At 39.5% G+C, this 72,089-nt stretch overlaps 1 long non-coding RNA gene across 1 annotated transcript; it reads left to right on the forward strand.

Moving 5' to 3' along the window:
* The first annotated feature begins 17,192 nt into the window (after positions 1-17,192).
* Positions 17,193-59,255, forward strand: LOC129030105 (uncharacterized). The gene is made up of 4 exons (XR_008500558.1): positions 17,193-17,522; positions 21,669-21,822; positions 50,391-50,436; positions 57,845-59,255. It is a non-coding gene; the product is annotated as an uncharacterized LOC129030105 (long non-coding RNA).
* Positions 59,256-72,089: the final 12,834 nt, after the last annotated feature.

Below are 72,089 nucleotides of genomic sequence, written 5' to 3' on the forward strand. Positions count from 1 at the left end.
TCTCTTAGGGTATCTTCAAAACAGCTTATTGAGATAAGCAAGGCAGGAGTTTATTACCCCAATATTAAAGATGAGGAAATTGAGGTCCTGAGGGAACCTGGAGGCTCTCCCACAGTTGATCACTGAGAATCTGACACAAGCTGCACTCAAAAATGCTGCTATGAAAGGTTACGGGTGTCAGTTACATGCATTTTACAATTTGTTATGGATGTTTTTGTACATGTTAATTTGTTTCATTATCGGGTATTATTATTAAGATAATTTCTATTTGGAAGTAAGGAAGCAATGTTAGAGAGTTTATATAATTTATCCAAAATCACAGCAGCTAGTAACTATGACAGCTCACCTTAAAAATCTGTCCAATGCCTAGCCTTCCCTTTACCTGAAATAGCGAAAGACCTATTAGGGTGTTAGATCAAGCCCCAAATAATTTGTATCCTTCTTGAGTTAAGTTGGCCAGGCGGGCAAATCAAGACAGCTTAATTCTGTTTGATGGTAGGCTTCCTTCCCACTTTACTATGTCTGATATTAAAAGCTGCTTATGATTTTCACTGTGGCAAAGACCAAGGTATTCTCACATCTGTCCTATGTATATGTTTCAATGGTTGAACAGTCATGGGCCAATATTTGCTCATAGAATATCAAATCTACATGTACTTAGTGTGTCAAAAGACAGTTCTTCCAAAATTTTTAGGGTTAGGGAAGATAAAAGAAATGGCGGAAGGCTTGACAGATGATAGGAGAGGTAGGGGAGGGAGAGAGTGGGATGATGGTTCCAGGAATATGGAGAAACTTGGAGAAATGCCCAGAATTGGGAGTGGGAGCTAGGGAATGAGACCCAGAGAAAATAAGGGAGATGATACAGACAGACTCAAAGTGTAAGGAGGCCTTGAATGTCAGGGCAGGAAGTTTGAAATTGATGATGGAGGGACAGAGGAGACAGAGAGACATGTAGGGAAGTGGGGAGTAGTGTTGTCACAGGAGCCCTGGGGGCCTGTCATGGGCATTGGGAGTCTGAGCAGGCTTGCAGGGGAAAGGAGAATTGGAAATTCTCCCGTGCCTCACAGATATATAAATAAAGCACAATAAGGACTATAATGAGGAAATAAATGTCATAAAAATGTTTGATAGCAGATGGAACATACAAACACAAAAAGATGCCAATAGTCTCCAGCCAAAAGAAATAAGGGAAGGAGCTCGGTCTAGGTGACCCCGAAGCTCTGTTTCAGCTTGCATATTCTGTAATTTCTATGCTTTGATTTATTGAATTTCACTAGTGTTTGCCAGCTACTGCCTATGTAGAAAGCACTATGCTGCATAGTAGAGAGTGAGAGGAAATGTGAGGTTGAATATAATCTAGTTCCCTGCTTGGAAGAAGATTTCTGTATATTGGGGGAGAAGACCCTGCAAACTGTATCACATTCCAGAGTGAGCAAGTGCCCCAAGAGGATTATACATATAATGGAAACCTCAATGGGAGGATGGGTGGACTTCAAATCATCTATGAAGGTGATGGTTTTAGACATAGGCAAACCCTATGTCTAGTAGTTCCCTACTAGACAAAGGAACACCCATATCTAAAGGGGTAAGAAAAATCCTCTGGGTATAATAATTATGGTAAGCAGAATTCCAATTTGATCCCCAGTGAATCCCGTCCTTGTATAAGCCCCTCCTCCTGACTGCAGATGGAACTCTAGGCTTGCTTTGTCAGTGGTGGTGGATGTCATTCCCATAATTACGTTATGTTATATGGCAAAGGCGCGGCAATATTCACTCCTGTGTTTGTGTTTCTTTATATAAGACTCCATCTCAGCACAATGGAGAGAGATTTCCTGCCACCTTTGAAGAAATCAGTTGCCATTTGTGAGAATTCCACTTGGCAAGGAAGTATGGGACCCTCTAGGAGTCAAGAGCATTCCCCAGCTGAAGACAACACAAAATAAAGACCTCAATCTTACAACTCCAAGGAACTACATGCCGTTAGATTGGTGCAAAAGTAATTGTGGTTTTGTCACGAAAAGTATGGCAAAAACTGCAATTACTTTTTTTTTTTTTTTTTTTTTTGAGGCAGAGTCTTGCTCTGTCATCCAGGCTGGAGTGCAGTGGCGTGATCTCAGTTCACTGCAAGCTCCGTCTCCCAGGTTCATGCCATTCTCCTGCCTCAGCCTCCTGAGTAGCTGGGACTACAGGAGTCCGCCACCATGCCTGGCTAATTTTTTGGTGTTTTTAGTAGAGACAGGGTTTCACCGTGTTAGCCAGGATAGTCTCGATCTCCTGACCTCGTGATCCGCCCGCCTCGGCCTCCCGAAGTGCTGGGATTACAGGCGTAAGCCACCCAAACTGCAATTACTTTTGCACCAACCTAATACCAACAAGCAGATGAGCTTGGAAAACACCGCTGAACTCCAGAAAGGAAAGTAGCTCAGGGCATACCTAGAGTGTAGCCTTGCAAGACCCTGAGCAGAGGATCCAGCTAACACATGCCTGGACTCTAGACCAGTAGACAGTGAGATAGTAAAGGGTTGTTTCTCAAGCCACCAAATTTGTGGCAATTTGTTGCACAGCAATAGAAATATAATACTATAAGCTATCAGGTTAAGTTTGAGCTCTGAGTACATATTGGGGGTTGGTGGGATGGAAGGCTGAAAAGATTGGGAAGAGACAATTTAGTCTAGTCCAAATTAGAATCTATGCACTGAATGTAGTCTTATTCAAATTAGAACTAAATGAAATTCAGTTTCATTTAGAAACTGAATGTTGGAAATGTTGGGAAACACCATGTGGACTACCATGTTCTGTGGTAATGGTCATGGCATAGTTTGGGCAGTAAGAGGGAGACTGAGTATTCACAAGCTGGTAGGAGTTGTCCCCATACTATCTTTCTGGCACTTGTCTGGCTTGTGCAAGTTTACAGCCATTGCCAGGATTTTCTGTGGGGCTCCTCCACTTTCTTTGAAGCTGTTAAAGTCTCATAGCACAAGGTAGTGGAGAAGCACAAGGCAGGAATGAATTATGGCTAGACAGAAGTACCACAGAATTCTGGAAGTTTGAGGTGGGTAGAAGCCTTAAAGTCATGTCTCCTGTTTCTCTCTATGATGCATGGCCCTTCTCTGTAAAGTTTCCGATACATGTATATCCTCCCAAATTACTAACCGATGGCTCACTGCTGTGGAAAGACCGGATTGTTAAAGCACGTCAATCATGAGAACCTTTATTAATCTGAGCTGTAATTTAATGAAATGGCAATTGTCAGAGGTGAGAGGTGCCTTTAAGATTATCAATTTAAAAGAGGAGAAAACAAGACCCATATAGGAGAAGGGAATTATACACAGTCCCACAGTCACTCGATAACAGGGCCAGATATAACCAGCACCCCTTCTACCAGCAGTCCCTCATGTATGGAACTGACAAATCAAGGAGGAAGGATTTATTTAAACATTCTATTAGGTACAAAATATGGCTCACTTTGCCTTTTGAAATTTATATCCAAACCCAACAATTATCCAAGCATTGCCATGGCTTACTAGAGAGAGCACTGTCAAGTTTGTTATGAGTACATATATCTTTCTGCCATCTGCTCTTCTTGACTATTTCTACTTCCCTTTCTCTGTTTAGTATACATTTACTGCATAAATGTGCGTCTTTTCTTTTAGAAAAGCAAGGCTAGCAGTAGGTTCATGTTTACTTCTAGGGTTGTCCTCTTAATATTAGGGGGTGACTGACATCCCTTCTTATCTATGAGACATGCTTTTCTCTCTCTGGGCACAGCCCCCATCAGCTTCCTCTTAATTTCAAGTAGATGCTGAAAATAAAAATCTGCCAAGCACTTCAATTATAATTGCTCTCCAGAACCAGAGCAGCAGAATTGCACCACTAGAATGACACATGAATGCTGGAATGACAGTTGAGGAAATGATACAGCTCAGAATCACCCAACATAGGCACTCTTAACCACAAAGCAAGTTCTGTCTCTTATTTCCTCTGAAATTCTCCCATAGGGAAGACAGAGAGGAAGGAAAAGGAAAGAGAAAAAGAGGAAAAAGGAGCATGGGAGGAAGGAAAACTGAGGAAAAGTTACACAGTAGAGTATTGAAATAAGAGAAAAGAAAGGGAACATATAATGTTAGATTTTTTTTCCCTGACTCAAAACATTAAAAGCAATTTATCAAGCTGTGTATGCACCCAGACATATTTCCCTTGATTGGAATGCTGTGGCTACTTCAGTCTCACAACCAGCCACCCATTAAACACAGATTGATATCCTGGAAATTTGGGTGGAGGTTAGTGACTATCTTAAAATGAAGTGAAATTCCTGTAGCCAGGATGGCTGAGTGAAGCCCCTTGAATCCTACTGTAGGGTCTGTCCAAGGCTTCATCTGATAGGAAATGACAAATAGCCACTCTCCAATAGCAGAATTGCCCCCCTGAGAAGCATTCCTGGGAAAGAGCATAAAACCACAATCAAATGACCATGCTGCTTCCCATATTAAGTACACAGTGTGTGGTTCATGTGTGGGCTTTGGACAGAAGTCTAAATCTCCAGACAGACACTTGGACGGCTGTTGTTCCTAATGACTCCACTGGCCTTGACATGTGAGCAAGCAGGACACGTACCCATTAGAGGCAAATTTTTATTAGAGTGGCCATTCCAGGGATTATTAGGAACTTGTAAAGAATGTAATTACCACTTAAGCTGTATTCAGTTGAATATATTTTAACTATAATTGAAAACAAATGAATGCTTAACTGTATGGTTGGTTAGGCCTCCATAACCACTGTTATCTTATTATTTATATTAATTAAAACAACATGTGCTGGGATTTATTTGCAAGTGTGCAGTTACAATTCAATAAAGGCTTAAAACAGATTTCTTTATTTAGCGTTTGCTCTTGCAGCATTGGCTCAGTGTTGGCCAGTATAATTTTTGCCACAAACTCTTCTGATCCACTGAAATGAGAAAAGAGAGATGTGTATTTCTTTTCATTAAAATAAAATGAATCCTTTCAAAAAAGCATTTAGACTCATCAAGTTCTTTCTTTTCTTTAGTGTAACAGGAAGGCTATGAATGTTTGTGGCCACCTGACCACTTTAATCTTGATGATTTTCAAAAGAAATCAGCTTTCAGCTTTTGTTGATCATTACAAGTATTTGGGGCTTTGAACTGCTGAGAGTATTGTATCTGTTTTTAAGCAAATGCAATCATGAAGAATCTCCTAGTATTTTTTTGCCTCATATTTGATGTTTTTTCCCAACATACTAGGAAAAAGTAATTTTAGGGGAATTTTCTGTAACTATTTAACTTGCCTTTGGAGGAAACCTCTAAGAGCCTATATTGGAAATACTGGAGCTGACTCTAGCTCCCTTGTTCAATGCAATATTGGGACATGACTTTGTGTCCCTGGACTTTAATTTTGCAATCTGTAAAAATGGGGATAAAAACTTGGTCTTATCTACCTAGCAGGGCTATGTTGAGACTGCAGAAGATAGCACTGGAAGGGTGTTGAAATCTATCATGAATATCCCAGAGGTCAGTATCATGACCCATGGTCATCGCAGACCCATGAAGTTGGTCTTCATTGAAGGCAGCAAGAGTCTGACACTTAGTAAATGCTCAATTAATGTTTCTTGAATGGTTTGATGGTATGCATCTTTACCGGTTATCAAGATACCTTTAGGACAGGCAGAAATGAACCTCAACCTCAGCTGTGAGGATTTATGTAGTTTGAAAGAAGAGTGCATGTGTTTGCCGCAGTGAGCTGCAGGAATGTCTCCTGAAGAGCATTCTGCAAGTGTCTTTTCCACTTGTCCTTCCAACAGTTTTCCTTGATCTTGTTGTCACAGCTAGCTAACTGATTCTTTGGAAGCATTGCCCTTTTTCATTTTGCTTGTGGTCGTCAACCTTATTGTCAGTTTAAGGGACATCTTTGCTTAGCTAACCACAAACATCCATACATTATTACATCTTTCAGCGACCATACGATGTGGCAGTGAGAGATGTGAACCTGAGGGCAGTGCCTGGAAGAAGAAGAAGATGTGCCACAGAGAGGACAGGAGCTCAGGATTCGAAATTCTTTAAAAGACTTTGTCATAAGATCCTGACAGAGATGGGGCAAAAGGGTATTTAATTTCAAGGAACCAAATTCTAGGAAATCAAAACTAGTTACAGATGAAGTTCTGGTAAATTATCCTTTATAAAACAACTACCAAATGGACATGGCAGACAAGATTTCATCAAACCTGATCCTTGTCTACTTTCCCACCTTGGTCAGTCATCACTCTCACCACCTCTTTACTCATGAGACACATATAATCTACATGTGAACAGGCAGCAATGTCCCCGTCTCTGGACATGTCATATTTGTATTCTTCTGTACCTTTGTACTTACTATTATCTCTGCCTGGAATACCTAATTCCTGTCTCCCTCGGAAGCTCAGAGTTTTATGATGGTATGATTTCATGTCTGCCTCCTCCACAACCCATCAGCCCCTTGAGGGCAGAATCTCATCTCAATCATTTTTACACTTTCGAATCTCAGTCAGGTGCTGGCAGGGAGTGTTTATTTACTGAAGGCATATATGTCATTGGTGTCCAATACAACTTTCTGTGAAGATGTGAATGTTCTAGATGTGTGCTGTCTGGTCCAACAGCCACTAGCCCTATGTGACTATTGAGCACTTGAAGTGTGGCTAGTGCAACTGAGGAGCTAAAGTTTTAATTTTAATAAATTTAAATAGTCACGTGTGACTAGTGGCTGCTGCACTGGACAGCACAGCTATAGATAACGATAAAAGAATGGCCAAAAGAGATTCTAAGAAATGCTGCTCACATTCTATGACAAGGGGACTTGGCATAAACCCAAATGAGTGAGACCAGAGATGAGAAAGGGCATCCTACTCAACCCCCACATTTCTCCCTCACGCGATGTTGATCATGTAGTTCTGCAGCTGGCTTGGAAGCCAGAAGATGCCGGTATGCATAGCTGTGCTTTCTGTCCCTGACTTGACTCCACTCCTGAATGGTCAACACACTGTGTTTGGTTGGTGCCTGTAAAAAGAATCCTTTCCATAAAGTATGAAGAGGGCTTTGGAAAGGGAATCAAATTCAGTGGCGAGGGAGGGAATGAACTTAGAGTCCACTGAAGGAGCCCTTGTAATGCAAGGCAGTGCTGTAAGACCCTTCTCAGAGTGGAGTTGCCTTGTCTTTGGCACACCATTCCTGAAAGGCCGGGAAGGGCCCAGCTCAGACAGGGAGACAGAGAATGTCTGGGTTGGGAAAGAGAAAGAGCACTGCAGGGTCACCAGTTGGAACAGACTGAAACCAAACCCAGCTGGAGGTCAGGCGACATGCTTTCCAGATGTCTCCTAGGGACTGGCTCCCATTACTTTCTGCAAAAGAGGTGCTTGAAATAAAAGTGAAATCACCACAGCTCCATAGTCATGTCCTTGACTCCCTAACACTGCCCCGTTCTTGCTGGGGAGCAATGAACATTTAAATGTTCATCACCTCGAGGGTTTCTGACCATGGCTTCAGAAGATCCATGAGTCCCCAGAATGGTAGGTCAATTTTGTGTATATAAGTGTGTTCCAGAAAAATGACTCAAAGCATTTGTAAAAAGTTCAAGATTTATAAATCAAAAGATTTAGAACTGCTGTTCTATTTTACATCCCACCTGCCCTGTCTCATATGAAGAACCAAAGGCTAAGAGAGCAAAAATGACATTTCCCAGGCCATGCACTGAGTCAGTGGCAGAACAAGAATGGAAGAGGAGTGACCAAAGGGTAGAGCTCATAGCTCCTCATCAGAGATCCCATCCTCTCTTCCCCAGCAATAATCAGCACTTTTGGAAGTAGTTGGTCTACCTAATATGCACCCATCATGTCAACGTCAGCCTTTATTTCTCCAGTCTTCATAATATATCGTGAGAAACTTAGTTGTGCTTGGGTGAAGTCCAGAGTGAAAGTCAGGTCTTCATGATTCCCAGTGGTCTCTGGGAACTGCAGAATTAACACAAATAATCTGTTCATTCTCAAAGCAACCAAATATTATCTGTAGTCTGAATAAATTACATTTTCCACATACAAATGAGTGCCTTAAAATGAATGCAGATGCTATTGAGATAAAACAAAATGCTAATTCATCTAAAGTTAATTTATTTCAAACAAAGCACTAAAAGTTAAATGACCACAATTGGGGCTACAAGCTTTGAAGTATTTTGATACCATAAAGGAATCCTCACACTCACAAAAGTAAGAATCATTAAAGTATGTCTACTACATTTTCCTGATTTGGCAATGAATAAATAAAGTAAGTTCAAGTTTATTTCTCTATAACTAGTGTTTCAAATGTTTTTTCTATTCATTAAATCAAAAAAGCTGTTGACATATCTCAAGTGACGGTGCCGTATCTCATAACCAGGGTCCCTAATGCTGCCAGGCATTCTCCATATCATGGAGGCTGCTGCCACTTAGAAGAAGCACACAGGTTTCTGATTTTTAGGAATAGGATGTAGGTAACCCTAGGTATCATTCCTAGGGATATTGGCCTTATCTGTGTGTAGATGGGTTGAGATTATAATATCTTTTTCAAAATTGAGGACAAGTATGGTACTGGTACCAAAACAGAGATATAGATCAATGGAACAGAACAGAGCCCTCAGAAATAACGCCGCATATCTACAACTATCTGATCTTTGACAAACCTGAGAAAAACAAGCAATGGGGAAAGGATTCTCTATTCAATAAATGGTGCTGGGAAAACTGGCTAGCCATATGTAGAAAGCTGAAACTGGATCCCTTCCTTACACCTTATACAAAAATCAATTCAAGATGGATTAAAGACTTACACGTTAGACCTAAAACCATAAAAACCCTAGAAGAAAACCTAGGCATTACCATCCAGGACATAGGCATGGGCAAGTACTTCATGTCTAAAACACCAAAAGCAATGGCAACGAAAGCCAAAATTGTCAAATGGGATCTAATTAAACTAAAGAGCTTCTGCACAGCAAAAGAAACTACCATCAGAGTGAACAGGCAACCTACAAAATGGGAGAAAATTTTTGCAACCTACTCATCTGACAAAGGGCTAATATCCAGAATCCACAATGAACTCAAACAAATTTACAAGAAAAAAACAAACAACCCCATCAAAAAGTGGGCGAAGGACATGAATAGACACTTCTCAAAAGAAGACATTTATGCAGCCAAAAAACACATGAAAAGATGCTCACCATCACTGGCCATCAGAGAAATTCAAATCAAAACCACAATGAGATACCATCTCACACCAGTTAGAATGGCAATCGTTAAAAAGTCAGGAAACAACAGGTGCTGGAGAGGATGTGGAGAAATAGGAACACTTTTACACTGTTGGTGGGACTGTAAACTAGTTCAACCATTGTGGAAGACAGTGTGGCGACTCCTCAAGGATCTAGAACTAGAAATACCATTTGACCCAGTGATCCCATTACTCGGTATATACCCAAAGGATTATAAATCATGCTACAATAAAGACATATGCACACGTATGTTTATCGCAGCACTATTCACAATAGCAAAGACTTGGAACCAACCCAAATGTCCAACAATGATAGACTGGATTAAGAAAATGTGGCACATATACACCATGGAATACTATGCAGCCATAAAAAATGATGAGTTCATGTCCTTTGTAGGGACATGGATGAAATTGGAAATCATCATTCTCAGTAAACTATCGCAAGAACAAAAAACCAAACACCACATATTCTCACTCATAGGTGGGAATTGAACAATGAGAACACATGGACACAGGAAGGGGTACATCACACTCTGGGGACTGTTGTGGGGTGGGGGGAGGGGGGAGGGATAGCATTGGGCGATATACCTAATGCTAGATGACGAGTTAGTGGGTACAGTGCACCAGCATGGCACATGTATACATATGTAACTAACCTGTACATTGTGCACATGTACCCTAAAACTTAAAGTATAATAATAATTAAAAAAAAATTGAGGACAAGTGGTACAGCTATGGATTGTAATGGGAGGGTGGCTCTGGGGTTGACTGGATCCCATTCTGCCAACTGCATGATGGGCAGACTGTCTCATCCTAGGTCCTAGAAGGAAACAAATGGCCAGTGCAATCTTCCTGGTTTCCTTATAATAAAGACACCATTTATTATGCTCTCTGCTTTGTTTATTCTCACTGAGATTTTTAATAAATAAAAACAAACTTGTGGATTATACAGTTATGAATATGTAAAACATACTTGTTGGGACCCTCCAGTTGTCTCACATCATTGTTTTCTCCCAAAAGCCCTTAATTAAATTCTAGGCCAAATAAACCCAAGGGAATAAGACCACACATAGTACTTTAAACTGTGTTTTAGAAGATGATGGATTATGCCCTCACAGTAGCAGGTTCTTAAAGACATTTCAACTCAGGGTTGTTTGTTTAGACATCTAGAGACAGGCACCCCATTCTGCAACTAGAGCACAGAGGACCTCCTACTGCCTGAGTTTTTGGAAGTGGACAGACAAGTGGCCCTGGTCGTGCTATAGGAGGCACACATGACATCTCCCCGAGAAGGCCATGGGGTTGCTTGCCAAAAGGAAGTGAACACCAGCAGGGACTGCAGGAGCAGCAGGAATTCTGTTATAAGGAAGCAGGCTCACTAGGAAAATACATGCAGGTCTTGCTGAGTTTATTTATAGAACCCAGTGGCTCACATGCACCAGACCTACTCCTTGCCCAACGTTGGCAGACATGACTCTCTAGTGTTTTATGTCTTCCAGAGTTAGCATAGGCTTTGGTGCTCTATGTCCTTTTTTCCAGCCAATAGCCACCATCTTGTAATGTCACCGTTCCTTCCACTTAATGCTTTTTTCTCTACTATGATGCCACTACTCCTGTATCTCATGATGATTCTTCAGTCATCCATTCCTCATCATAATGGATTTTCAGAATTTTTTCTCCAGAAAGTAGTTTTGACAGTGATCTGTGGGACATAATCATGAATAGTTTGATTGCTAATGAGAAGGCCAAGAATATTATGTCATCAAGGTGAGTAAAGATGATGGGAGATGAAAAAGGGAACTCTATATCAGCCTACTTGAATGGACCAAATACCTATATGTGTTTTGGGAATTGAGTTCCAGGTGTAAGAAGTTACCAGGGCCATATATGATTAGAGTTGGAAATAAGTTCTTCAAAAAGCATTTCACAGCATGGGCTTTTCTGCTAATTTATCTTGCTTTTTTCAACTACTAATCAAAGCCAGTAGGGATAGATAACTACTGACTCCATCCCTATCCAAAGCAGGATTTCATAATACCTGATTACAAATATACCCTGTACTTGATATACTCTTGGGATTTTTGCATTCTCAGAAATAGAGGAAAGAACCTTACAATATCCACCCAATTTACTAAGAAAGAGACTAGTTTTGGAGGTTTAGAATGATGTGGTTTGGACCAAAATATGTGATTGGTAAGTGTCATAAAAGCCACGTAAATCTGGAAGATGGTACTTTTACAGATGCCCGAAATAGTCCCAGCCCAGCAAACCCCGTTGATAACGAGTATCTTTTGTCAACAGAGGAGGCCTCCTGGAACTAATTCATAAAAAATAATTCACAGTGGACCAGATGCTTTCAACCACAGGATGTTGAGGATTTTTCACTATAGGTTGAACTTTTAGAAATAACATTTGTCAATGTTGTTTTTATAAGATGATTGATTATTTTAGTTAGCAAGCATTTAATGAACACCTACACTAGATGGATCAGTAACACAAACATGAAAACAGACTTAGTTTTGGGTATAATGCCCACCCAGATTCAAATGGCTTCTAGGGAGCAAACTTGGTCATTGGTTGAAAGTTAATCCAACATGAAAATATCTTTCTGAACAAAATTTCTGTAAATAAGAAAAAATATAAACCCAGAATTATAGCAATGGAAACACAAATTTCGGTTTCTACAAAAATAGTTTTTTAAAGATCATAGAAGATGAGAAAATAAAAAAATACTTGCATATTAGAATTGTATGCCTAGTTTTTCTCATTTTATATTTAAAGAAACTTAGGCTCAGATAGAGAAGGGACTTTTTTGAAGTAACAGAGTAAAAAATTGAGTAAAATTCCAACTTTTTAACTCCAAGTCTAGTATGTTGCTCCTTTCTCTCCTAATCTTCATTCTTTTCCTATTGCCTTCCTGAGCTACTGGTAATAGTTTTGAGTTTCTTTGTACTGAGGCACTGACAATGCCAGGAGAAAGTGCACAGGAAGTTATCACTTGCCTGCACATGAGCAACTAGGCTTTTTATTCCCTCAGTTGAAAATGCAGGCTGTTTTTTGGTTGGGTGACATAGCAATTAAAAAATTCTATATGACTAAACATTCTGGTCACCTCTACAGAGGGTTATATTTCCCACATGTACTTTTCCCCAGAAGCCATCATAGAGCTATGCTGTAATTCTTTCTTCCCTTCCCTCCAGGTGTCTGTGTCTTTCCCACACATTGTAAGGAACAGGACAGTCCCTCTGATGTGCTGCTACCTGGCCGCCACGCAGATCATGAGGGGAGAGAAGCAGGCTGCTTCGGGGAATCCTGCCATAGAGGCTGGGTGGGAGAGAACAGGAGCTCAGATGTGAAGAACAGGGACAAGGGAGCAAGGTATAGCAGCGCCAGCATTTTCAGAGTCAAAGCAAGAAACTGTGAGAAGCCCATCTTAGAAACCCTCTTCTCTGAGCTATCCCAGTAATGTGATTTTATTATACTATTGTGCCCTAAGGTAACATTCTTCTACCAGGAAGAGGGAGATTGACTATTTTATCAGTCATTAATTTTGGTAAGTATTTTTGAGTCTTATTTGTATAATAAAAACTAGATGGAAAAACAGCTGGCAAATTGTGTGTGTGTCTGTGTGTGTATGTGTGTGTATGATTTATCATATATATCACACGTATGATATATATGTGATATATATTATATGTATGTTTATATATATCAGCAGATTTATATATGCTTATTGGTTCCGCTCAGCTTTCTGTTCCCACATGAGTATGGAATTTATGTTGGGTTCTGCAAAAGACAAACCTCCTCACTCAAAGCTTTTGCTCATTCTGGGATTCAAGAGAATTATAAACTACCAATGCAAGGCAAGGTTGGACAAATGGGCAAATGAAGAGTGCTAATAGAGACAGATCCTTGGGAGACTTTGCTATGGATGATTCCTGGACTGAGAGTCCCACCAGGGAACTTTTGCAGTGGCTGGTTTCAAATACCTCTGGTAGCTCCCACAATGACATGCACCTCTGTACTCTCACCCTGGTCTCAGCATTGAGGCCTGAAAATACTTGCATTTTCTTTTCCTTAAGAACAAAGATAATCAGTCCTGTTTTTATTCACATGTTTCTTCTTATTTTATCCCTTGCCAGGACCCCCAGAGGCAGATCCCAGGTAATTCTGGCAGTTGCAGGCTACCTCGGAATAGGGTTGTTTTTTGTTTGCTGTCTGGGTCAGGTCCCGACCAACTTTATGGAGGACTCTTTATATTCTCATCCTGGGTTATCAGGGAGTTCACAAAGGAGGAATACCTGGTGTTCTAACAAAGTTATTCAGGAAAAGAAAGAACAGCATTGGTATTCATTTGCCAGATATATATTTATTAAAATAGGGCTCAGTGTTGGAAAAAGAAAGAAATAGATAATCCCTGCTGTGGAGAGGCCCACATTGTGGTGGGAAAGCAGACATGGCAACAGGCAATCACAAAATGGTGTGTTGCTAGCAGACAGGTATGCATGCAGTATAATAGTAGCATAGAGAATAAAACCATCTCCCATGTGAGAAGGAGTCATAAAAGAGGTGAGAACTGAGTTGAGCTATAAGGAATAATCTAGAGTTCACCAATCTAGGAAAGGGTAAAAAAATAAACAGACAAAAGACACAGCATATGCAATACTGCAGAATACATATTATAGTTAATCTATTACTCTAACTCAAGTGGGATAAGGTGTAGTTTATATTTCTCTCTGAAGCCATTGCAATTTTCCCTTCACCTATTGGATTTGTTGTTTGTTTTGAGAAATAAATAAATAGATAAGGAGGAAAGAATTAAGGGCAGAGTGGGATAGAGAGATAAATAAGAATAAAAGTAAATTTGCTAGACCCTTGCTTACATTATTACCACATGAAAACACAGATGGGAAAAATCTCCTTCAAAGTCACTGATTCATTTGTGCCAAACCCTAGTAACACCTAGCAACTTCCTATTATTGAAATTGTGAAACTGAGCCTGGAATGGAACATTCTATATCAGCCTTAGTCATTGATCCCATTGATTCAGCATGGTGCTTCGTGGAATCCAAGAGATTGCCTAGAGCAGGATTCATTCTTTCTGTTTCCTCCAAAGTGCCAGCAAAGCGTCTTCAAGTGGAGCCAGCTGATCTGAACAGCATTTGAGCATGCGGTGCTCCCATGAGTTACAAGTACGTGAATTACAGGCAAGATGTGCACACAGGGATAGACACCACTGACTCCAGGAGGCCCCCAAGGGAGGAAGACTTCTTGGTCCACCAAGTTTGGTAACACACCTGGATCCTTCAGCAATGGTATACAAAAGAACTCTCCCTGAAGCATAGGATCCTGAATGCAACATTATTCATGGAAAGTGAAGCAGTACAACGAAGGATCTGGCCTCTTCCTTTCTCCTGGGCTCTGAGTAACTCCCTTGGGAAGGCTGTCCAATCATGGCAGTCAGAGGTTATGTCCAAGTGTTGTTTGAGGGGAGCAGCGAAGAGCCGACTGCAGGTGTGGGCATGCCCCCTCCTCCATCCTAGGCCTTCTGGAGAAGACTGCGCTTTCTGAGAAAAGCCTAATGAAAAGGATCAAGCTCACACAGAGGCCCTGCTGTGCAGGAAGATTGCTTCCAAGAAGCCATTCATTTTTAGTTTAACAACTGTGCGTTTGGTCCCCACACAATTTATCTTCATGCAAAATCACATACCTGTGTGCCAGATGTGCACAGCTGTATATGAGCAACTGCTGATCTATCTGTATCACATGCCAAGTGCCTGTTTCTTTAAATTAGGGTGGGTTGGGATTTGGGCCATGTGAAAATTTCATTTTGTAACCAGAAACCAAGCAAGCCCTGACTATGGAGGGGCGGAGGCTGGGGGCTGGCGTTGAGCATAGCATGATGATGAACCAAGGTTGACTTAGTCTTTTCCAGGACCCCCCAGAAACTCCCCCTTTCACGACCCCTAAAATTCAGCTGCATTCTAGGTCTGGAGAGGTTAGACTATCTGGAGACTTAGTTCTGCCAAAGTGTGCGGCCCTTGTAAATGCCTGTGGTGAAACTGCAAAACCTCTGCCCAGCCCTCAGGAGCTCTTGAAGCAAAATAGAACTTGACATTTTTAGATGGTGTTTGAGTTTTTACCCTCTGGATTCAGAAGAAGCAAGACCACAGTACACGAAATGAAGGCTACTACCCCAGTAGCGGGGCATTGCAATCCACCCAAGAGCAGGAAACTGAAGTGATGAGGGGACCGTTCCTCTGGAAACCCACATCTTTGCGTGCACTGAGGGATCCACAACAGAACACATGGACGTTTCCCCTCTGGTCTTGCCTATTTGTGCTTTCATAGCCAAAGAAAGTCAATAGGAAAAGGAGACTCATCCATCATTTTGTCAGTTTATGACTTATTTTTGAGTATCCACTAATGCTAGGTGTCCAGGTAGATATCAACAGGAGGTAAAGGAGTATAGTGCTTGACCCATAATAAATATTCAATATATGTTAATTGCTGATAAGGTGATTGCAGATGTACTATTTTTTTTTTCAATTTTTGAAGACCTACCAGATGTCAGATACTATGCATAAAGTCCCCTGTTAAGTCTTACATCGCAACAAAGCAGGCAATATTACTCCTATTTCACCAGTAGGAAAACTGAGGCTCAGAGAGGTTACAAAACTTAATTTAAAAAGTCATGTATCTCATACATGGTGGAGTTAGGCTTAAGATTTAGCTGTGTTTGATTTCAAATTCTGTCTTCATTCCACCATGCTGCTGTTGTTTCTTCTCTAGCAGTTCTCAGAGCCTCAAGAGAAGGCTTTTCCCTCTAGGAGTGTACTGCATTTGCTCCTTCTGGCCTGGAGACCTGCCCCTTTAATAGGTAACCTGGATGAAAGACCCCAGAGCGACCTCCCCACAGTTACACCTCCTAGTTCCTTTCTGGTTCTCACATGGGCAGGCACTGATAAATCAGCTCACAGTACACAGGCTCAGTTTGAATTTCAACAAAATTTTCTAAAAACAGTAACCAGATGCAATTCAAATCACATTTTGTCCACATAAGGAATCCATTCCAAGAAAAGTCAGAGGATGCGTCTCAGTCAGATGAGTGGCTTCTAATCTTCCCTGGCCTTGTTTTAGAACTCCAAGAAGAAATAATACCCAGATTAATTTTAGAGTTCAGTCATTGAATTGGTCTCAGGAAAATTGCATATATAATTTAGTCTTATAACGATAACCCCGAGATCAAAGATCACTCAAGGGTAGTGATCCCTCTAGACACCTGTCACACTCAAAACAATTTCCTCTTTTCAGTTTAAAGAACTATTTCAGACTTTGTTTTCTCACAGGCTACTTTGAAGAAACAGGCCACCATCCTGGGAGTAAAACAGAGTTCTTCATGAATTACATCATTATTTTTCAACAAATATTAATTTAATTTGGTTTAGTTTAACAAGAGCGCATGATCACAGATTTGATAACCAAATGGATTCCTTGACGTAAACTTCAGTCCTGGTTTAGCTCTCTTCCAGGAAGAAAAACAAAGTCTCTCAAAGGTAATTGGTATATCACTCTTCCAAAGTGGAAAAAAAAAAGAAAGGGTAGGCTTTCAATTTTCTTAAACATAAAACTCAAAATCCACATATAATAATAAACAAATGGTTTAAGGCATTTTATGTCATAAATGTCCTGCCATTATTTAGTTATGAATTTTCAGGTTGAGGAATTATGCTAAAACCCAAGAGTCATTATGGAATGTCTGTATATTTGATTTCCAAAGCTCCAGATAGGTTTTAATGTGTTCAATATTATACCACTGTACTCCCCAAACTATTTCTGTATCCTCAGAGACATGTCCTAATAGCAGGCCTCTGTGTCTTCTGCTTAGTGAAAAGTGTGAATAATAGCTCCAAAAAGAATATATATGTAATATATAGTATTTTTTTTTTTTTTTACTTTAACATGTGTTCCCACATAGCCAAATGATTCAACTCAGTACAGTTAACAATTTAGAAAGGGATTCATTGAATTTTTCAGGTCTCTTCATGGCCAGAGTTGCTTTGTAAGGAGACCCTAAATGTGGAATAATCAACATGTTAAAGTAATCTAGATGTTTATGATTTGATAACTCTTTAGTGCATTTTTAACAACATGTTTTCAATTTACTTTCCTTCAAATAGCTCCAAATAACCCCGTGATTTTGGATGATTGATTATGGGAATGCTGCTTTCACTGTACATCCAAGGTAATTTTAAAATTACATCTTCTTTTCATTGTTAAGGGGTAAAATCATTTGCAGGTCTTGACATGATTTATCAGAGATAGAGGGACAAAGGGTCAGTCCTGGTCTCACTCTATTAGGACATTATTATGTGATCCCAGAAGGAAAGCACGCAGCTCTGTGGAAGCTGGGTTCTAGTTCCAACATGCCAATAATCAGTTCTGTGGCCCTAGAAAAGTCATCAAATTCCCGGGCCTCACTTTCCTTCCATTTGGAAACCAACAAAACAATTCAAATCAACACTTCTTCCCTAGAGATTGTGATTCATTGTAAGTGGAGATGGGCCCAGAAATCTGTATTTTCTGCTTAAGAACCTGTTGTTTATAACCAGACCATTTGGAAAATACTAGATTAAATAGCTTCTAAGTCCAAGTCTAAAATTGTACAACTCTAGAACCAAGATTTTCTGTTCTCCAGACATTTTTTCTTTCAATATAACTATTCGATTTTGTAAAATTATTTATCCATCTTAATGACAATCTTACTTCACAGTGATTGATGCCTGTTTCTCTCAGACACTGTGCTCATGCTTGTATGGAAATAACCTGTTTAATCCTACTAAGAACTTCACACTCTCAGTATGTTAGTATGATTATTAATCCTACATGCTGCAACAAACTCCCCAATCTCAGGGGCTTAACAAAGTAAAGATGTATTTCCTGCATATGTAAAATCCTCCTTCACCTTGTAACTATACTGTCTCAAACACATGTTCTTTATGGGAAGAGAAAGACGGGGACCCTCTGAATGATACCTATCTTGACACTTCTGTTCACAGTTCATTGGTTAAAATATCATATAACCTGATGTAATTGAAAGGCAGGGAAATATAAAGGAACATATACACATCTGGTAAGCAAAATCATCCACAGTAGAGAAGCTAGATTTCACAGTTGAAGAAACTACAGCTCAGGAAGGCCAATTAAGAGTAGGGTGGGACCGGCCGGGAGCGGTGGCTCACACCTGTAATCCCAGCACTTTGGGAGGCTGAGGCGGGCGGAGCAGGAGGTCAGGAGATCAAGACCAACCTGCCTAACACAGTGAAACCCCGTCTCTACTAAAAATACAAAAAATTAGCCGGGCATGGTGGCAGGCACCTGTAGTCCCAGCTACTTAGGAGACTGAGGCAGAAGAATGGCATGAACCCAGGAGGCAGAGCTTGCAGTGAGCCGAGATTGTGCCACTGCACTCCAGCCTGGGCGACACAGTGAGACTCATTCTCAAAAAAAAAAAAAAAAAAAAAAAAATGAGTAGGGTGGGACCATACTTGAATGTCACCTGGCATTTCATACAAAAAAAGAAGGCAGAGTTTCCAAGAATAGAATGTATATTTTTCCTTAGAGAGAAGATTTATTTTTCAAACACATAACTAGAGAAATGATATTGTTAAAGTTGTCCTTGCTACTGTGTCTTTGCATGCTAAAATCAAAAGACATCTCTCTCCTTCAAGCAGGCAGATATTCCTAATAAGGGGCCATGGGGTCTAAGGAGATTGACTTTGCTGTGGTCTACTGTGAGTGTGACTCACTCATGACAATGAAATAGGGATCTCCAGATGTCAAAAATCATTCTTTCACCTTAGCTTTCTCAAACGGTTCTCATCACAGATCATGTCTTCATAACTCAACCTGTGAAATAACAGCTTTGCCCATTCAGAGCACACCTGTCATAAATAGATACTGTTTTCTTTCTGTCAATATTTTGATGCTGAGACCTCTCAATAATTCAATGATGAATTTTAAGGGTGTGGAGGGACCCCAAGATCTGTGGCAACAGAATTCGGGATGATAGGTCTTGTGTTGGAGGAGCCTCTAGTCTGCAGCAAAACAAAAAAAATCACAACAAAGACATGGGGTGGTGCCATCGTCAGTGTACGTCTGAATTAATGAGGCCTAGAGAAGGAAACAGGTACTTCTGCTGGCTGAGGACTCAGAAAGGGCAGGGGAGAGAGAGAGAAAGAGAGAGAGAGGATGATGATTGATACAGGTCTGCATGGATGAGGCGTCATTGGTCAGATATATGGAGTGGGGCAGGAGTTGGAATGCATTCCAGGGGAGGGGAGAACTTGAGCAGGAACGTTTAGGTAGCAGAGAGTCTTAGCATCTGGGAGAATGCAGTGGGCAGGTGATGGCTAGAAATATGGCTTGAGCTAAAAGTTCAAAAATCTAAATGTCGTACAAAGGAGTTTGGTCTTTACCCTATGTGCATTGGAGGCATCTGAGGTTTTTAACCAGGGGATAAAATATGTGCTGTGGAAAGATTGTTTGTGTGTTCTGGAGAGATGGAATGCTGCACTTGCACAGCATCTCTGGATAAATCTAAACAACAGTGTAACACTGACAGATAGTTAAATGTGCCCCAATATCTATCTTATTCTACTTATATATAATAATAGACATTTAAGCCAGGCATGTGACTATTCAGAAGGAAGATGAATTTCTCAGGTTTTCTTACAGTTGGTATGGCCATGAAACTAAGTTCCAGCCAATGAGACTTCAGCTTAAAGATTGTGGCTGCTCCTGGATGTTTTTCTTAAAAGACCTCTGGCACACATGGAGGCATCTCTTGTCTTCTTGCTACTACTTAGAATGCAAATGAGAGGTCTACCCATTTGGGCCACTTTTTGACAAGGCCAAGTTGAATTGAAAAGGCCAATTGATTTCTTCTTCATTGAATTGCTTTCCCACTTTTGTTAAAAGTCAGTTGGGCTTAGATGTGGGGGTCTATTTTTGAGTTCTCTATTCTGTTCCATTGATCAATGTGTCTATCTCTCTGCCAAGAACACATTGTGTTAAACACTGTGATTATACAGTCTGCTTTTATGTCAGGTAGAGTGATTCCTCCCAATTTATTATTCTATCTCAAAACTCACGATTCATTTGAAGAAGCACATTTTAATTCATAACCTAAAATACACATACATGTATATGCACATATACGTGAAACATGTTTGATGAAAAACTTACATTGATTATTTGTGATATGGCCTAATATTTTTCTAACTATACTATTGTATTCTATTTCATTCTATTTTTTCATTCAAACATACTGGTCATGGTACACTAAAATGACTTCATTATCATCTAATGGATCTCTCGATCCACAGTTTAAAAAACACTCCACTGGAAGGAGAGTGTAGTGCATATTGACCATAAATCCACCATATCCCCCATAGATGAAACCTACAGTGAAAGCCTCATTGGAGGTGGAACAAACAATGAAGTTGTCCCGCTGCACATCAGGTTTCTTTCCACTTGGGAGAAGGGCTTGTAGGGGACATAAAGCCCATTTTTTGAGGATGTTATCACCAGGAAAAAAATCTCCAGTTTGTAAATATGGGATTGGTTTTCTTTAAAAATAAAAAAAAAATGCTCAATAAGAAACTTAAAAACTGTAAAATAATATTCATTTTCATGCTAATCAGCAGACCAATTTTTCCTTACATATTGTCTTTTATCCTTATACTATACTGCTCTAAGAGTTATACAGTATAATTTCAATTTTCTATATGATGAAAATATAGATGCATAGAAGTTTAGTGATTTGCCCAGATTTGCACATCTGATAGGCAGCACAGGTCAGACTCAAATATGTGCCATGACCCTGAATCTCATGAATGAAACTAACCTGAGACCCTCCATGTGGTCAAAAGTCAGGAGCCTGTAAAGGAGGGAGATGGACTCTTCCAGAGGGTTTGTAAGATTGTTCTGAAGATGACGTAATAACTGCCGACATGGACCATGAAGCTGAGGGTGACACCCTGAGCTGCTTTCTTTTGGGTCTCCGAGAAAGCCTTCATGGAGTGGAGCCACCACACTAGCCCAGGACAGCTACAGCTGTTCTTCTACATGAACAGAAAGAAAAACTTTTATCAGGTTTAAGCCACTGTTATTTTGGGTTTATGTTATTCACAGTTGAATCTAATCCTAACTGATACAACCACTATCCTGCAAAAACGGTGGCAAAAAAATATATATCACATATCCATCACATAAATCCACTTTTATAAGGAAATGAAGTCAAATTATTACCCCCAATAAAAAGGTGTTTTGCAACATGACCCAGGAATTTAGAAGTACCATTTGTTCACTATTTCTCCCCGTCTCACAGCTCTCCTGGCCTCAGCAGATAAGTATATGAGAGCACAGTTTTCCTGGTGTCAGGATATGAAGATCCAGGGAACAAAGAACCTCAAAGAACAACACCTGGATTGTCAAGGTTTGGCCAGCAGTGCACTTTCTCCAACCTTACAGTCATATGCAAGGTGAAAAACTCTCTTGTTTTCTCTTTTCCTAAGTTCTCTAAAAGAAGAAAGAAAAGGGACAAAGACAGATAAGTGGAATTTAAGAAAAATGAAATATAAACAAACTACACTTTTCACTGAACAGAAAAGCTCAATTAAGCAAAGACAGAGAGAAGAGACATGTAGGATGCTAATTTGAACCATAGCCCCATGTCTAATGCTTTTAGCCAAGGAAAGAAGAGAAAAGCAAAAAAGAAATCTGAGTCAGAGGGAAGATGTCATGGTGAGTTTCAATGGGAAGAATTCCTTATTAATTCTAAAGAACACGATGCAACATGGATTTAATTATACAAGTCAACCCACCCACATTCCTCCGCTGCCTTTCACACACATGGGCTTCTAAGGATGATGAAAGGTGGGTGGGGAGAAAGGGAAAAGGAAGCAGAGCACTGGATGGCTAGGGCCACTGAGAAGACAGCTCTACCCTAGAGCTCTGTGGCTGTGGCTTCACCCTTTCTAAACATGAGCGCCGCATTGCCCAACTCCAGTTGCTGCAATAGCGCCTGACCATGGCCTAGCAAACTCATTCACCTTGGGTCCGGGACACTTCTATGTTGTTCTATTTACTGTGAGGGGAATTTCTTAAGCCTTTGAGAAACGGAGAGGAGGATAGATAAGAGCTTAAAAAAAATCTCTCAGCTGCTTTTAATTTCCTATGGGAAACACAAAGCAATCTCACCAAGTTTTTCACTAAGAGCAAGTCTCCATTAAAACTCCAAAGAGTTTAACTGTATCAGAAATTTGAAACACTGCTCAGGTTTTCCTAAAGTTTCCTTGGGACTTTTAACCTATACTATCATCAATACCCCAATCTCTGCACCAGCAAAATCATTAAAAATGTCCCATAACCAAGACCCCATTGTTTCTTCCTGCTTTTTCTTTCACTTTCAGACAATACCTGTGAGGGTCCTAGCTGAGAGAGGCCCACTGACCGTTCTGTGCTTTAGCTAACTATCTCTGGACGGTTTTAGACTTTCAAACTGAGGACATCCCACTTGGATAGAAAGCCGTGATGGAACTATGAAGTCACAGGGCATCAGCATGAGGGTTCAGTTGCCGATAACAAAACAAACAAACACCCACTCTAGCTGTCTCAAGCAAAAGGAATGTGATGCAGGGAACTATGTGCTTAGAAAACCTTTGAAAGGCTTTAGGCAGACTTCCGTGAAAGACTCTCAGAACAGCACCACCGAACTGGTCTGTCAAAGTAGCTACTTCATCTTAACCAGTTTTTGAAAGGTGATTTTCAAAAATTTTTCAATGACTCATTTTTAAAAACTAAAATTATTTTGAGATAATTTTAGATTTGCATGCGAGTAAGTGTTTAAGAAATAATATGGATTGCTGGCAAGATGGCCGAATAGGAACAGGTCCACTCTGCAGCTCCCAGTGAGATCGACACAGAAGGCAGATGATTTCTGCATTTCCAACTGAGGTAACCAGTTCATCTCATTGGGACTGGTTGGACAGTGGGTGTAGCCCATGGAGGATGAGCTAAAGCAGGGTGGGGCGTCGCCTCACCTTGTAAGCACAAGGGGTTGGGGAGTTCTCTCCCCTACCCAAGAGAAGCTGTGAGGGACTGTGCCTGAGGAATGGAGCACTCCGGCCCAGATACTGCACTTTTCCCACGGTCTTCGCAACCCGCAGACCAGGAGATTCCCTCTGGTGTCTACACCACCAGAGCCCTGGGTTTCAAGCACAAAACTGGGCAACTGTTCTGGGCAGACACTGAACTAACTGCAGGAGGTTTTTTTTTTTTTTTTTTTTTTTTTTCTTTTCCCATACCCCAGTGGTGCCTGTAACACCAGAAAGACAGAATAGTAGAATAGTTCACTCCCCTGGAAAGGGGGCTGAAGCCAGGGAGCCAAGTGGTCTGGTTTGGCAGGTCCCACCCCCACAGAGCCCAGCAAACTAAGATCCACTGACTTGAAATTCTCGTAGCCAGCCCAACAGTCTGAGCTCGACCTGGGACACTCCAGCTTGGTGTGGGGAGGGGTGTCCGCCATTGCTGAGGCTTGAGTAGGTGGTTTTACCCTCATAGTGTAAACAAAGACAACTGGGAGTTTGAACTGGGTAGAGCCCACTGCAGCTCAGCAAGGCCACTGCGGCCAGACTGCCTCTCTGGGCAGAGCATCTCTGAAAAAACGGCAGCATCCCCAGACAAGGACTTATAGATAAAACCCCCATCTCCCTGGGACAGAGCTCCTGGGAGAAGGGGCGGCTGTGGGTGCAGCTTCAGCAGACCTAAATATTTCTGCCTGCTGGCTCTGAAGAGAGCATGGATCTCCCAGCACAGCTTTTGAGCTCTGCTAAGGGTCAGACTGCCTCCTCAAGAGGGTCCCTGACCCTAGTGTATCCTATCTGGGGGACAACTCCCAGTAGGGGCTGACAGACATCTCATACAGGAGAGCTCTGGCTGACATCTGGCAGGTGCCCCTCTGGGACAAAGCTTTCAGAGGAAAGAACAGGCAACAATCTTTGCTATTCTGCAGCCTCTGCTTGTGACACCCAGGCAAACAGGGTCTGGAGTGGACCTCCAGAAAACTGCAGCAGACTTGCAGCAGAGGGTCCTGACTGTTAGAGACCCCATACGAAGGTCGCCAACATCAAAGACCAAAGGTAGATAAATCCACGAAGATGGGGAGAAACCAGCACCAAAAGGCTGAAAATTCCAAAAAACCAGCTTCTCCTCCAAAGGATCACAACTCCTTGCCAGCAAGGGAACAAAACTGGACAGAGAATGAGTTTGACGAATTGACAGAAGTAGGCTTCAGAAGTTGGGTAATAACAAACTCCTCTGAGTTAAAGGAGCATGTTCCAACCCAATGCAAGGAAATTAAGAACCTTGAAAAAAGGTCAGACGAATTGCTAAGTAGAATAATCAGTTTAGAGAAGAACATAAACGACCTGATGGAGCTGAAAAACACAGCACAAGAACTTCGTGAAGCATTCACAAGTATCAATAGCTAAATCGATCAGGCAGAAGAAAGGATAACAGAGATTGAAGATCAACTTAATGAAATAAAGCAAGAAGACAAGATTAGAGAAAAAAGAATGAAAAGGAATGAACAAAGACTCCAAGAAATATGGGACTATGTGAAAAGACCAAATCTACTTTTGATTGGTGTACCTGAAAGTGACAGGGAGAATGGAACCAGGTTGGAAAACACTCTTCATGATATTATCCAGGAAAACTTCCCCAACCCAGCAGGATAGGCCAACATTCAAATTCAGGAAATACAGAGAACACTACAAAGATACTCCTCGATAAGAGCAACCCCAAGACACATAATTGTCAGATTCACCAAGGTTGAAATGAAGGAAAAAAATGTTAAGGGCAGCCAGAGAGAAACATTGGATTACCCACAAAGGGAAGCCCATCAGACTAACAGCGGATCTCTCAGCAGAAACCCTACAAGCCAGAAAAGAGTGGGGGCCAATATTCAACATTCTTAAAGAAAAGAATTTTCAAACCAGAATTTCATATCCAGCCAAACTAAGCTTCATAAGCGAAAGAGAAATAAAATCCTTTACAGACAAGCAAATGCTGAGAGACTTTTGTCACTACCAGGCCTGCCTTACAAGAGCTCCTAAAGGAAGCACTAAACATAGAAAGGAACAACTGATACCAACCACTGCAAAAACATACCAAATTGTAAAGAAACTGCATAACTAATGGACAAAATAACCAGCTAGCATAATAATGATAGGATCAAATTCAGACATAAAAATATTAACATTAAATTTAAATGGGCTAAATGCCCCCAATTAAAAGACAGACTGGCAAATTGGATAAAGACTCAAGACCCATTGGTGTGCTGTATTCAGGAGGCCCATCTCACATGCAAAGATACACATAGGCTCAAAATAAAGGGATGGAGGAATATTTACCAAGCAAGTGGAAAGCAAAACAAACAAAACAAACAAACAAACAAAAACAAAAACAGGAGTTGCAATCCTGGTCTCTGATAAAACAGACTTTAAACAAACAAAGATCGAAAGAGACAAAGAAGGGCATTACGTAATGGTAAAGGGATCAATGCAATAAGAAGAGCTAACTATCCTAAATATATATGCACCCAATACAGGAGCACCAGATTCATAAAGCAAGATATTAGAGACCTACAAAGAGACTTAGACTCCCACACAATAATAATGGGAGACTTTAACACTTCTGTCAATATTAGACAGTTCAATGAGACAGGAAATTAACAAGGATATTCAGGACTTGAACTCAGCTCTGGATCAAGTGGACCTAATAGACATCTACAGAACTCTCCACCCCAAATCAACAGAACATACATTCTTCTCAGCACCTCATCGCACTTATTCTAAAATTGACCACATAATTGGAAATAAAACACTCCTCAGCAAATGCAAAAGAATGGAAATCATAACAAACAGTCTCTCAGACCACAGTGCAATCAAATTAGAACTCAGGGTTAAGAAACTCACTCAAAACTGCACAACTACACGGAAACTGAATAACGAGCTCCTGAATGAATACTGGTAAATAATGAAATGAAGGCAGAAATAAAGATGTTCTTTGAAACCAATGAGAACAAAGACACAATGTAACAGAATGTCTGGGACACATTTGAAGTAGTATGTAGAGGGAAATTTATAGCACTAAATGCCCACAAGAGAAAGTAGGAAAGATATAAAATCGACACCCTAATATCACAATTAAAAGAACTAGAGAAGCAAGAGCAAACAAATTCAAAAGCTACCAGAAGACAAGAAATAACTAAGATCAGAGCAGAAATGAAGGAGATAGAGACACAAAAAAAACCTTCAAAAAATCAATGAATCCAAGAGCTGGTTTTTTGAAAAGATCAACAAAATATAGACCACTAGCCAGACTAATAAAGAAGAAAAGAGAGAAGAATCAGATAGACACAATAAAAAACGATAAAGGGGATATCACCACTGGTGCCACAGAAATACAAACTACCAACAGAGAATACTATAAACACCTCTACACAAATAAACTAGAAAATCTAGAAGAAATGGATAAATTCCAGGACGCATACACCCTCCCAAGTCTAAACCACGAAGAAGTCTAATCCCTGAATAGACCAATAAAAAGTTCTGAAATTGAGGCAGTAATTAGTAGCCTACCAACCAAAAAAAGTCCAGGACTAGACAGATTCACAGATGAATTCTACCGGAGATACAAAGAGGAACTTGTACCATTCCTTCTGAAACTATTCCAAACAACGGCAAAAGAGGGATTCCTCCCTAACTCATTTTATGAGGCCAGCATCATCCTGATAGCAAAATGTGCCAGAGACAAAACAAAAAAAAGAAAATTTCAGGCCAATATCCCTCATAAACATCGATGCAAAAATCCTTAATAAAATACTGGCAAACACAATCCAGCAGCATATCAAAAAGCTTAATCCACCAGGATCAAGTCGGCTTCATCCCTGGGATGCAAAGCTGGTTCAGCATACACAAATCAATAAATGTAATCCATCACATAAACAGAACCAATGACAAAAACCACATGATTATCTCAATAGATGCAGAAAAGGCCTTTGACAAAATTCAACAGCCCTTCATGCTAAAAACTCTCAATAGACTAGGTATTGATGGAATGCATCTCAAAATGATAGGAGCTATTTATGACAAATCCACAGCTAATATCATACTGAATGGGCGAAAGCTGTAGGCATTCCCTTTGAAAACCAGCACAAGACAAGGATGCCCTCTCTCACTACTCCTATTCAACATAGTATTGGAAGTTCTGGCCAGAGCAGTTAGGCAAGAGAAAGAAATAAAGAGTATTCAGATAGGAAAAGAGGAAGTCAAATTGTCTCTGTTTGCAGATACATGATTGTATATTTAGAAAACTCCACTGTCTCAGCCCCAAATCTCCTTAAGCTGATAAGCAACTTCAGCAAAGTCTCAGGATACAAAATCAATGTACAAAAATCACAAGCATACCTATACACCAATAACAGACAAACAGAGAGCCAAATCATGAGTGAAGTCCCATTCACAATTGCTACAAAGAGAACAAAATACCTAGGAATCCATCTTACACGGGATGTGAAGGACTTCTTCAAGGAGAACTATACACAACTGCTCATCGAAATAAAAGAGGACACAAACAAATGGAAGAACATTCCATGCTCATGAATAGGAAGAATCAATATCGTGAAAATGGCCACACTGTCCAAGGTAATTTATAGGTTCAATGCCATCCCCATCAAGCTACCAATGACTTTCTTCACAGAATTGGAAAAAACTATTTTAAACTTCACATGGAACCAAAAAAGAGTCCGCATAGCCAAGACAATCCTAAGCAACAAGAACAAAGCCGGAGACATCATGCTACCTGACTTCAAACTATACTACAAGGTTACAGTAACCAAAACAGCATGGTACTGGTACCAAAACAGATCTATAGACCAATGGAACAGAACAGAGGCCTCAGAAATAACACCACACATCTATAAGCATCTGATCTTTGACAAATCTGACAAAAACAAGCATTGGGGAAAGGATTCCCTATTCAATAAATGATGTTGGGAAAACCGGCTATCCATATGCAGAAAACTGAAACTGGACCCCTTCCTTACACTTTATAGAAAAATTAACTCAAGATGGATTAAAGACTTAAACATAAGACCTAAAAGCATAAAAATCCTAGAAGAAAACCTAGGCAATGCCATTGAGGACATAGGCATGGGCAAAGACTTCAACGTCTAAAACACCAAAAGCAATGGCAACAAAAGCCAAAATTGACAAATGGGATCTAATTAAACTGAAGAGCTTATGCGCAGCAAAAGAAACTATCATCAGAGTGAACAGAGTGAACAACCTATAGAATGGGAGAAAATTTTTGCAATCTATCCATCTGACAACGGGCTAATATCCAGAATCTACAAAGAACTTAAACAAATTTACAAGAAAAAAAAAACAACCCCATCAAAAAGTGGGCAAAGGATATGAACAGACACTTCTCAAAAGAAGACATTTATGCAGCCAACAAACATATGAAAAGAAGCTCATCATCACTAGTCACTAGAGAAATGCACATCAAAACCACAATGAGATATCATCTCATGCCAGTTAGAATGGCGATCATTAAAAATTCAGGAAATAACAGATGCTGGAGAGGATGTGGAGAAATAGGGATGCTTTTATACTGTTGATGAGAATGTAAAGTAGTTCAACCATTGTGGAAGACAGTGTGGCGATTCCTCTAGGACCTAGAACTAGAAATACCATTTGGCCCAGCAATCCCATTACTGGGTATATACCCAAAGGATTACAAATCATGCTACTATAAAGACACATGCGCACATATGTTTATTGTGGCACTGTTCACAATAGCAAAGACTTGGAACCACCCAAATGTCCCTCAATGATAGACTGGATAAAGAAAATGTGGCACATATACACCATGGAATACTATGCAGCCATAAAAAAGGATAAGTTCATGTTCTTTTCAGGGACATGGATGAAGCTGGAGAGCATCATTCTCAGCAAACTAACACAAGTACAGAAAATCAAGGACTGCATGTTCTCACTCATAAGTGGGAGTTGAACAATGAGAACACATGGACACAGGGAGTGGAACATCACACACTGGGGCCTCTCGGGGTGTGGGGAGCTAGGGGAGGGATAGCATTAGGAAAAACCTAATGTAGGTGATGGGTTGATGGGTGCAGCAAACCACCATGGCACATGTATACCTATGTAACAAAACTGCAAATTCTGCACATGCACCCCAGAACTTAAAGTATAATAAATAAAATAAAATAAAATAAAATAAAGAAATAATACAAGCTGAGTATGGTGGCTCACGCCTGTAATCCCAACATTTTGGGAGGCCAAGGCAGGCTGATCACCTGAAGTTGGGATTTCGAGACCAGCCTGACCAACATGGAGAAACCCTGTCTCTACTAAAAATACAAAATTAGCTAGGCATGGTGGTGCATGCCTGTAATCCTAGCTACTCTGGAGGCAGGAGAATCGTTTGAACCTGGGAGGTGGAGGTTGCGGTGAGCCGAGATTGTGTCATTGCACTCCAGCCTGGGGGACAAGAGCGAAACTCTGTCTCACTAAAAAAAAAAAAAAAAAGAATACAAAAATTCTAGGCACTTTTTACTTTGTTTTCCCCAATGACAATGTCTTACAAAACCATAATACACTATCACAACCAGGATATTGACATTGGTCCGATCTACTTGTCTAATTCAAACTCCCCTGGTTTTAATTGTACTTATGTGCGTGTGTGTGTGTGTGTGTGTGTGTTTAGTTATTTGTAATTTTATCACTTGTTTAGATTTGTGTATCTGTTACCACAGTCAAGACATAGACCAGGCACCGCGTTGGGCTCAAAAGCCAGGCATGACTATAAAGAATGGTAGTTCATAAGATGGCTCCGGAGATGATTTCTACTGGAATCCTGAAAGAGTTTTTGCTGTGGCACTTTTTTTTGTGATAATTATATAGCCTCCTTTCATAGCAATTTAGACTGAACTTCTGCCATGATTTTGGTGTCTGTATGTTTAAGATAAAGCTAATATTTAGTTATTTCTCCTGGTTTTATTTCATTTCTGGACTAATAATTATTGGCCCTTGTGCTTGAGTGCCAAGGGCTGTGATAGTGGAGACAGAGTTCCTGCTCTGAATGGCTCATAGTAGGAAGAATCATTGTCATAGAACCCACTTTCTTTTTATTTTTACCCCCATGAAAGTATCAAATTTTGCTCATCTTGGCTCTCAGCTGCTCCCTTGCTCCAGCCTCCCCAGAGTCTTGGTCCCATTGAATCCTCTAGGCTCATTCCTTCTCCAACAGCTTTTCCATTCCCATCCACCTTCATGGAGCTTCAGAGTTCATTTTATTTCTCATAAAGAAATAACATATTCCAGCCCCAGCCAATCTTATTTTCCACCTCTTTCCAAGAGTCATGTATGAAAACTGCAAACTCTGCTCAGAGTGTCCACTCCATGCCCTAAGAGTAGACATGACCATAGCAAGAGTGAGGAACATTGGAACAAAGAAGACATTGCAAAATAACAACTACAATTACTATGCCTGCCGTAGAAAACTTCTCTCCCCCAGTCACCACTGTCTCTTAAATTCAGTTATATCTTTCTTCAAGAGTAAGCTCAAAACTGCATTATCTAAGAATCTTTCTTTTATTTATCCCACCCAATTTAGACTCTCATTTCATCTTGGACAATCACTATTTTATAAAGTTCCCTTCTGATTCCTACATTCCTCACATCACTGTCTTGCTCAAAACCTATTAAGTCCTCACCGCTGAAAAGACTCTACCTCATTATTATGGCACTCAAGGCCCTCTTCAATCTGTATTCAACTATTATTTGTAAGCTCATCTCAGTAAATTTTCTGCAAACATCCTATGCCCCTTCATTACAAAAGCACTTGCCATTTCCTATAATGTGCCATGCAATTTTGAATTATGGCTTTGTGCATTTTGATCCCTAAGGCTGAAAGTACCATCATACTTTTCTGGCCAATCAAATCTTACCCCAAGAATACTCAAATGGCTCCTACTTAATGAGGCCTTTCCTGATTTACCTTTTCCTTCTTGATCCCTGTTGGGAACCTATAATCAACTGTGCTTTGACACATGCAGTAAATCAATTGTAATGTAGTCGGTGAGTATTTGATGCATCCACTGAATAGTGAGCACAGGAATGAGGCTTAAGTATGGTTCATGTTTCTATCTCTAGAACCTCACACAGGTATGGAGGGGCACAGTGGCAAGGATTAGGAAATATTCTGTTTAAACCAGAGAAATTCTGGAACATACTGCATGCTACTAGAATTTTTATTAAGATTTAGGTATCTAGAAGAAATGGTTTAAAGGAGGTCTGGGGATTGAATGTTGGGACCCTAGGTCACTGGGGTTACAATCTTGAAACAAAAGAAGGCAAAAATCTGCTTTAGTGTTTGAGGAAGTCCTAGAAATTAGTAAACTCATTTTGAACTGGAAGAGAATTAAGTAAGGTTCAGAGGCCCTATTTTGAAACACTGCAATTTCAGAGAAAAAAAATGCTTGAGATGAAATTCAGCAATTTCACTTGGCTGTCCTTGAAGCAGATTCCTGATAACTCATTTCAAGTTTTTGTGTTGTAGGATGATAATACCTGAAAGCCCAGAAAGCCTTTTAAAAAATCTCATCAGTGACTATAATTCCTAGGATAACTATTCCAAGATTAGGGATACCTTTGAGTGGTGGCAAAAACAAGAGTAATGGCAGTTCCAGTGGCAAGAGCAGCTTTAGAGGTGGCGAGAGCAGCAGCAGATGGGCTTAGGGGCCCACAGGGAAACCAGCAGCAATGATGATAACCACCATTGACTGAACACCTACTGTGAGCATGAAAAGTTGCCAGATGCTTTATAGACATTATAGTTAACCTTCATAACTATAATTTAAAATGTATATATATAATCCATATTTTGCAAATATAGACACCGTCTCAAAGTGAGGAGGTAACTTGCTTAGATTCATATTGTCAAGTAGTAGCAAAATTTGGATTCACTATTAAGCCCATGGTCTTCCTGCCACATTTTAATTTCTCTTAAAAGTGGGAATACTTGAAAGGACGTATGTCCCAAGAAGTTTTAGAGTATAAAGATGCTGAGTGAAACTGTTGCTGTTGTTATTCATGTCAGAATCATTAAGGCTGTCACAGTCTTGGGATACCAGTAGGTCTAAAATAAGTGGTCGAACTAAACTGAAAGGAGCTTATACTAGTGCCACAGTCTAATCCCACTATTTTCACCCACAATGTGTTTAGGAATCTTCTCTGCCTCCTTTAAAATTTATTTCCAGCATTCTTCACTTGGTGGGAGAAGTTCCCAGTTACCTCTCAAGAAGGAAAGTACCCATTAAATGTGCCACTGATTTTTTGAGGGTTGGAGGGAGGCTAACTAGAACCCATTAATGGTTGACCTCAACAGGAAGAGGAAAGAATGATTGTAGTTATTAATGTGGTTTAGACAAGTCTGGCTCAGCAAACTGGGAATCTGAGGCTAAGAAAAACAACAACAACAAACACATGCCCAGTACTGCCATTTTGTCCTCCGTTTCTCTGGGATCACTCCTGAATCACCCACAACCATCTTCCCTATGTTTCTACCAATCTCAGCAAAGAGCTCTTCAACCATTTCATGGATTTGGTCCACTCTATCATGATCACTTTTGCCATGGTCTTCTCTTGTTCACCTCCCCATCTTTTCATGGGCTGTTGAGGTCACTTGACTTTAGCCCCTCTCCTAGATTGTAGAACTATCCTTAATTGAAGATATATCAGATTCCATGATCTAACTCTTAGGCATTTTCTAGAAGAAAGTCTCTAAGAGCGAGGTGGATTTTAAGCTTACAATACACATGTTGATCTAGAGCTTACTCAAAAAAATTCTAAGCCTTTTCTAATATATATTTATGACCAAACTCCAGGACAAAATAAAGTGTAGAATTCTTATCATGAGTTGGTGCTAGTCATGGGAGCTGATAGCTTAAGTGGCCAACAGGTGGTCTCTTTTCACCAGCCATCATGCCAAACTCATCCATTGAGGGTATAGTTGGAAAAAAATCCCAACTGCAATCTCTTAGGCATTTCAGCATACTGAGCACTAACAAAATAAGAGACTACAAGGATTCCTTGTGAACAATCCATATTTTAGGGCTAAGGGTTTCTAGAATTTTGGACAAGAGATGTCACTTTCAGAAGCCCTGGTAAGTTTGTGGATCTTTGAAAGTGAATTTGATCCTCTTTTCTTGATTCTAAGCAGTATTGGGATACATGGTACAAAGAGGTGCTGCAGGAGACTTTTCAGAGAAACGTGATCATACCAAGGTGTCTTCTATCCTATCTTTACTGCTCCTGTCCTCCTCAGCCTCTCCAGTCCTTATTGTCTACTCCCCATGGTGTAGTCTGCTACTAATACATTCTCTGAGCTTTTATTTTCAACAGTTTTACTTGTATTTCCAACAATTAGCTGTCTTTTAAACAATTTTCCAATATTCACTTTCTAGTCTGTAACACGGGTCCTCTGTTGCCTGTAATCTTTGGCAGTTTGGGGGCATGTCTGGCTCTAGTGTTCTACCTTCCTCAATCCAGCTTCAGTGAGTTAGCAGTTGATTATATTTTCTGAAGCCCCCCATGTCCCATGGACTTCAGTCCTGGTTCCATTTAAGCTTTGGTTTTCCAAATGGAAGATAACTCCTTATTTTAATATATCCTCCTGGCTACTTATGGGAGGGAGGTCGCAGAGCAGACATGGGAAGTTTTTAGGGGTAACATAAACAGAGGAGGCTACTGAGCCTTCTCTATTTACTGAGTTTCTGCAGGTCATTCTCTTTTAGCTGGCAGCATCTGTGAACTGGCCTTGCCTGCCATGCAGAAAGCTGACTTTTCTTGTACCAACCACACTTTTCTCCTTCATCTATTTACGGTTCACACACATTCTCAACCTAACCCTCCTGTTTTATATCATTTCACTCAGTCATCACTTCCACTCTTCCACTAAAAGACTTTCTGTTTACTTTTACCAAATCACATGATGTGAGATAAATGTTCAAATCCTTATTTATGGGCATTTAAAGATTGCAACACTCCTTTTACAAGGCAGCTATTTGATTCCAGTATGGATAAGCTACAAAGCTAGAGTTGGCCTCCATCGTGGCTTGCAAAACAAAGGGCACTGAAGTTATTTTTACTCATAAAAAGGTAAATAATGAGGCTCAGATCTGGAAACAAACAGAACCAGAGTGTACCCTGCAGAATGCCAGGATGGTCTATTGGAGTGACATCACTATAGCGGTACAGTCACTTTGGGAGAATCAGTATAGATTCCCAAATTCTGTGAGCTGTTAGCCAATTATATTGCCTAATCAAACTTGTCTACAGTAACAACACTTAAAACAAGTGCTAATGTTTATTGAATGTTTAGGACAGTTCTAGCACTACACAGACATTTTTCATCTAATCCTTACAACTACCATTAGGAATAATTTCCATTCTACAGATAAGGACACTAAAGCCCAAAGCAGTTATACCACTTGCCCCAGATCACACAGTCAGAAAATGGCAGAGCTGGGTGTGTTAGTCAGTTTTGAGTTGCTATAAATTAATACCTAAGACTGAGTAATTTATAAATAAAAGAAATTTATTTTGGCTCACAGTTCTGCAGGCCATACAGAAAGCATGATGTCACCATCTGCTTCTAGTGAGGGCCTCAGAGAGCTTACAATCATGGTGGAAGGCAAAGAGGAAGCTAGAGTACCATGTGGTGAGAGGGAGCAAGAGAGGAAGAGGAGGAGGTGCCAGGGTCCTTTAAACAAGCAGCTCTCCTGTGAACTGATTACTATGAGGATGGCACTAAGCCATTTATAAGGGGTCCACCCCCATGACTCAAACATCTCCTACTAGGCCCCACCTCCAATACTGGGGATCACATTTCAATATGACATTTGGAAGTAACACAACACTCAAGCCATATTACTTGGGTTAAAACCCAACCCTCTGGCTCCAGAGTCCCTGCCCTCAGCCACAGTGCTCTGCCACTTCTCCAAGGATAGGTCTCCATTCTGCTCCCCATACATGAACCAGAGCTCACTGTCACTCAAGGGAGCCATTTCTATTGCTTCACAGAAATTTCAGGATGCCTTTCCTCATGTTGAACTAAAATCTGCCTGCCCATAATTCTTCAGTTGGGTCTTTTTCTACCTTCAGATCCACCCAGAATATTTTGTTCTTGTTGTTTCTTACTTTCTTTTAACAACCTTTAGAGATTTGAAGATATAAACTGACTCTCCAATTCATACCTGAATATTATTTTTGTGGTTAGTGAAAACAATCTTATCCTGAGAGAAAAACTGTTGCATCGAGTAATGAAACAGCTCTCTACCTTTCCAGCTAGTGGTTGGCAAAATAGGTCCGCAATGGAGTGTAAAGTGCTTGAGGAGTAAGGCGATAAGCTTTGCTGATAAAAATTTACGTAGTTATCCACAGTGTTGTTTATATTAACCACAAATTATAAATAACCTGTGTCCAAAATAATGGAGTTTATAAATAGATTATACTTTATCATGTGATAAAATACACATTCATTAACATTTATGTTTTCAAATTACACTTAAGGATGGGAAGTTCTCATAATAATGTTAATTTTGAAAAGTAGGATTTAAAACAATATTTAGAGTGTTGTCCCAGTTTTGAAAAAAACCTGTGAAAAGAAAAAAATACTAGTGAATACATACAAAAATACATAGAATGCCTAGAAAAAATAATCAAAAAATACACCATTCTAGTAATAATGAATTATCTTTTATCTATTTTAATAAATGCTCTGTATATTTTCTAAATTTTCTAAAATGGCATTCATTACTTTTGAAGTCAAGGAATATGTTGTTGTTGGTGGTGGTGTTGGTGGCAGTAATGTGTGTGTGTATGTGTGTTTAAAGATCACAGTGTGTCTAAGAATTACCCTCAGCTGAAGTTAGACTTGAAGATTTGGGAGAGGGGCAAATGACATTGGAATAGGGTGCTTCTACCATCCATTATGATCCCAATGTTTGGCCCCCAAATCGCTTTGAACTCCCCTGTGCATTTAAGAACTCAGCAACCAGGATATAACAGTGGCTGAGGCCTCTTCCCTCCTCCATACTCCGTCTCTTGTGCTGTGGTAGTGGACAATGTCAGTTAAATTTAAAGCTTAGATAAACAACAAATCTTGCATAAGACATACTTATATTTAAAAATTACTGATTATTTATCTAAAAATCAGATGTAGCTGGGAGTCCTCCATTTTAGCTGCTATATCTAGCAATCCTACCTGTAGATCCCTTCAGATGCCTTTTCAACCTTTTTGTAAATATAAAAATTTCCCTCCTCTCCTTTACTGGTCCACCCTGGGAACATTTCTTTATTAAATCACTCACCCAGGAGTCTTGCTTTTGGTGTTTCTGTGGAACTTGAACTCAGGAGAATCTTCTTCTCCTTTCCTGCCCCCATATCTCTTTTTCTATCTATTCAGCTCTCTCTCTTTCTTAGCATTTGTTTCTGGCATTTCTCCCTCTAAGCTTTGCTCAAAAATTGCCCTCATTTACTTTTCTATGGATTATCTAAAAAATAAACATCTGATTGGGCGTGGTGGCTCACGCCTGTAATCCCAGCACTTTGGGAGGTCAGGGTGGGTGGATCACGAGGTCAGGGGATCGAGACCATCCTGGCTAACAAGGTGAAACCCTGTATCTACTAAAAATATAAAAAATTAGCCGGGCGTGGTGGCGGGCGCCTGTAGTCCCAGCTACTCAGGAGGCTGAGGCAGGAGAATGGCGTGAACCTGGGAGGCGGAGCTTGCAGTGAGCGGAGATCGTGCCACTGCACTCCAGCCTGGGCGACAGAGCAAGACTCCATCTCAAAACAAAAACAAAAACAAAAAAAATCCACAGGATCTTCTCCAATGTGTAAACATATTACCAGTACAAATAATAATCAAAACACAAAACTGACAAAGGATACAAATATAGAGTTGATAAAATCTGTTGATAAGAGAAGAATCAAGTAGGCTATGAAATACAACCCAGGAAAATTGGCCATAATGGAAACAGTAACCAAAAAAAATCCATGATTTTAGAAATGATACATGATGTTTGTTATTGACAAAAAACAGATACACCCTAATTATATTACTTAGAGATAATTAACTGATCAGTTGAAAATAATTTAAAATGCAGATAAAAATGGAATATACAGATTAATAATTTAATTAGCTTGGAGGTCACTCAAGAAAATGTTTCTTTAATGGAAATTCAACAGTGTTGACAAAATTCGGAAGGAAATAATTTTATTTGAAGACTTCAGGGTCAAAGTCAAGAGATAAAAATGTTATGCTCAAAGTGTTCTGTGTTGATGGACAATCTTGGCCAAGTTGTCAGCATAAACATAAAGAAGCATGTGGAATCTGATTCTGCTGCCCAGGGAGGGATACTGAGGGAGAGGTGGGTGTGAGAGGGGGTTAGGTCATGCCATGGAGCCATAATGAAAGCTGATTTGTATTGGCCAGCAATGGAGTAATACATACTTTTGATCAATAGGAAAATTGTGGAACACTTACTAAGGTGTTGGACCCTATGCTAGACATGAGATCACCATCATCTCTGTGATCACATGAACTGTTTTTCCCACTTGATATATGAATATTGAGACTTAATGAGGTTAAATGGTGTTAAATTCACACAGCCAGAGACGTCTGACTCCAAAGCTGAGCTCTTAACACCTGTGCTTTATGTCAGGCAATGTGTCTTCCCCATTCGTAGAGCGCCTCACTTTGGGTGGACTTCAGTGTCCGATGAAGGAGATTGAAATTAAATCTGTGGATGCTGGAGAGTGTTATGCAGAGTTCTGGAACCATATCATTCCTTTCTTAAGCTATTCTGGAAATAAGTGCAGGGTCAGGGGAAGACTAGAAGCAAAGAGACCAACTTAAAATATTTTAATGTTAAGAAATGACAAAGGCTTGACCCAATTGAGTGACAGTAGGGATGAAGTAGACAGGAAGTATAGAAATATACTGTGTGGGTGAAATTACCAAGGTTTGGTGGTTAACTAATGTAGGTCATGGAGGAATGGGGTCAAAAATGAATCCAGACTTAAATTTGAGTGGTTGGGAAGTTTTGCTGCAGAGAAAGGAGATTCACTGTAAGAATTTCAGACCCATACTGGTTGTCCCACCTAATCTTCCATTTGTATGTAAAATACATGAACTTCATAATTACAAGTTTAGGTGTGCAAACTATTGCCATCATTATATTCTACAAGTTATCAATATACTTTTGAATTTTTTGTCCACAATTTGACTTCTTCAGTAAAACATAAATCTCTATTATAGAAGAAACTTGATCAAATTCAGTTTTTTATTGTTGTTGTTTTGGTTAGGGGGAGCACTTCAGGTTGAAAATTTATTCCTCAGCAAGACTATTTTTCCTTCATTATCATTCTCCCTAGTGTTGAGATGAAATGGTAGCTCTGGTGTGAGATGCAGAGCAGTGCACGGGGGAGGGTGGGAATAAGTGGGAAAGTCAGAGACTTATGCAACTACAACCTTGTTTTGGTGGTGGGAGAGGTTGACTCATCTCCATCTTGGTCTAGGTCCTGTGGTACCATATTGGAATATTGTTGCCTTATCATTGTTAGATGCATGCACCTTCCTAATATTGGCCCACAGAGAGGGGGCCTGAGCTCCTATCAGTGGCAGCAAGGCCAGCCCACATGTTTTGCTATGTGACCAGCCATCTAATCTATGTCACTGAAGCACACAGCCCTTGGCTCTCACTCCCTCTTGGAACACAGAAAATTAGCTCCTAGCTCCTCTCTCCATGCCACCGAGGACCCGCAGAGCCTGGGGAGGCTGCTCGCTGACTTGTGTGCCTCACAGAGCTGCTGCGCCTGCTCAGGCATCATATGCTATCCAAAGCTTCTCTCCAACCCTTGCTTTCTTTTCAGCTATGCACCATTTTTTTTCTGGGAGGAAGGTGAAGATGGCCATGAAATGCTCAGACTGATATGGGGAGTTTCTGTGTCTCTCTTTTCCCAGGAGCTTACTCAGGGTGGAAGGCAGGTCACAGGCCAATATCTAATCCAGTGACTTTCTCTAATCCTTCTTTTCCTCCCCAGTTTGTGGGTGTCCAGATTGTCTGGGGTTAAGTGGAGAGGACAGGAGATCTGAATTCTTACAAACACATTTGCTTTGTACATCTCTCTGTCTTTTAACATCAATGTTTTAAAATTTAACAGATAAGAATTGTCTCCTCTGCTCTCTGATCCCACCATGAGAAATAGTCCCTGTGATGAATGGTCTTAACTGTACAAGTTGATGAGGGGTAAATAGAAGGAGAAAAAAAGTGTTGCTTAATGTCTTACATTATGACATTTAACCACACAGTAGGTCAGCAGGTATAACAGGAATATCATAACAAGAATCTAGCTAGAACTCAACCAAAACTAAACCAAATCCAATGCAAACTTTTTTTTTTCTTGGCACACCTTCTGAATGTTGCTGTAGGCCAGAGGACAGAATAATGTAGAAAAACATCAGAATAATGTAGAAAAACAAAAACAGCTCAAGCAAACAGGCAATATTCACTAATGACGACTTTGGTGACATAGAGAAAAGGAATTGTCAGGAAAAAGAAGGGAAGCCGTGGAAAGTGAATGTTCCTTTGCAGCCATTATTTTTCTAGGGTTGTAGTAGGGATACAAAGGCAGGGCAACAGTCCCCTTTGAGACATGACATGCTAGGGAGTGGGAATTAGTGAAGAGGAGATAACACCCTACTTAAAAGTTTAGTTGTCTTTCAGTTTCTTCGGGTCACTCATGTCTCCACCGAATTGCTTGCTGTAAATAGAGAGATTTTTCTAGTTACACTTAAATGATAAAAATCTGGTTCAGCTGGCTGGATGACTATAAAAAATGTCATAGCAAACCATTTTAGGGCAAGCTTGAGAAGGTGAAATAGTGCAGATGCATGAAACACAAATATCTATACATTCATTTATTTAATTTAGCAAACAACTTTACAGCACCTACTGTATTCCAGGCCTATGTTAAGCAGTAGAATACAGAAACCAATAAAAAGGAGTATGCACTATCTAGATGCTCACTGTGAGGTAAAGGGACACACAGCAACCAGCTATGTTATATAAGATTATTCTATGGCCAAGGTATGTCATGGAAAGAGACCAGCTCTACCTAGCTGGGGATAGGGAAGGCATCACAAAGATAGCAGGAAATAATCAAATGTATCCTTTGAAGGGAGGAACATCTGGGAGTTAAAAAAGACTTTGATAAGTACCAGAGGCCAGAGAAAGCACAGCATGTTTAAGGAAATGCCTAGACTTTACTGTGAGAGGACCTCAGAGAACTTTGCAGGAAGCAAATGGAAATGAGCCCGGAAAGTAGGCAGGGGTTGGATCATTAGGGACTCCTTAGCCCATCATATAAAATCAGGACATTATCCTTTGATGGAGGAGGACCATTGGCTGGTTTTTAGTGAGGAAAGCCTGACCAAATGTATCACATTTTAGAGAGAACACTTTAGTGCTATTGTGTTGAGTTAATTACAAGGAATCCACAGTGGAAACTGGAAGGCTGTTGTATACTATAGGAGAACTAAAATGGAGTCCAACCTAAACCAATAGGAGTGGGTATGGAAGAAAGGGCAGGTTCAAGAGGTGGTGTGGTGCAGATCTAAGGAGTTAGGAGGTGTGCTAAGGCAAGGGGGGAATAAAGACGACGTCCAGGTTTTTGACTCGAATGGGGAATAATACAGTATACAGGATAGAGAGAAAGAGCATACAGGAGAGAGGAGGTTTCTAGGGGATTAGAGGATGGAAGTTCAGTTTTAGGCATGCCAAATTTGAGATGCCTGTGGGACATCAAAATGGAGATGTCTTACAGCTGTTTGATGTACAGGCCTGCAGCTCAGTAAAGAGGTCTGGGCAGATTTATATTTGGGAGTCATGTCTCTGAGACTGTGGATCAGTCCTGTCCAGAATGCTGATATTTATGAACTAAGAGAGAAGAAGGGTAGCCAGTGAAAGAGACTAAAAAGAATCAGAGGTATAGAATATGGAGCCTGATTACCAGGACACAAGGAAGGAGAGAGCCTTAGGAAGAAGGGAATGGTTAGCATCGTCAAATTCTATAGCAAAGTCATATGGGACCATTGTAGTAAAGTTGGAGGGTGAAATGACTACTAGCGAGGGAGAGGCAGATTTTGCTCCAGCAGGTGGGAGAGCTTTCTAGCCATCAATACTTCTAGTCCCCTGCATATAGCAAGCAATTGGTAAATATTTGCTTGAAATAAGGGTTATTTAATGATGAAATTATTTGTCTGATGAGGACCACACAGGAGTTCAGTAAGCAAAGGTGAGCTGCCCAAGTGACAGGGATCCCTGCAATGGTTGGAGAGCTGTATAAACACAGCCCTCTGAACAGTTTGGATGGCAAATGTTTGGTGTGAGTGTAGTGGTTTTGTTTTTGTTTCTCATTTTGAAATAAAATTACTTTGGCCAAATTAAGAGTGAAACCCAGGCCACTCCTTACTCATCATGCCATTTGATGTAATTCTTGTAACCCTTGTGTCATAATTTCCTCACCCATAAACTTGGGACATATCATCTCTCCTATCTACTCCCTCAGAGAATAAATGTGCTTGTGAAGTGTTTGGGAACATGAAGAAAAAAAAGAAGGGTAATGATACAGGACAGGTCTGGGAGGTCTAAGCTTGGCTTTGCTACTATTTTCCTAGGTTGACTTAGACAAACTAGTTTTTACATTTATAAAATGAAGGGGCTAGGCAAGATGTCGAAGATCTCTTCTGCCCCCAGTTTCTTTCAGGCTGTGATGTTCATTTCTTTGGCATATTCACCATTACCATCATTCCCAGGTTCACAGCACATGCAGGTGGAAAGGACTTTTTAAATGCACATTGGCTCAGGTGACCCCAGTGCAGTCGAGTGATGGGGGTAGGGAGGAATCTCATTATTGTGTCCACTTTCCAGATGACATTGTGGCTCAATAAGGTCGACCATGACAGGCCTGGGGTCACAGAACTGACCAAGGCTGGAATGGAACCTTCAGCTCTGTTCTTTTCTCTCCAAAAACCATGCTCTGTCTACCTCCCTACAGCATTGTGTACTGATGTTGGGCATTATTATTATTCAACAGAAACCCTGGATTGATAAGGAAGGGGTCAATGCTGCCTTCAGAAGGCCCGACTTAGAGTCCAGTCTTAAGCCCTTGTTTCGTATTCAACATTGAGAAGGTCATTTCCCCATTGTGGAGATGCTCAATTTTTGCATATACAAAGAAGAGAGCCATTGCATCCTGCAGCTTCTGAAGGTCGTGAGGAGGGTGAAATGAGATGAAGGAGGCAGACTGGGAATCACTGTGCACATTGCAGGGCCTGTGTTTCTGCAAGGTTTGCAGGCACATGGTACAGCTGATTGCACAGCGATTACAGTGCTTTTCAATGCTGTGGGGCTCAGCATGCCTGCGCTGGGAGCTGGTTCTCTCCCAATGGCTTGGGTAAAATACCCCTCAGAGGGGCTGCATTCTCCCTCCCTTTCAATCCAAATATTTAGCTTCAAGCCTGCTTCAGCTGTGCTTTGGCAAGAAGTGTTTTGGAGGAGGAGGCTGCTCTGAGGGGCCCTCCTTTGAAGCCCTGGATGTCCTACAGTGATATGGGGCCTTGGCCAAGCAAGTTGAGCTTTGAGGCCAGCAGCAGGTTTGAGACACTCCGGGGGCTGCTGACTTCAGCTGAGGGGGCTCAAAGCCCAGATCCCCACACAGCTGTGGACTCTCAAGGATCTCTCTCTCTCTTTCTTTCTCGGGCAGAGCTTCATGTGCATCTCAGCCAGCCCTGCAGCAGCCCTCAGCAGCCCTTCTCTAGGGCTGGGGCATCTGTATGCCCAGGAAATCACTGGGCTGAGGGTACAAGATGGGATCTTGGCTTTCTCAAAAGAAGAATGAATTATTATTATTGATTCCTCTGGCGGCACTCTTGGGGCTGGACTCACCATTACTCCCAGTGACCTACTTGGGAGATTTCTGTTTCTTGTTCCTGAAACCTTAGATTCTGAGGGCTGTTTCTATCAGGAGATATAGGACTCATTAACTTAAAGCTATGACCACTGCTGATCAATTTGGGCCCACTGTACCAGTAGACCAGCCAGCAAAGAAAATAGTTCATGCACTGTCAGTTGTAATATACCCTGATCATAAGCAGAAAGCATGGTTATTTCACAAAGAGGGTAGGGAAGGGTAGGAAGAATGTTTACTTTTTCCTCAGGAGATGCTCTACTCCCTAAATAACTGAATTCCTATTGAATGTATTGAGAGAAGTTGGCACTTAGGTATTGAGAATGCTGCCACCTATATTAGAATCAAGGGTAAGAAATAATTGGAGTGAGAGCAATGGAAGTTGAAGGGTAAGATCAATTGTACATATATGGAAGAGGAGTGTCTCCCCTTTAGGTCCAGGTGTGACTTGGCATTGTAGAAGTGCAGGAGGCAGAGGAAGGTGGATGTCCTTCTCTCCAATGGCTCTGTACTTCCTCATCTTTCTCAGAATAATTGGTTGTGAGGACAAAAATGATGTCACTATACCACACCATCTCCTTATTTGAGGCAATAAGGATTTAGGTGAACTTCAACTTACCATTATGATTGAGAGAAAGTGGAGAATCATTTGGGGAAACAAACTAAAAAAGCAGAAGATTGTCGACTCAATGATTCATAGAATGGTCACTGCTTTATTTTCTATAGCTGGACATTTCCTCCTATCTTTCTGTAAGATGCATGCCATGAATAGATTGATGTTCTTGGGGAAGAGTACCCATCTCAGAGGTGAAATCATTGATTAATGTTTTCCGGGGATATGTTTATCAATGAATCTGCAATGGCTAGAGCAATTCCTGGCAACATGGGTACTCAGAAAATATTTGATGAGTAAATAGAAGGAAGGAAGGGAGAAAGGCAGGCAGGAAAGAAGAAAAGGTAGGGAAGTAAAAGTAGGGAAGGAGAGGTGAGAGGATTGGAAGAGAGGGAAGCAAGGAGGCAGCAGAGTGGTAGAGAGAGAGAGAGAAGGGAGGGAGGGAGGGAAGGAAAGAAGGAAGGAAGGAAGGGAGGGAGGGAGGGAAGGAAGGAAGAAAAGAAGGAAGGAAAAGAAGGAGGGAGGGAGGGAGGGAAGGAAGGAACGAAGGAAGGAAAAGAAGGAGGGAGGGAGGGAAGGAAGGAAAGGAAGGAGGGAGAGAGGGAAGGAAGGAAAGAGGGAGGGAGGGAAGGAAGGAAGGAAAGAAGGAAGGAAAGGAAGGAGGGAGGGAGGGAAGGAAGGAAGGAACAGAAGGAAAGGAGGGAGGGAGGGAGACAGGGAGGGAGGAAGGAAGGAGGGAAGGAAGGAAGGAAAAGAGGGAGGGAGGAAGGAAGGAAAGAAGGAAGGAAGGAAGGAGTTTCTTACTTCTGGCTCATCAGATTTAGAGGTCACACTTGTGATACTATTCTGTGATAATGTATTTAGTATCCTGGAGGTGGGAAAAATTCATTTTTGTCTCATTAAATTTATAAAACCCATGGCTTTTGCCTAAGGGAACAATTGTGTTTATAGAACGGTGAAATGTTTCTAAGTAAATTGATCCTGTATGCAAAAGTGTATAACAGTTTTGTTGACATCGGATTTTTACTATGGTAAGTTCAGAAAGTTGATGTTCCTTGACTGTCTCTCTTGGTCTGTTAGAGGCTTCTTTCTGTCACTCCCGTATCGTAACTGAATCACTTCGTATTATCGCTCCTCCTCACCTAAGACAGTTTACTTCTGCCTGCTCCTAAACAGCAAGAATTGAAAGAAAATGTGTAGACTTAGAAAAAGTATATACCCCAGAGCCACCTTTAAATGCATTTTTCCAAGGCATATCAAAATATCCTTGGAATTTGTTGTGAAAATTTGACCACATCCTAGTTAGCATGAGGTTAAAATTAACAGTAACATGTGTTTTAGGGATCTCAATTTGCAAAATATTAATAGAGTTCATGGGCAGTTAACTGCAATAAAGGGAGGAAATGAAGTTTATAGTGCAAGGCCCTGGGGATTACAGCTTTCCTTACCCCTGAGCACTTTCATATCCCAGAACTCACATAAAGTGAGGAAGGCCATAAAAGGAACAAAGAAGGAAAGCTCAAGGTTGATGTCATAGGTCTCTTTCTCTTCCCTCCTGGGAGGACTTCCAGTGATTCCAGAGGTAGCCTCACTTAGCCTCAGTTTCCCCCTGCCCATTCAGAAATCCATGATTCACCCAGAGGTGCAAAAACAGGGACCTTCAGCGAGACCCATAGCATGCTGAAACATCAGAAAGGAGCCCTGATCAATTTCTTATCACTTCTGTGGATATGTGATTCTTACTGCATTTTCATCTCAAGTTAAACTACTTAGGCATAAAAAAAAATTTTTTTTAAATGCATGGAAGACATTCCAGATTGAGAGTCAGTAGACATGGATTTATGCATTCTCTGCTTTTGACCCTCTTGTAACTTTAAGGAAATCACTACTTCCTTCTACATTTTTGCCTGCTCACCTAAACAGAAATAGTAGGGCTAGGGGATCTCTAGGGGCTTTTCCCGCTCTTTAGTCTGTAGTTTAATGTGAATCTGACTTTTGTCCAGTGAGCTTTCTAAGGAAAACCTACTAAAGAATGATTACTGAATACAAGATTCAGATATAAGAGCCAGGAGAAGTCACTGCAAGCTAAAGTAATCACAATAGCAAGAAAGGTAGGCTTTATTTCAAAGGTGGGATGGAAGTTGAATGATGAGAGAGGAAAGACGTCATTCCAGGCAAAGAGAAGGCTTAGGGTAAAGGCCTGAGGTGTGAAGATACAAGGCCTAATTTGTTTTTTTTTTTTTTTTTTTTTTTTTTTCTTTTTTTTTCTTTTATTATTATTATTATTATTATCATTATTATACTTTAGGTTTTATGGTACATGTGCGCAATGTGCAGGTAAGTTACATATGTATACATGTGCCATGCTGGTGCGCTGCACCCACCAACTTGTCATCTAGCATTAGGTATATCTCCCAATGCTATCCCTCCCCCCTCCCCCCACCCCACAACAGTCCCTGAAGTGTGATGTTCCCCTTCCTGTGTCCATGTGTTCTCATTGTTCAATTCCCACCTATGAGTGAGAATATGCGGTGTTTGGTTTTTTGTTCTTGCGATAGTTTACTGAGAATGATGATTTCCAGTTTCATCCATGTCCCTACAAAGGACGTGAACTCATCATTTTTTATGGCTGCATAGTATTCCATGGTGTATATGTGCCACATTTTCTTAATCCAGTCTATCATTGTTGGACATTTGGGTTGGTTCCAAGTCTTTGCTATTGTAAATAATGCTGCAATAAACATACGTGTGCATGTGTCTTTATAGCAGCATGATTTATAGTCCTTTGGGTATATACCCAGTAATGGGATGGCTGGGTCAAATGGAATTTCTAGTTCTAGATCCCTGAGGAATCGCCACACTGACTTCCACAAGGGTTGAACTAGTTTACAGTCCCACCAACAGTGTAAAAGTGTTCCTATTTCTCCACATCCTCTCCAGCACCTATTGTTTCCTGACTTTTTAATGATTGCCATTCTAACTGGTGTGAGATGGTATCTCATTGTGGTTTTGATTTGCATTTCTCTGATGGCCAGTGATGGTGAGCATTTTTTCATGTGTTTTTTGGCTGCATAAATGTCTTCTTTTGAGAAGTGTCTGTTCATGTCCTTCGCCCACTTTTTGATGGGGTTGTTTGTTTTTTTCTTGTAAATTTGTTGGAGTTCATTGTAGATTCTGGATATTAGCCCTTTGTCAGATGAGTAGGTTGCGAAAATGTTCTCCCATTTTGTAGGTTGCCTGTTCACTCTGATGGTAGTTTCCTTTGCTGTGCAGAAGCTCTTTAGTTTAATTAGATCCCATTTGTCAATTTTGGCTTTTGTTGCCATTGCTTTTGGTGTTTTAGACATGAAGTCCTTGCCCATGCCTATGTCCTGAATGGTAATGCCTAGGTTTTCTTCTAGGGTTTTTATGGTTTTAGGTCTAACATTTAAGTCTTTAATCCATCTTGAATTGATTTTTGTATAAGGTGTAAGGAAGGGATCCAGTTTCAGCTTTCTACATATGGCTAGCCAGTTTTCCCAGCACCATTTATTAAATAGGGAATCCTTTCCCCATTTCTTGTTTTTGTCAGGTTTGTCAAAGATCAGATACTTGTAGATATGTGGCATTATTTCTGACGGCTCCGTTCTGTTCCATTGATCTATATCTCTGTTTTGGTACCAGTACCATGCTGTTTTGGTTACTGTAGCCTTGTAGTATAGTTTGAAGTCAGGTAGTGTGATGCCTCCAGCTTTGTTCTTTTGGCTTAGGATTGACTTGGCGATGCAGGCTCTTTTTTGGTACCATATGAACTTTAAAGTAGTTTTTTCCAATTCTGTGAAGAAAGTCATTGGTAGCTTGATGGGGATGGCATTGATTGAAATTCAATGGAGAGCAAGGCAATTGGAGTAAGTTGAAGAAGGAAACAAAAGAGGATGACCTCCATGGCCTTCCCAGGACTTCATCTGGGCCATTTCTGGGGCCACCTTCAGGGACACACTTCAGTGTGGTATATAGGAACATTTTTGGACTCAAAATGTCAAAATAGGTGGCCGATCTGGACCATTTCTGATGAGGGCCCTACTGGTCTCGCTTGCCCAGCTAGTGCTCTTGTAGCTGAGACCTGACTTTCTCACTCTAGTTGGTAGCTGTCCTCATGTCAGTTCCTTTCACACTAGCTTCTCCACAGGCCTTTGCCATACTCACCTTCTGCTTCTAGAATGGGGGTCATTCTGCTTTCGAGAGGGCCTCCATGGAAAGAATCTGGGAGTGATGACTTTCCAGGGTGTTAACATATGAAATCTTCCACTCTCTTCATATTTTTTTTTTTTTTTTTGAGGTGGAGTCTTGCTCTGTTGCCCAGGCTAGAGTGCAGTGGCGCAATCTCAGCTCACTGCAACCTCCGCCTCCAGGGTTCAAGTGATTCTCTTGCCTCAGCCTCCTGAGTAGCTGGGACAACAGGCATGTGCCACCACTCCTGGCTAATTTTTGTATTTTTAGTAGAGACAGAGTTTCACCATGTTGGTCAGGCTGGTCTTTAACCCCTGATCTTGTTATCTGCCCACTTGGGCTCCCAAAGTGTTGGGATTACAGGCGTGAGCCACCATGCCTGGCCCCCTCTTCATATTCTATTTTTTGTTTGTTTGTTTGTTTTGAGGCGGAGTCTCACTCTGTTGCCCAGGCTGGAGTGCAGTGGTGCGATCTCGGCTCACTGCAAGCTCCGCCTACCGGGTTCACGCCATTCTCCTCTTCATATTCTTAAGGCTCAATCCTCTGAGCTTCCAGGAGGCCTAAGGGTACCCAGGCCTCACACCACTTCTGCTCTTGGCAAAGTTATCAGGAGCTTTCCACCACTTCAATCTTTGGGACAGTGAAGTTCAGTGGAGCTCAGACTATTATGAACCCTTGTTAGTACCCATTGACTGGGTTTGATACCCAGGCACTCTCATTAGATTCTAATCACTTTTTGCCACAGTGAGGTCTGAGGCTTAGTACTCTCCAGGTCACCCTGCTGACATCTCCACTCTCTCTGACCTTGTCACTAGAACTGGGATCTGGCCTTCTATTTTTCTTAGTCATGAACCCCTACTTTGTTAAGTGTCTCAGGCCCCCCAGGACCACAGTTCTCAGCTCATTTATCTGGGAGTATTAATATCCTGCCTTGTGCTTGCCTGGATTCTTTATCTGACTGGCAGGTGCTCTGGGGTAGATCACCTTCTGAACTATGACCTAGTTTGCAACAGCCTCTCACACCTGTATCCTTAGGCTCATTTGTGTTGCATGCTTCAATTCCCCAAACATTCATCACACATTCTTCTTACTTAAACTTGATTTCTCATCCTTGATTTGTGAGCAGTTAGAGCAATAGCCCCCCCCAGAAATATCAAAAGCTGTTTGTTATTACAAAGACCTCATTCTACTCTTATTAAAGATGTTGGGAAAGAATCTCATGATGCTAGCTCATATTCTTGATGGGAATTATTTGATAACTACCTGATAAAATTTTTTAGCCTCATAATCACTTGCTCTGAATCTCCAAAACACTGAGAAATTGAAGGAAATACATAAGGGTTGTTTGTTCCTTTATTTGTTTATTTTAATTAAAGGCAGCATTTTCACAAAAGTTGTGGTCTTTTTAATTGTGCACACTTTGTGCCTTAGTTTATCTGTGTTCAGTTCCTGGCCAAAGATCATTTGTTTTCATAAGAATGTACATGTGTCTGAAGTATCAGAGCTACAGGCGCTGCTCCCACCCCATCCCTGCAGACTTCATCCTGCTCAGTCCAAGGCAAGGGAACCATCCACTGGCTCAGACCCATTATGAGAGAAATCTAGAATTGACTTGCCTACTAGTCCTGGGCCAAAAGGAAACTGAGGTAGCTCTTCAGTACACAAGAGTCTAATGGATGGCAGGTCTCTCAACCCCTACAAGCATGCCCGCCAGAGGCAGAAGATGCCCACTGCCATCCCTCACCAAGCCGATTGAACACTCACAATCTCATAGGACAGGTCAGTGCTGAGTTAATGGAACCCTTTTGGAGCTTATCAATGGGATTCCTCAATACATCCAACAAGGGCTTCTGCACTTTTTCCTCACTCAAGACATACTGAGCTTTTATCCCTCAAATGAGCCCATGCAATTGGTGCCTGTATGGTAGACACACCTGACAGCAATAACTTAAGTCTACCCTGAGAATAACCCTATATAGCAGATGGACCTGACAGCAATTATTTAAGAAATGAGGGTGCTCGTGTGGAGGTTGCTGAGGAGAGGGTGCTAAGTGAGGATGTTATATAAACTGCATGTTTTTTTTTTTTTTTTTTTTGCCAGCAGTTGTGGTTCTCCTGTCCAGCCTGCCACCACTAGACCATCCCTGTATGTAAGTTCACCCAAATAAAACCATAGGCCTCTTTTGCTGGCTGTAGGTCTCTTCTCTAGCCTCTTGAACCCAGTGCTATCCCTACTGAAGTTATTAGGGGTCTGGCATGACAGTGTCACAGCATGCTTCAATGCCTGCAAAATAGACTGAGTCTTATGGTTTTGGCTCTGTTGAGTTTATTCTGATGATGGCAAGGTTCTTATCCTTTTCACTCATCCATAGTCAATGAGCAAGGCATCCAGGGGAGCTGACACTCCAAAGGGAGATAACCTATCACAAATAACTCAGGTCTGGTCTCCCCAGCACAAGTGTCAATATGGGCAAAATTCCTTCTGACTCAAATCCCAAAGTCCTCCATATTTCTTGCTTTTCCAAAAGATTACCTTAAGCAGCCCAAAATCCTCTGAAGGGCTTGATATGTGCTGAGCTCCTGAAGGCTGTGGGTAAAGCCAACCATGGAGCTTCAGAGGATGTTTGCATGCTTAGCAGGCTTAGCAGAGACACTGTACCAAGCAGTGTTTTTAGAGTAAAGAGGAATTTGAGTTTTTCTCATCTGGGACCAGGAAAGATTCTGATATGACTCAGAGGATTACAGTAAGAGAGCCTTTTCAATAATGGGGTAAAGAGGAAATCAGACTGAGTTTGCAGGAGGCATCTTGGGGTTTTATTCCCTGCTTAACAACTTACCAACTCTGGGGCTATAAGCCATTTATTTCTCTTAGCCTTGATATCTTTATCAATTAAATAGAGATAATAATATGCATCTTGAGGAGTTACCCTGCGAATTACATGTGGCCATGGTTATAAAATATCTAAACAACATTTGATATACAGTAAGTGCTCAATATATAGAAGCTATTTACTACAATAAAGGAGAGTTAAGGCAGGTTACTGGAATTACTTTATCATTTTCTCTAGATCTGAGAGATTCCAAAGGAGCTGATATAACCAGACATATGGCCTAGTTAGTTCTAGGAAAATCTATAACAAAACTCACTTTTCTTATAAGCTTCAGCAGAACTAAGAGAAATCACTGCCCTAAAGTTTGGAGAAGAGCAAAAGGCTGAATTCAGGACCTATTTGTCTTACAGACAAGTGGAAGCTCCCTACTGCATACCCAACACCACATATGTGCACAGAGGTGCACAAACACAAAGGTGCAGACACACACATGCATACATGCACATATTCACATACGGAGCTCCCACTCCAAGACTGAGCTACCTCTCTTGCCCAGTGTTCTTAAGCTCCTATGTTGTATCAAAGGAGAAGAAACTGATGTTTCAAGCTTGTTGAATTCTAACTCATCAAAATAGTTTGGGTTACCCCCTGTGCTACTTTACAAGGCACTTAGGCATTTTTTCATGGGGTTGGGAAATCATGTTTCATCAGTAATAAACAGGATCAACTCCCAAAGACTGAAGCTCAGTTTCAAGCTCAGAACCCAGGAGGTCAGAGTGGATTCTATCACAGAAAATCACAAACTCCCTTTCCTCAGCAAAGCAAAACATATTCTGGGAGAAAGAGAGGAGGCTTAAGGTCAGGCACAGCAGTTTCTAATATTTTTCCACTTGACTTTTCTTAATTAGTGTTGACTAGCTTAACGGAGCAATTAAGGGGCTTATTTGCTTTTTAAAATCACATGTGAAATTTAAGAAACCTTGAAATAGAAGAAATATTTGTCCCCAAGATCTTACCCAACAAGGGATATCAGTTTGAATATTCTCCAACCACTAGAAAGTGAGAACAACCGGCCCTGTTCTCCAAATGAGGCCCAAGCAAAACAGAAATTGCAGTAGCCGACTCTGCATGTAGAAATCCTCAGCAAGTGGAATGGCTGCTTTTCAGATGTTATTTCTGAGACTTCCATGAAAACAACAATGATAATTAGCTTTTGATAATAAAGACATCTACCACTTATTGATTAATTATGAACTTACAAATGTGCTGCAGACACAATTAGATTATTTTAATATTTTCATATATTATATCAATTTAAATCTGTAAATTTTCCCTCCTCTTTTTACTAGAGTAAGAAAATAAGGATTCACAGAAGGTGAATGGCATGCCCAGGGTCACACACCTGTCAGGACCTCGATTGAAACTTTTCTCATTCAGACACATGGTTTTCCCATGACATTTCACTTTCTTCCCTTGTGATAATTCTAAACCAGGAGAACTGTGGCTTAAGCACACCGAAGATCATTAAATAACTAAATTCGTGTGTGCACATTTACACCTATATTTATATAAATAGCATATATAATAGTAAAAATTACGTTATTTTAAATAATTATATCTAATTATCTGTATGACAATCTAATAAGCCCCTAATAGATAGTATATTAATCATATGTTTATAGTTTTTTAAGTTATTTACATGTAATGATAAGCCTACATATCACAATTTGTAATTGATATAAACATAAATTGATAATAGTACAAATACGTATACAATATATTAAATGTGATATGTATATGACATATACATGAGGCATACAAATCCATAATATGTAATACAAGCCATAATATAACATGACATATAAAACATATAATACATAATATTGTGATATATGTAATGCGTTTGTATAAAATACACAATACATGATATGTAATACATGGAAATTGTGTCTTTAATCATTGTGTATAATTACAGAATTATCAGAAATTTTGATAGAGGGTTAACAATTAGATTATTTTAATAAATATATCCTTAGAGGACAATATTCTATATTACACTATAACTCAATAAATAAATTTGATTATTAACTAATAATATTATGGAGTAATTAACTGGACTATCCAGAGTTTAATGTGTGCATCTGGCCATACGCAAGTTCACATTTATTGCCTACCATGTGCTAGAAACAGTGCAAAGCACTTTACATATCACCTTTTTAAACCTTTCCATAAACCAGCAAGGTAGGTACCATTCACTGAAAAGAAATCGAGGCTTATATCAGTTAAATATTCTTTTTTTTGTTTTTCCTTTAGGGGCACAGAGCTAGCAAAAGAGCCAGGAATCAACCCTTATTTTGTCTTATTTCAAATGATATAGTGTTTGTATTCTACCAAGTCAGATAAGTAGGTGGAGAAAAGACAAAGTGACAAAACACAGGAGGGACAAAGAGATTATGCCTTCATGCTTCCCTGCTCCTTGAAAATGTAGTATATGCCAAGTTTTCACTGATTCAGTGGGGAAGGCAAGGGACGCTGGCCTGGTGCCAGTTCAACCACTCAGTCTCTTGTTTATTCAACAAGCTGTTCCTCTGGGTCCTGGGGAAGAGGGAATTATTTGGGGTGGCAGCCCATGGCATATGTCCTGATGCAGCCCATGGCATATGTCCAAGCCCCTCCCAGTGTGACACTCTTGTGACCAGGGTCCATATGCTCATGGCATTCCCTTGGACTTGGCTATTTTTTTGTTGCCTCTGGGACTGCAGGCTAAATACTTGGCACTGAAAACACTGCCAGCAGCAGGACAGTTTGGGAATACATCCCACATGGGCACTGAGTCAACAGTGCCAACAGGAGGAAAACATATGAGCCCGGGGAGATTTCTTAACTATTTGCCCAGTGGGGGAAATTGTTTATTTTCTACATATCTCCCAAAGAACCCATTTATGAGCTCCATTTGTGACTTCAAACAGGTAAGTTGGCAGAGACATGGCAGTAAAGATAAGATGATGACTAACTAATAGTCTTGCAACAGGTTTCAACACCCAGATCTACAACTACCATTATTTTTTTTCTTAACCACTAACATTTATTTTCAAATACAAACATGCTTTTAAGTATTTTTCTTAATACAGATAATAGTTTTATCTTGTTCCTGGCACCATTTCCTCTTCCCGATAGGGTTATAAATAGGGTATTCCATTTGGCAAGGGTCTTGTCCGTGGCATTGGAGAGACGGTTCTATAGTTACTGTAACAAAACAGCACATAGTTGGCATATTTCTCCCCAAACTTTCCTAACATTTACACTGCCATCTGCATACTTTTCACTTGACTTCACTCTGAAAATTGACTGTTCCTCTGATACATACCAGAGACTTGGCTACTTGGACATTTGGAAAAAAAATAAAAGGAGCAAAACATGAAAAAGGAAGCATTCTTCCCATTTCTGATCCCAGGCATTCAATACTTGTAATAGTACAGTAGTTTGCAATAATGGTTTAAGGTAGCTTCCTTTAAGGTCAATTTTAATTTTAAGATTTTAGGATTCTGTGAATGAAGGGATAATTCATTAATATACTAATATCGATAACTGCTTTATTTTCCTGAGTTTATATGGCTAATTGCCTATATTCAAATATATATGTAGAAAAATGTGGGAGCAGTATGTGTGTGTAAGAAAACTCAAAAATGAGTCTTAAAAACACAATAAAGTTAAAATGGAAGATCCAGACCTAAAACCCTTTCCAAAGTTCTGCTCCCAACATTTCAAATAAGTGTTAGATAATGCAAATGAGTTTTTAAGAGGATTAAGATGCTAGAACATAATATCTCTGGAAGTTCAAGGATTTCCATTGTTGTGAGACAAAAAATGCATAAGAATACAAATCTCCACAGTTTTGTCTTCCAGATAACCCGATAACCCCCACCAGCTAGGCTTCACTTTCTTTTCAGGTTTAAAAAAAGGAGGGGGAAGGTTTTGGCAATAGCTGCAGGAGTTATTGATGAATTGAGGATTCTCCAAAATGATACTTTTAGAGAGATAGAATACACATAGCCCTTGCCTGAAGAACTGGACAAATCCACTCTGTCTTCATCAAACATGGTTAGCCCTGGCATCATTTGAATGAATGTGAAGGAAAAACTAACTTCTTGATGTTTTTTCTTGAAACTCTGCCTGTGCATTTGCTCATGTCATATGAGCATATAGAAGAGAGAAGCCAGGTCACTGAGTGAATATTGGCCCATAACATATTTTATGGAAGGCTATTTGGTGCCTAGTCACCCCCAGAATGTCTTCATATGAGGATTTACTGAGCCAAAAACAATTTAAGATTTATTTGAGAAGTCACCCAAGTGATGAGTCCATTTGTGGATACAAAGATATTAGTGATTAGAATGGTTGTATTGGAGATGAGAAGTTGCATTGCTGTTGCTGCTGTGGTTTTATTCGTTTTCTTTGCTCTTATGCAAAATACTATAGGAAAATAATTTTTTAACCAAGTTTAATGTGAAATTTTACTTGTGATTTTGATATTTTGATCCCAAGCCTTTGGGTAATGAAATCCTTACAGTTGGAGAAGTCACATTTTCTGTTTTTGTTTTAACAATCATTTTAGCTTATAGAATGAAGGAGTGGACACTGGCTAACTTTACAGAATATTTTATCCATAATTAAGAAATGAAGCTGAAATAAGAACATTGTTTCTCATGGGTTTAAAATAATACAGATAATGTATTTTAATTCCAAGTGCTTTGGAGATAAAAATTTGAGGGCGAATAAACCAGTACACACCTGCACACACACGTGCACACACACACTCACACACACATTTACACACATATAGAAAAAAATACATTTTTAAGGCTTACCTACTTATATATATTGTGTTTAAATGAATATTCACTACATCCAACTCTTGTTGCTTTCATCCATCTTAGATATTTAATTTAACCATAACATTAACAGAGAGCTATGGTTGAGTTTGTAAGAAAATATCACATGCACAACATCTATTTGTGTAAGGCATGATGCTGGGTTCTGGATGTTGACTGAGATGAAAGAATGGACATCTTTTTGACATTGGAAAAATTCATAAATTTGGTGGAGAACAAACATCTGTCATACAAGCTAAATGAGCATAAGTTGCATTTTAAACTCAGCAGTTCACAAATTTATCAGTTACAACCTTGACATCTTCTTTGATCCCAACTTCCAATTCATCTATCTTATAATTTCTCACCTTGGCCTCTCCAAATTATCTCAGTTCCTCTCCCCAGTCAGTCAGTGTCTGCTTCCTGTGGGTAGATCTACAATTCTGTAACAACCTGTCACTCTATAATTCAAGTCTCTCTTGATTGGCACTGTCCAAAATGGTAGACCCTAGCCACATCTGGCTTTTACATTAATATGAAAATTAAATTAAACTTTCAGTTTTTTATTCAAACCAGTCACCTTTCAAGTGCCCAATAGCCACATATGACCCATGGCTGCTATTGGTGGATGATGCTGGTATTTCTACTGGCTCAGAAAGCTCTGAGATAGACCTGCTCTAAAGCACAGTTTAAAGCTCGCTTGCCAGGCTCTTCTCTCTGTGGTTTCCTCAGGCAAGCGAGCCTCCAATAAGTTAAATATTCATTGTTTTCTGCATATATTCTAAGCTTCACTGACTTGGGGGCTTTGCTATTTCCAAAGCTTCAAGAGTTCTTTTGAAATCCTGTTGTCATTCAAGGCCTAGAATAAAGAATTGTTTCACCTTCTTTTAAGAAGCCTTTTCTAATCTTCCCAGCTTTGACTCCTCTGGAATCTGAGAGCACACTTTGTGCCTCAGCTGTGCTTCACTCAGAGCTCTGCTTCAGTGACAAGAGCTGGATGCAATGAATGTCCAGTCATTCAAACACAGCATATGTGAGCAGATAAGCCTTGAAAAATTGTGAACTGCTGAGTTCAAAATGTAAGTCTTCAGAGGATTTTTTTTTTTTTTTTTTTTTTTTGCTCCAGGAGCTGGTTATGCTATTTTTTTGAGGTCACGGGAAGAATGAAATTTTCATATTTCATGACCTCTGGTTTTTCTTCTTTGTTTGTGTGTTTTATTTTACTTATTTATTTTTTAAAGTTTTGAGGACATTAAAGAGAAAATAAAAGAATAAAAAGGGGAGAAGGACACAATTGGTGACAAAATCTGAAGGTGAAAAGGAAGAAATAGAGTTACATCAACCATATATGAGGGAAGGATGGGGTTGCTGCACATTGTAGAATAAAGTCCTATAATTAAATTCTTTTTCTGCCAATTTGCTTTCTGGATCTATGTGAGTTAATTATTGTCACTAAACCTGTCATTTGTTTTTGTTTTATTTTGTCTATAGAATAAAAATAGTAATGCTCACCACATAGGTTGTTGTAAATATCCCTGAAGGTAATATATGTAAAAGTGCCTCTTAAAAAAAAAAAACAAAATGTCTCATAAAAATGTGAGTGGTTGTTTACAGCAAGCTTCCAGAAAAGGAGGGTTTGGAATGGGGAGAAACACATGTTCTCCTGTCCCTTCACAAACCCACTTTCTTCTGACAAAGCCCTGCCGACTGATAAAGTTCCAGTAGGCTCTTTGTGAGTTATCCAGGGGGTTCTCTTTTTATCTCACAGAAATATTTATGTATCTATAAATTTCTATAATTTTTTTATTCCACCCTCCTTGGGATGTAGTTATGACTGTTGAATATTTACTTTTCAGATATTCCTTCTCCCTTTGAAGAAATCCACAAAAGAAAAAGCAAAATACTGACAAGTTTTCAAAGCCATGATTTACAGGAATGAATTGTGAAAAGCAAGTGGCTAACATCCGAGTTCATCATCAAATAATATTTCTAAAGCACCCTCTAGTGTCTGGCCCCAAGCCAGATGATTCAATGCCTGGAGAAGCTACAGACTTTTTAAAAGTAAAATAGACTCATGTCTGCTCATGAGAAGCAAGTCGGCATCATTTAGGATGCCTTAGGAATGTCTCTCTAAATAAGGATTAAAAATGGATTGCTGTAGAAAAAGCAATACAAGTACAAACACTAATAATATTGAATGCAATTTAAATTCCATTTTAAAATAGATAATAGGGTTTAAAATAACATGTTGAAAATTACACTGGAATTAGCAAAATTTAAAATCTTAGGAAGAAAAATCCTGATTTGTATGTGAAAAGGTTTTGAATTGAGGAAAATTAAGACTAGCAAGAGTAGATAGGGGTTGTCTAGTAGGAATGTTAGACCCATCGGCCATCTGATTATGCTGTGACTGACACTAGCCTATAGTTTTCACCCAGTAAATTATCAAGTGGTGCAGTAGAAAAAGCATGGTATGTAGAATCATAAGACTCATAGTCTGGGGTCACCTCTACTACTCACTTGGCCATGTGGTTTGGAACACATCACAAAAGATTTATGAGCCTTCGCTTCTTCACATGTAAAATCGTGATTATTTTGCCAACTTCATGGAATTGTTTAGACTTTAGAGGATTACATAGGATACAACGGACTAGTTCCTTGAACAAAGTACTTGCCTCCAAAATGTTACTATTTTTTTCTAGTTGTGTGATTGATTTTGCAATCAGCAATTTAATAATAATGCATTCAATAGGTTTATAATATGCATTCAATGTGACTCTTGCATATATCTCATAAAAACAAATTTGAATATCTTTCTCATTTTATCATTCACATATCTTTGAGAATGGGATCGTAGTTTTATTTTGATAATGAAGTAATAGAGTCAATTCCTGAATAGGCTAGTGGACTTTAATAAGAAATACCCATTTATTCATTCATTCATTTCATTTTCAACTCTTAAATCCATAATGGCCCCTTCACTAACTGGGGTTCTTATATTAATAAGATGGACCAGATACTTTTATCACCTCCAAAAAATCTTTGTAGGCAGAACAATAAAGAGTACTGAATCATTTTAAGAAGTCACATAGAAAATTACTTTTGAACATGGAAGGACTGGGCTTGATCAAGCAAATTCTATTTCAAAGTTTTACTTGCAAGGTTATTTATTACTGTGTGGAATCTCACTCCTGTGGCTGGGGTCAAGAAAAATGGGGACACAGGTGTCTGCCTATTTGCACAGGCATTAAAAAGTATTGTAAAATGAGCTTCAGCCTTTTAAGTTACTGTCTTCTTCTTTATAATAATAATCTTTTCCATTTTACAAGGTCTATATTATTTTTAGGTAAGAAAACACTGTAGAGTTCATGTTTTATTGTTCCTTGCAGTTATATAAATTATATTTGGCCAAAACAAATGTAATTCCTACTGTGTGAACTGGGAACCCAAAATGTTGATTTTCCTCAAGTTATAAACAATGTGAAGATATGTTATACTGGGTCACAATTTTCCAGAGCAGAGCAAAATATATAACTCAGTTTTAATAACAAAACTGCATATATCATTAAAGTTTCCTACTCCACACAGAATGTATTATATTACTCTGCCCAGCAAGAGACATCCTTTGTGTAGACCACAATTTCTAAAATACCATTTGATTGAATAGAAAACAGGTTAGCCATTTGTTAGTTTAAAAGAAAATATAATGGTTAAATGCTCATGGACATTCTGCTTTGTCTTTGCTAGTGAATATTAAATTTCTTCTCACTAAGTTTAAATGTCACAGATTTTGTAAACAACAAGGTCTGGGGGAAAACCATTATGACCCTTTTCTGACTATTAGATGAATCTTCATATTTTTAGCAACTTAGTAGCAGATGTCCTCTCCTTTGCAGCACCAATAAACCTTATTTATACATGTACTATATCAACTTCAAGCCTTATTGTAATTATTTACGTACAAGTCTGCCTCCCCAAATAGACTTGCAACTTAACAAGGCAAAATCCAGACTGCATTATGTTTGTATTCTGGGCCCCTGGTTCAATGCCTACCACAAAGTTGGAGTTCTAGAAATATTAAGTCAAAGAATATATGCTGAAAAATCACCACCAAATTGTTAATTTACCCACCCACCTGTTCCTTTCAGAATAATTCCAAAATTTAGGAAATTGTAAGTACTATCTTTACAACACTGATAGGAATCAGGAAATATTTCCTTTATTAAAAACTCACAGATGGGATTATTAGCTAGTCTGTCCTGCTTATTTCACAGACGGGGATTTGAGGGACCAGAAGAAGGAAGCTTCTTTACTCTTGCTATACCATAAAACTGATACCAATTATGTTTATATGATATAAAAGTAGTACATGTTAATTCTAAACATTTTGACAAGTTCAAACATACATAAAGGAGCCAACAACCACATGAAAAGATAACTTGAAGAATCATTAAATGTAAATCAAAACCACAATGAGGTATTACCTCAAACTTATGAGGACAGCTAAAATAAAGCAAAGCAGAAACCAGAAACTACCAAATGGTGAGTATGTGGAGAAACTGGAACCCTTGTGTGCTGTTAGCAGGCTTGTAAAATGGTGCAACTGCTATGGAATAATATGACAGTTCTTCCAAAAATTAAAAATAGAATCACGGCATGATCTAGTCATTTTACTTCTCGGTATATATCCAAGAGAATTGAAAGCAAGGTCTGGAGGAGGCATCTGCATGCCCTTGTTTATAGATGCAAAACCCAAATGTCCATCAGGGTATTAATGGACAAACAAAATAAGAAATGGAATCTTACCCAATCTTAAAACAGGAAGGTAATCTGTCACATTCTACAACATGGATGAACCTCGAGGACATTATTTTTAGTAAAACATTCCAGTCACAAAAAATCAAATGCTGTATGATTTCACTAATATGAGCTATGCAGATTAGTCAAATTCATAGAGAGCAAAAATAAAATGTGATTTTCAGGGGCTACAGGGAGGCAGTACCAGGGAGTTGTTCAATGCGTGTAAAGTCTCAGTTTTGCAAAATAAAAATTTCTGGAAATATGTTGCACCATAATGTGAATATACTCAACACTACTGAATATACACTTAAAAATGGTTAAGATAGTATTTTATTTTATATTATTCTTTCCACACTTAAAAATATATAAAAACACACATAAAGGAAAAGTTTAAAAAATATATAAAATAACATCAGAAAAGGTATAATTAATATATTTAGTTGTTTTATGCCATATTTATATATTTGAGATCATATTATATAATAATATGCCTTATTTTTATAAGAAACATCAGACAAAAACATTTTTAACTATCAAAATACCAACTTAAAAGGTTCAACGAGAGCTCATAATATGAATAAACCATAGTTTACTTAACCACATCCCAATATTTAAATTATCGTACTTTAAAAAAATTATTTATTTATTTATTTATTTATTTTTGAGATGGAGTCTCACTTTGTTGCCCAGGCTGGAGTTCAATGGTGCAATCTTGGCTAACTGCAACCTCCATCTCCTGAGTTCAAGCGATTCTCCTGCCTCAGCCTCCTGAGTAGCTGAGACTACAGGTGTATGCCACCATGCCCGTCTAATTTTCATATTTTTATTAGAGATGGGGTTTCACCATGTTGGCCAGGCTGGCCTCAAACTCCTGACCTTAGGTGATCTGCCCGCCCCAGCCTCCCAAAGTGCAGGGATTACAGGTGTGAGCCACCGCGCTTGCACTAAATTATTGTACTTTTGTAAGTAATGTTTTATTTCCTATTTTTGTACATTTGTTGTGTACGTTTCTGATTGAGTCTCAGAAGTGAAATTAACAGGATGAACATTTAAAACTACCTGCCATATATTGTGAAATTTAATATTGCTTTACTATGCATCCATAGAAGTAGGAGATGAATGGTTCTGTGCTATCACACCATCTTCTGCATTGAGTCTTCTTCACTTTCTTATCATCGTCATCATTATTATCATCAATAAATTTGTAAGGAAGGAAACAGGACTGCTTATTGATTTTCATTTCTATGCTTGTTAGTAAAACTGATACAACTGAATGTACTTTCCAGTCACTTGTGTAAATTATTTTTTTACATTCAGATATAGCATAAATTGATCAATATTTGAGACCATCATGAAGAAACTTAATTTTTTATCTATCATATTGGGCTGCAAATATTTTTCCTAGCTTCTCATCTATTTTTACATTCTGTTTTGTAAGTATACAATTATAAATCTCTGTACAGAGACGTATTTATTTTTATTTAAATTTTTATTATTTGATTTTCAACTATGGTATAGACAACGATTTTGAGATTTAAGTGAACATCTCATGAAATATTTAGTAAAATTTTCAGTACTATATCTTGAAAAGTCTTGTAGGAGTTTTGCATAGGACAGTTTAGGACCTACACGTGAAGTCTGAAATAACTGGTGCAACAACATCAATGGCAATCATAACGACAAAAACAAGAAAAAAAAAACCTGCAGCTACATCTCTTTGAGTGTTTGCTTTGTGCCAGGCACTGAGTTGACTGATGTAACTCATGAGCTTAAATCATACAACAGCCTTATGAGGCATGTGCTATTATTATCACCATTTTTTGCGGAGAATTCAAGAGGCATAGATATGTTATGTAATTTGCTACAATCACTCGGTGTTTAGTTGGAACTGAGTTTTGACTTCAGTCCATCTATCTTCAGAAATCTGGGGCTCTGTCACCACTGAGATATGTTGCCTCTGAAAGTTACTAAGCTGCCTCAAAATCTTTGCAAGACTCATTTAAGGACTTACTAAAACTGCCTTTATGTTTCTAGATGTTTTAGTTTTTTCTTTAAAATTTTGGATTTTGCAATGTTTTTACTGTTTTTGGATGGCTTTTAATTTTTTCTCATTATATTTTCTTGTTGATTACTTTTAGTATCCACACACTCTACTGAATTCTTACTAATGTTAAGTGGTTACAGTTAATTTTCTTCAGTTTTCTAGTTGTTATTTCTTACGGAAATTGTATTCCTACTTGTGTTCAATATCTTATAGTAACAGCCACAAGTTCTATAACCATTGAGTACTAAAGGGCAGAGCGTGTATGTGTGTTTTGTTTCTAAATATAATGGATATCATTTAGGTTTTCACAACTAGGCATAGTGAAGGTTGTCAGGTTAGTAAAGTATTACTTATCATGTTTTATGTATATTTTATATTTAAGATTTTCTCAATAAAAATAAAAGTTTTATTGTATTTAAAACCACTTGGCATTTTATTTACATGATAATATACGATTTTTAACCCCCTTCTTTGTCTTACACAAAAAATAAAAATGGCATCTACATTTCCATGGCAATTGTCATACTCTAATCAGTTTTAAGCAGTTTACATGCATTTTCATACTTCATCTTCACAAAAACCCTGTGCGGTAGGCACTGACATATTGTCTTTTCCAATTAACAGATGAGAGAACTGAAGCAAAGAATGGTTAGTGACCTGCACAAGGCTATATAATGAGTTAAAGGAAGACCTGAGATTTAAGTCCAAAATTATCTGCCTCTAGAGCCAATGTTCCTAATCACTCAGACACATGAGGATACCAGTGGAGAGAGGTTTTGAGAAGTCCTCCAGAATTAAAACCTGTAACAGGGAGACAGAGAAGGCCACTGTATACATACCTACAAGAACTGGATGCAGCTTAACTCTAAAAGGGGAAAAAAAATAGTCTATTTAGTAAGAGTGCTCACTTTTTGGAAATCGTCTCGGGGTACACTTTTATATGTCAAGGGTAAGTTTCCTGTATGCCCATCCCCTTTTCTGTCTCTTCATAATGGGCAGTAAGTGAGGCATATAAAGGAAAAGATCAATTGTTTCACCTGCTGATCAGAACTGCAGAACTCTCCTCTGGTATTTTGAAATCAGGAACTCTGAGTGACCATGAGGAATCAGAGTGGAGGATGGTTGCAGGCAAGGAGTGTCTAAGCGAGAAATTGGGCTCATGGATATGAGCATTCCGGTGCCAGCTCAGAGATCAGAGAAACACATTCCATGAGATATTATTAAAGAGATTTATTACAAGCAGGAGCTTTATACTGGTGGCCCTACTGATTTGCCCTCTCTTTAGAATGCTCTGCCTCTTTTGCAAAATATCAGAACTAGTTGCACAATATAGAAACAGTATATGTAATCAGACAAGCAGGGAATCTCAACTATGAAAAGGGAGAAGGAAGTGACAGCCAGGAATCACCTAATGTATAAGGAAAACCACCAATGAGAAAGAGAATAACTGAAGAGCTAAGAGCAGAAGGAAATAAAGAATAAATATAAAAATAAATATAAAAACAGAAGGATATCTTCCTCTTGAAATAGAAAATAAGAAATGGAATCAGACTAGAAGAAGTTTGTTTCTCCTAGTTAGTTCTCAGCATTAAAACATCTGGCCATGTGCCTGGCCATTCCTTTTTACATTTTTTCTCCTCTAAACATATTGAAGGCCAAACTATATTTTGAAGACTATGTTTAAGACACTAGGGAATGTTTAGAATGATTTTCATCATATGTGGTTAACGTTTTTGGAAGTTTTGGCTCTTAAATTCACAGGCTTTAGTTATTTGTAATATTGCTCTGTAATAAATAGTCCACTTCTTAGTGATGGTAAATAAATGACACATCACTCCATTATACTTCTGTTGATTTGCACACTACTACGGGGAGTGTATTTTATTTAACAATGCAAAGAGTGTCCATGTTAAGTTTGTTTTGTTGCTATGTGTACTGTTTAGTCCCAGGATACCTTGAACTGGAAAGAAGCCCTGTTGAGGGACAGGATTATATAATTCTACCTTTTTGGTAAACTGTTTTGGGCCTCGGTGTCCCCAGCTCAGATATCTGTATATCAAGAGGCATGTGGATCTCGCATTGTTCATTCTGATTTGACCTTAAGCCAAAACCTTTCACAGAAGCCTGAGTCCTGGGGCTTCTTCCTAAGCAACCACCACTGTCATAGAAGTAGCCAATCCCTGCTTATTACTGCAACTCGTGTTGACAGGAAATGGGGTGCTGACCCTTTTCAAAAGAAAGGCAATGAAAAACCATTCCCCTGCAGGTGGAGGTTTCTGGCTCATGTATGGCTTAGAAATGAAATTAGCCATTGGAAATTTCATTCAGGTCAGTCCAAACACTGCAAAGTACAACAAATGCAGACCTTTCCACATTTGGTAATCAAGTTCAATTTCTCTCCACATTGTTCCTCTAAAGCAGACAGCTGTGAAACCTGTATTAATTGCCTTCTGTGTACCCAGTTGCTGCCAGAGTTTACAGATACAGACCATCCAGAATGAGTTTTTACAGGGTTGTGAGCTAGTCTGGGAGACGAGAGTCACCCACACAAACTGCTCAGTGAACAGGCAGCGTATGACAGAGTGGCCAGCCATGTGGTTCAGACAATAGAGTTCAGAGCCAACAACAACTGCTAAGTGCATCATAGAGCCAACTTCAAGAGAAATAGGAATATGACAAAATGGTATAAATAAGATGCCTGATTTGGATATTTCAACCTCCACTGTTTCCTTTCTTCCAACTTCAATTTCCCTGTAACAGATCAAAACCACTTTGTAGCAGTAATCACTTTAAAATGAATTTTAAACTAATAGGCACCCATTCTAAAACAGTGTTCTTATTTTGGATGGATCCACCATCCATCCATCACCCTGACCCACTCCAGCAAAATGATGCATAATCCATCTCAGAGCTTTCTGCACATTGTTCCCCTATTCAAACACATAAATGGCTTCCTACAGCCAACATCAATCAGCCTCTGCTTGGAGATCCATAGTCTCTCCAGCAGGGCCCTTCCTCACCCCAATTTGCAGCACAATGGCTTTTCCTTCAGGACCTCTTCAAGAAAGTCCTCCACAACCCACCATACTGACTCCCTCATTCTGTGATCTCATGCGGTCATGCCAGTTTATGGAGTTGACGACGTACCTGATTTGATTGTTTCCTAAGTGCAGGCCTTGTTTTGTCCAGTTGGATGACATTTTTCTCCAATACAGTCCTATGCAATGTGATTGGAACTATTTTTACTTTCCCTATAAGAGAGGGCACATGGTAGATGTTTAATACATCTCCAAATTGTTAGCGTTAACTTCAGTGGAACTAGAGCATATGGTAATTGTGAATGCAGGCCCAGAACTAGGGGTGAGGCAAGTGAGGTGCTTAGCCTATAAAATTTAAGGTAGCACTCACTCTCAGCTGTGGACCCTGCACTTGTAGGACCCTGAGAGTGAGTGCCACCTTAAACTGTGTCCCAGATGCTTTGCTCCTCTCATCCTAGAAGCTGCCATAATTGGATGGTATTATGAAGCATGTTTGCAAAATCTGTATTTCCACCATAGAAATAAACATTGACTTTGTTTCTCCCATAGCTATTCATAAACAAGATCCACATGTGTGTATGCATACAAAGAGGCTAATTCATACAGGATGGCCCTCTACAATGGTGACAAAAACATAAAAATAGTAGAGTTAAGATGCCACCTCCTCCTTCAACCTCAAAGAAGGTGTGGCTTTGGTGAAAAGAACTTGGCTCTGAGTCAGATCTAACTGGCATCAAAGCCTAACTTCACTCTTCGCTACCTAATGTTAACTGAACCTCTACATATTATTTGGCAAAGCTGTAAAATAATAATAAGAACACACACACACACACACAAAATAAATAAATAAAAGGAGGAGGGGGGAAAGAAAAGCAGAAAATAATCATAGATTTTTTAAATGAGGATTGATTAGAATTACATATAAGAAAACAGCACTAAATAGCACTTCATTATTATTCTAATTTTTGTTGTTGATAATTTTGGTTTGCTGTTTTGAGTGCACTCATAAAAACAGTTGCTCAAGTATAGCATTCTATGCACATATATCTCTAAATGCACATAAAAATCATAATATATATTAATGTACCCATACATAAATTGTTTACCTAATAATGCTAGTGAGAGATAAAATAGAAATTCTAGTCACTAAGGAAAATGAAATGTTGAATGGGGCCACTTAGAAAGTGTCTTTGGATTCTACATTCTATGCAACAGGAACCATTTCTTTCATTGACCTTCAAATTGGGAGATATCAAAGTTAATGGCAGCATTGATACCATTAACAAAAACTGAAGACACAATAGGAGCAGAAGATATGGGGACAAAATGACACATTCAAGCTTGAATTGCTAGTAGCACCCAAAACAAACAATGATTTCCCTGGGAACGAAATGGCACTAAAATGAAGTGGGTCATTTTCTTATCATTCATACCCAGGCAGTAAAATATATACCATCTATGCCATGATGTAAAACACTCACGTGCTTTCTGAAGCTGTCCCATTTAGATATCATGGTTATGTGTGTTGTGATGAACTTGGTAAATTCATAAAATAGTCTCCCAGTTGAGACCATTTCTACCATTAGACATGATGTTTCCATGACTTATTCTGGCAAGAGTAGACTGGCATTGAATCAATAGATATGTATATATGTAGCTTTGAACCACAAATGATCTTACATAAATTAATAAGGCAATTGAGACTGTGTAGACCTGTTTTGAAAAATAATTCATAAGACCAAAATGGAAAATAATTGTAAAATATTTACTTCTGGCCACTACATTAGGGTTATATGTAATCAGGTCACTTCCCAGGGCCTAATGAACTATTAGCAGTGACACCAGAATTTGGATATAAAAGTTTTTACATAAGCAATTTGAAGAATGAACTCATTCATTTTTCCAACGTCACTGCAAAGATATATATTTGTTCGTCTTTTATTTCTTATTTTTTTGCTTGAGTTGTTTAATTCTTTTGCTTGAGTGTCCTGAGAAGTTTTATATATGCCAAATTCTGAGGCAGTGACATTAAAGAGAGGTTTAAACCTTATTCTAAGGACAGTGGCCTTTAAAATATGATTTTAAAGAGAAAAGAAAGGAACCAATGAAATGATCTAATATTAATACCCCATTAATAATGTAGTATTTAGGACAAGTAAGTAAAGCCAAATGTTAACCGAAATGTCTCCCAGTTGGGTCAGAGTCTGAACATCCCCCTGCAGTGTAAACACTCCAGCCTTGTGCCCAGGAATTACAGTGTGGGCCAAGGACTAACTCACAGCTTTCAGTGCCCAATCAGCATGCAGTTAAAACAACTAAAATAACATGACATAAAGACACAAGACGCGTTGAAAAACTCTTACACACACACGACAAAGAAAAAAACTTGATATTAAACAGCCCCAAATTATCTTCTATTAACAGCTCAATTCCATTGGTAGCCCACCACACTGATGGCTTGAAATCTTCCAGCACTCATTTAAGAGTCTCGGGGAGTCTGATTTACTTCTCAATGGCCCATTCATCCTTTGAACGTTTACTCTGTAGCCTGTGCAGTTATAACCTAAGCTGGATTTCATACATGAAAACTGACCTCCAGCACCCAATATTTTTGCCAAGTCTCAGTGAAGGCTCTTGGAATAATTTAGAGTTTGCCATAATGACAAGTTTAAGATTCAATTATTAAGTGTAGTAATTTATTTTTACTATGTTTGTAAAATGGCTTTAGCCCAACTAATTTCACTCCCTTTCACAGCCAAAAGGCCTAAGATAGCAACGATGATCCTCGCAGCAACACACAACGGGACAGTTAGCTCTTGGTTGTTTAATGCCACGTCAAACACAAAGATTTCTACAGGACTCAGATGGAGACATTTCTCTTTTGCCTTAGTTTGGGCAAAAAATTGATGTCCTTCAGATAGCTGTAATGGATGGTGAGGACGGCAGAGAGTAATCAGGCCCAGCCCGAGGCAAATGCCAAAAGTTTCCCAGAAGGATAAATCTTGTTTCCTGCCTTACTTCACAGAATTAAACCTTAAACAAGTCATGTTCTGTGGCTTGGATTCTGTGTTTATATCAGCTTTGGCTCCCTGGCTTGTGGTTGGGAACATTGTATTGGTCTGTAACTCAGGAAGGTTTTCCTGAAGCAAGAAATCACTATGCCGGTATCTTTATCTCCCATTCCATTTTATTTGTTCTATTAATACTGGCAAAGGAGCTCCGAATGGTAAGTGGATTCATAGGAGACAGTGACATTGACCAGGTGCAGCTCGCAAAGCCAATGATTTAGCGCTCTGTTTCAGTAACCATCTTTCCCAGGAGTTGTATGAAAGCTGCCTCTTCATAAAGGATTTTGTTTTGGAAAATAATAACAGCACCTCATCTGCGCATGGCTCATTCTCGGTAGGTTCAGGAAAAAATCTTTTCTGTGGAGTTCAGGGTAGGCTGAGACCTTGTGGTCTCTCAGTGTCTTAAATGAAACCAAATCCTCTGGGGAGTGCATTCGTTTATGGTTAGTAACAGGCGACTTCCTGTTTCGAAGCAAAATGGGCTTGAAGAGGCTTATAAAAAAGACTCAAAAGGTTTCTTGGACATCAAATGACTCTAGTAAAACATTTCGATGAGTTAAGTGTAAATGTACCAGCAGCATACGGATTAAATTCCCTTCTAAATAAACATTAACAGAGAACATGTTTGGCAAAATGCATTTTGAGTTTTGCAAAACTGAAAACATTTGAAAAAAGAGTGTGAGATATTTGATGAACTCAGAAAGCAGCCGGATTGCCCATCCCATACTTGAATATTGTCTTTGGATGTTCTGCAGATGTCAAATAAATTAGGATGTAGATATTAAGACCAATGTCTGCTGCAGAAATGATCAGCTGCCTGTCAGTTAGGATGGTGTTTTTGTATACACCCTGTTCCTGTATGTGTGGCTGAACAGATCCGTGGGGGACCTGTAACCCTTTCCTCACCTACAGGCATCCTCCCTTTCCTGGATTCCGTCCTGTAAGACCTTCTATTATTCACAGCTCTTCCATCTGTTTTGCTGCCTGTGAGATATTTTGGCTTCCAAAGAGGATTCCTGCTTTGCTATATATTTACAATGAAACTTTGGTATCACCAGGCAGATGACAGCCTTGGTGTTGCTAGGGCCAAGACCTTTTATCCAGAAGCCACTGTCCTTGTCAAGACTCTTATTATCTCTCACTATCTCTTTTTTGTGACATGCTCCTGAAACAAAATTTATGAATCCTTTGAGATGGTGGAAGTAACAATGGAACAGAAAAGATTAAGGGGAGAAACATTTTAAATGGGCCACCAACTACACTTGGTAACTATTAATAAATGTAGAAAAGAATCAAATGTTACTCTAAGGGTTGAGTTTTAGTGATCATATCAATGGTGAAGCCACTGAATTAGAGAAGCACCTTTAGAAATCTTTTCCATTATTAAGTCTGATAGAGCAGGAAAACACACCATTGCTATCCTTTTTATAAAGTATTTGACCCAGAATAACAAATAGTCATGTCACAGGGCAAATCTCATATGATTTGGATGCCACTACCTTGTAGTCTGTAATTACACTGACTTACGATCATTTTGGTTTTGACGGTACTTGCAGAAAGTAGATTTGAAGAAAATTAACAGGCCAATACTCGGCAAATATTATGTTGAAATATTTAAAAGATTAAAGGTTTAGCTCAGTGTATTTTGGCAAATAATATTATTTATAGATAAGTAATGACCCACTACCATACCAAAAATAATACAGACAATTAATATGCTACTCATTAAAATGTTTACTAAAGCCTTTATAGGGAGCACCCACTTCTCTTTTTGGAATTATTGAACAGCCAAACAACTGTCAGCATCTTCTCTTCTGCTAACTTCATGCATTCATTAAATGGTTTTCCATTAAGGCTGTGGTGAGACTGAGTCTGCTGACTTCATTTCTCTCTACTTTCAAATTACTCTACATATGGTTGCCAGAGTTTTCTTTCAAAAGGACTAGTCTTGTCATTCACCTGTTCAATAATCTTTGATGCCTACCAGGTGCCTCCAGAATAAAGCCCAAGTTCTTTAACTTGGTGTTCAAAACCCTCTGGTCTGGCCCTAATTCACCTTTCAGTTCATGTTCCACCACCTCATAATCCGGTCATACCAGACAAATTCCCTATTCCCAGATTCCACATGTTCAATATGCTCTCATAGTATTTACTACTTCTTCTCAGCATTTTGCACACTTGTAAATATTTGCTAAATTATTTGTTTAAACAGAGTTTCCCCACTAAACTCCCAGTTAAGTGAGGGTGAGGGTTGTGTCTGCCTCATGTATTCTGTATCCCCACGGTCCATTGTAGTGACTGGAACACAGTAGGTGCCCTGTGATGTCTGTGAACTCATGGAGCCACTTGTTTGTTTTCTTGTGGCACTGACTGTGTATTTATATTATAGTACTTATGAATTCCATGTTTGTCTACCTGAATTTCCTTCCACGATTCTTTGAGCCTAGAGGACAGAGACTGTGCCTTAATTCATTTCTGTATCCTTAGCACCTGGTGTAGTGCTTAGCACACCCTGAATACTCAATACATATTTGACAAAGTTAAACAAGAACATTTGCTGCAGGTTCTAAAAAATCATCCTATTCCTTAGGTAAGCCTACAGGCATGATGACAATTTTGAGATGTAGCTCTCACTCCTGCATAAAAGGCAACATTCTAGGGCAGGCAAGTTATAGGTCATAGGCCAAGTCTGTCTGCCACCACCTCTTTTTGTAAATAATTTTACTGAATATTCATTTTTATATTGTCAATGTCTGCTTTCATACTACAATAGCAGGTTTGAATAACAGCAGAGACCAAGGACTTTGAAGGCCCTAAATATTTACTATTTGGTCCTTTATACATGAAGTTTGCTGACCACTGTTCTAGGGAAAATACACAAATAAGAATACTAATTGTATTTACTTTATATAGTGGTTATAAGCATTAAATTAAGTAACATCTATAAAATGCTTAGTACCATCTTTGGCACATATTAATTGCCAAACTGTTAGGTATCATCATCATTATAGTATCTTAATTATTTTCTAACAGTTACAAACACAGGGTAGAGCAGGCCAGTAGAAACTTGATACAGGCCATTCTAGAAGCAGGGATGGAAGAAGTCAAATCTAAGAGCTTGGCAATGAGGGAGAAGCAAAGTACAAAACAG

The sequence above is a fragment of the Pongo pygmaeus genome, chromosome 12 (assembly GCF_028885625.2).
Source record: "Pongo pygmaeus isolate AG05252 chromosome 12, NHGRI_mPonPyg2-v2.0_pri, whole genome shotgun sequence".
Lineage (NCBI taxonomy): Eukaryota > Metazoa > Chordata > Mammalia > Primates > Hominidae > Pongo > Pongo pygmaeus.